Source organism: Apodemus sylvaticus, chromosome X (assembly GCF_947179515.1).
Source record: "Apodemus sylvaticus chromosome X, mApoSyl1.1, whole genome shotgun sequence".
NCBI lineage: Eukaryota > Metazoa > Chordata > Mammalia > Rodentia > Muridae > Apodemus > Apodemus sylvaticus.
Window position 1 is genome coordinate 64,012,745 of NC_067495.1, and position 72,089 is coordinate 64,084,833.

The 72,089-nt window shown below is 41.0% G+C and overlaps 1 protein-coding gene and 1 pseudogene across 2 annotated transcripts; both read right to left on the bottom strand.

Annotated features, from left to right (window-relative positions):
* Positions 1-7,186: 7,186 nt before the first annotated feature.
* Rlim (ring finger protein, LIM domain interacting) lies at positions 7,187-28,542 on the bottom strand. 2 transcript variants are annotated; one of them, XM_052170531.1, is made up of 6 exons: positions 28,336-28,542; positions 26,517-26,578; positions 23,461-23,572; positions 16,168-16,357; positions 15,277-15,360; positions 7,187-14,042 (listed from the first exon to the last, which is right to left on the bottom strand). In XM_052170531.1, exons 4-6 carry the CDS (start codon positions 16,331-16,333, stop codon positions 12,472-12,474), a joined length of 1,821 nt encoding a protein of 606 aa, XP_052026491.1. In that variant the 5' UTR covers positions 16,334-16,357; positions 23,461-23,572; positions 26,517-26,578; positions 28,336-28,542; the 3' UTR covers positions 7,187-12,471. The 2 variants fall into 2 exon arrangements, with proteins under 2 accessions (XP_052026491.1, XP_052026490.1); XM_052170530.1 differs by lacking the exon at positions 23,461-23,572.
* Positions 28,543-45,375: 16,833 nt separating this feature from the next.
* On the bottom strand, positions 45,376-45,438 carry LOC127675877 (uncharacterized; annotated as a pseudogene).
* Between the last annotated feature and the right edge of the window lie 26,651 nt (positions 45,439-72,089).

A 72,089-nucleotide genomic window follows, 5' to 3' on the forward strand; every position in this document is an offset into this window, starting at 1 on the left:
TTATTTTACAAAGTGATGTTTTGACACAGCCATCTACATAATGAACAGGGAATAAAGAATTAGTGTCCATGAACAATAAAAAGTCCGGTCTCTACTTAGAAAGATTACAACAAAGGTTTTAATGGTAGTTTAATTGGCAAGACACTTTTTTTTTTTTAAAAATGGCTTTTGTGAAAAACTTCAATGTTTTCAGCACTTACAGAATTTCCTTATAAGGAGTTCACTGAACACATGCTGCCAATTTCTCTGTGAAGATATATGTTCTTTGGCTATAGCAACAGAATTGGCTGACCTTGCTTTCTTAAAGTAGTAAAATTTCTAGTTATATTATACCTTCTGATAAATGTAGCTATCACTCATCATCAAATAAGCTTTTTTTTTTTCAGAAACAAAGACAGCCACAACTGATAAAAGTGCACGGAAGAACTGAGCATGTAGTGCCGAACTCTATTTGACAGAGCTACAGCACAATCCCTACACTTACTTCTCAGGGAGCAGCATGGAAGAAGGTCCAGAGAAATTCTGAGGGTCTGAGGACCAGGATACCTGTTATTATATATAGAAGATAGCATCTTCCATATATAAGAGAAAAGCTGCACCCATGACCTTGAAACAATATGATCAACTAAACAAGACCCACCCAATGACATAGACAAGGGAATCTCACAAGGTCTCATCCCTATGGATGAAGAGCTATAGGCAATTAATGACTTCAGAGAGAGGGAGCTTTGGTCTTCTCCAAGGACAACACCCCACCCCCGCTAAGTTATCCATTCCCAAACTGTCATACCTAAACACATATACATATGAGCAACACTAAATGGACTCAGTGGATTGTATTTATATAAACATGTTGAGGTTTGGTCTTTTACTGTGTATTGCAAAGCTAAATACCGGTTGCCAAGGCATGGTTGCCCGCACAGATGCAAGAATCCTCACATACACCAAGTGATGCTATATGGCCTTGTTCCTTAATTTAAAATTATTGGTTCAATTAAGATGCCCATAGCCTATAGCTGGGCAGAAGAGAGGTAGGTAGGGTTTTGGTTCCCGGGCTTAGGGTCTGAGGAGGACCACAAGAAGGAGAGAAGAAGGTAGAGAGGGAAGAAGACACCATGGGTAGGCGAATCATGAAAACATGGCCAAGAGAACTGGCTAATTGGAGTTAAGAGCAGTCCAGATGTAACATGGCCAGTCACAACTCAGGGTTATTGAAAGGGAAGTAGATACTAATAGCTTAAAGGGCAAATATCTGTTCAGCTCTAGTGTTGTAAAGGTTTACCATGAATATAAAGATATTGTGTCTTTTATCTGGGAACTGAATGATATAAGGTAGGATATAAACCCCTGATTGAGATTAAGTATTTACATATATATGTAGTATATATTGCAGGAATATATATTTGTTTTACCATATTATTATATGTATTATAATATATTGTAATTGTAATACAATATATATTGTAGTAAATACATGTGTGTGTGTGTGTGTGTGTGTGTGTGTATGTGTGTGTGTGTGTGTGTGTGTGTGTGTGGCCCAGGGAGTGACCCAATTAAGAGGTGTGGCCTTGTTGAAGGAAGTGTGTCACTTTACTGGTAGGCTTTGAGATCCTCCTCCTAGCTATCTGGAAGCAACTATCCTGTTTGCCTTCATAATGAGATGTAGAACTCTCAGCTCCTCCTGCACCATGTCTGCCTGGACACTGCCACGCTCCCGCCTTGATGATAATGGACTGAATCTCTGAAACTGTAAGCCAGCCCCGATTAAATGTTCCTTACAAAAGTTGCCTTGGTTATGGTGTCTGTTCACAGCGATGAAACCCTTAGACAGTGTGTGTATGTGTGTGTGTGTGTGTATGTGTGTGTGTGTTTGTCTCTATGTGTGTGTGCCACAGAAGAAGTTGGAGGAAAAGAGGCAGGGGAAGAACTAGTATAAATAGTGTTCATGTATGAAATTCTAAAAAACATTGAATTCAAAGTTAAATAAAATTATTGATCTGAACATACCTCCCCATACAATACAAAAGAGAAGTCATAGCCAAGGAAAACTAAAACAAAATTTTGAAAAGAGAGAGGCAGAGAGGAAAAGAGGAGAAGAGAGAGGGGGAGAGAAGGGAATATGGGTGAGTTAGAATAACCTTTTCCTTAAAAAGAAAAGTGTGGTGAAGGGTTGGCTCCTCTGGCTAAGCAGTGAGAACTCCATGGAGAGGTGGGATCACCCACACCAAGACATCATCACTCCTCCATCACAGAAGCAGCCTCTGGACACTTAAAAGAGGCCACAAGCCTTACAATATATTCACATACAAAATACAAGTAAAGGCAAATGAATCAGCTTTGTCTAAAAACTTAATTTCCAAAGTCTCTTTCTTTTTAGGACTGGTAACACTTCACTCCATAATGCCAAATAAAACACTTTTGGCAATGGCATCAGAGAGATTTGGTGGTGGGAAACACTCTCTCATCATGGCTGAAGTCTGTTCTGGTAGGTAGCCTTTATTTCTCCTGTTGTCTACTATTTCCTGTTGCCCCTCCCCCAACATCTACTTAAATGGATATATTATCACTTCCTAGTTAACTATAAAGTAAAAGACATTGTGTAGCCATGTTCACTGTTTCTAAGAATGGACGAAATGTCTAAGTGTAGCTATTTCATATGAAATCGTTGGACATTATTTGAATAGTTTCACAGTTTAGGGAAGTGAGCCTGTTCCTGAGGGAACTGTAACAGCACTGTTGATTGGTTACCATATTGTGCTGCAGTTAGAGTGGGTTTCCCACACTGGCTAAGTTTCTAATTCTTTTTTAAAATGTATGTATGTATTGTTGTTGTTGTGGGGGGCACACGCGTGTACGTGTGGGGGTCAGTTTTCTTTCTACAATGTGTGCCTCCAGATGAAACTCAGGTCATCAGGCTTGAATGAATGTGTATTTTGGCATGGGCATGGACTGTCAAGTACTTTATGACCAACTGGCCCATAATGAACTGGCAAGTCATTACCCAAGGCGTCAGGCTCAAAAGACATGACAAGGCCTTCCTAGGGAGTCTTAGTGTGAGTTTATGAATGACTAATCAGTGTGTGCAGAGACTAACAAGCACAGTTCCCTCCTCCCAGATGTTTACAGCCTAAGACTGCTCTGCTATGTAGACTAGCTAATCGCCCGCCTCCCGTGTAGTATATAGTAAATACTTCGAAGCTCCAAGTTGCAGTTGTAGCAGTTAAAGAGCATCAGCAGCATCACTCTGAGACTGTCCTTTCTTTATCCTTAGGCAGGGTTCCAGGACTCACACAGAATTGATGGACCAGATTCCCTTAAACTATTTGGTAGTATTTTTCTGTCCCTTTGCTAGTGCCTCCTTTTGTGCTGGCATGGCCTCTGGCAAATTCTGGTAAAGAATTAGACTTGCTTAGTCTTGCAGCCCGTAGCATTAATGACTAAGCCTATGTTATTCCCTTTCCTGAATGGACACATTTCTTAGAGAAAGTGTGTTTCTGCTTGGATGGAGTATCCTGGGACACAGAAGTCCAGGAACCACACAGCTCAGAGGTGGGACAATGTCCTAATGGGAAAGGCACCCTGAAACACTGGGGGCCAGGAACTGCACAGCTCTGAGAGGCAGCCTCCTCAGCTGAGGTGTCGCAGTTCCTAGGAGAGGGCACCCCCAACTGAGCCTTAGCCCTGCTCCTCTCTTCACTTTGCTTCTTCTCTTCATTTCTTTTGGCTCCTCCCAACGAGTCACGCCAGGCAGAAAATCTCATGGAGATTTTTGGAGGGTCCAGGGTATGGAGGAATAAATTAGACAAAGGAGCACTACTTATAGAATTTCTGAGGGGGCAGATCTTCTCAGGGAAGTGATCTCCAGGGTGAGGATTGGTGGGATTTCAAGTTCTGAGCTTGGGTAACTCAGGGACTGGCAGGTTTTCCTGCCCAGGGACTGGTGGGTTTCCTGCTCAGGGATTGGTAGGTTTTTGTGGGAAACTCAGGGATTGGTGGCTCTTTCCACCTCCCTTTTCCCTTCATCAGGCCCCTGAGTTAGGGTAGGAAGTCCTTCCCAACTGTAGCAAGCTTGCTGAGGCACCATCTTGTGAGGCTGCGGGGGGGGGGGGGGGGGGGCTGGAGAGGAGGCACTGCCACTGGACAGCTCTTGTGGGACAGCTCCTGCAGTGATGTTTCACTATGGCAGTAGGCTGAGGCAGGAAACTCTGTGAGCCACTGTAGACAGTTCCTGCAGCTCCTGTGATGGCTAAGGGGTGAGGAGCTGTTGTGACATGGCCATTTTAACCAGAGTCGCCATTTTGGACAGCTCTTGTGGGACATTTTACTGCTGTGGTGGACATAGGCTGGGGCTGGAAGAACTGGCCAGCCCCTGCTTTGATGGCTTTTGGTGTGCAGCAGCTCAAGGACTACAGAAAGGCCATTACTAGCACATAAAAAGGATTAGAAATTTTTGAGAGGGCTCAGTTACTACCCCCATATGGCAACTCACAACCATCTTTAACTTCAGTTCCAGGGGATCTGACAGCCTTCTCTGACCCGATGATTCCTGCACACACATGGTGAACATAAACTCTGGCACACATATTCATGTACTTTTCAAAAGCCCTCAGTATCACCATTATGAAGTTTGAAAATTGGTGGAAAGGATCCAGATACCTAGAGTAGGGCTTGATAAATCTGGGAACATTAGACTTCATTTTAAAAAACCTTTTTATGAAAAGATTTATTTCTCATATATACACTTCACACACACACACACACACACACACACACACACACACACCTTGATTGTTTCCCCTCTCTCTACTCCTTCTAGTCCCTCCCCACTTTTGGTCCCATCCCCTTTCGGTGTCTTCATTAGATACAAACAGGCTTCTAAGGAATAATATTTTAAGATTAAGTAAAAACTTCAGTCATTGGTCTGTTTTGTGTATTCTGACAATGGAGCTGGGGACCTTGCACATGCTAATAATTGTGTTATTTAGGATATATTAAAACCATGAAGGCCAAGTTTGGTTTTCATTCATACCCTTGAATACAACTAACCTTCCAACTTGCAGCTAGATTACTAAAGGCCTACTAGGCGTGTAAGTGCTGTCAAGCTTCATACTATGTACTCCAGCGAGGTAGGTGTATTACCATCCCCATTCTAGGTGACACCGGTAATTTAGAGACATTGGCTAATTTTCCCAGAGCCACAGGACATGGCAGAGTATTTCCATTCACATCTTTCATTCTGAAGTTCTTCCTTGTACTCGTAATCCTGCTTCTTTATGACCTTGTTTTGTTTTTAGTATTTCTCCAAGTCCTTGGGTAGTTTGATTGTGAAGTATTTCTTAGAGACAAAAAACAAAAACAAAAAAACTCCAAAAACAAACAAACAAAAAAAACATTGTTTTTGACCAGCTGGCCAATGAAAAATTTAAAAGGACAAATCTCTCTCTATATATTAACACATGTAAATAAATGTCAATTTGGGCAAATTCTGGTGGTTTTGGGAATTGAAACCAAGGCCTGTACTATACCACTGAACATCTCAATTATTTATATTACATGTACTATTGGCCTCAGTTATGGCTTGACTTGAAAATATGAAATAACTAGAGATTTCAGCTACCTTTTTGGTATGCCAGCCAGATTACTGGCATCCAAATAAATGCCCTTTAAAGTTAGTTGCCTTGAGCTGCCATAGGTCTTCGAAGAATGTTATTTGCTTAGAAGATGATTGTTTAAATTGCTTTGGGAACACTTTTATGAGCTCCAGCAGAACAACTCTATTCAGCTGGTTCACTTGCTACCTTTCTGGTCAATCCTGCTGGTTCCAAGAATTACCTTTATCTCAATGGGTATTTACCACTTAAGCATGTGAAAAACATTCTGAAGGCAAGTGCAAACAAACCACTTCCAAATAATTGGTGCAGCACTTTGGATTAAGTAAATGGCTGTTGAGGGGAGGACTTGAGGATCATGTCTTATCCAACATTTGCAACACCAAGACGAACAGTCCCTAACACAAGGAAGCAGCTTTTCCATAGAAGCTGTGTAAATAGAGGGCACTGGCAAACTCTTGACAGATGCACCATTAATTATTTCCATTCAAATCCATAACTGGGAGCTCACATACTTGAGTACAGCAGTGAAGGATATGGGGGTAAACAAAGGCTCATCTTAATTCCCAGTTCCTTCAGCTACTAGGAGGCAATGTTGCTTTCATCTTGTTTTTGGAAGAGTATGCCCTAAAGTCTCTGAAATATTGCTGAACTTCTGGATAGCCCATGACTGTGGCACATCTATATGTGGTGACTATATTGCCTGGTGCAGTTTAAATGGCACCAGATTTAAAAGCTGACCTATGGCTATGCAGACACCTTTTCTGCTGACCCATATAACATCAGAATAAGCCTCATTAGAAAATGTGTGTAGTTGACAGTTTTGAAGAATGCCATGTGATGCAGGTATATAATAAAGCTAACTAAGAGGCCGAAGCAGAAGAATCACCAATCCAAGGCCAGCCTAGGGAACGGCCTCAACATTAAAGCCTGAGGAGTCAAGCTCAGCACTAGGGAGTTTGCCTAGAATGAACTGAGGCCCTTGGCTCAACACCCAATTTCTAACGAATTCAATCACCACACACTAAAAACCCTAGAAAGTTGTGACCCAAAAGGTGGACTTCACCAAAACTGTACTGAGGAACTGAGTCTGAATATCAAGAGAGCTCCTGTAGGTGCCACAGGAAATTTAACAAAACACTACCAGCTTAAGGTGTGTAAAAGGAAAAATCTACCCACCTATCACTGTGTGATAATGTGCGTGGAAAGAGCCACCTCAAGGAAGGACTTGACCATTTCAGAGACTGGGAGACAGGATAGGAGACACACTACACAAGTACACCCATTCTGTCTAGGGAGGTCAAGCAAGAGAGTAGTCAGGGCAGAGACCAGCAAAGACACATCTACCTCAAATGTTACTGATTTATACCAAAGATTAAGCCATCAACCAGAGACAGAAACTGAGGCCAAATAACAAAACCCATCTGTCCACACGCAGCCAAACACAGCCAAGGCCGTCAGAATCAAGATTGCAGTGAATCCTTCTAAAATTGCTTTGTTTTTTGATCAGTTTAAAGCACCAGAACCTTAATCAGTTTCCACCTTTTAAAACCCCAAGGATGAAAAAGCACAAATGATTACTTCATGCATTTTATTGATAGTCTATATTTTAAGTCTGCAGTATGACATCGTACATAGGGAAAAAGCGTCTTCCTAAAAGATAGCTATTAATAATCAAACCAGATTTAATGACTGACCTTTCAAGGTCTCTTTCTGCATTAAACAAGTTAAATTTTAGCAGGTGTAAAGCACTGTACAAAAAATTGGGTACATTCTCAAAATTCAACACAGGGCTTCCCCACCAAGTTTGCTAGATCAGATACCGGAGAAGGGTTTTTCATTCAGGTTTAAATGGTAAGGAAATGAGAAAGCAGACAAAGCAAGCCAAGCAAATTCCCTTCCCTTGGTGTTCCTCTTGCCTTTTCAAAGTGTCTCCCGGAGGTCAGGAAGCCCTGGTATGGCAATCACTTCAGTCTTTTGACAGCATGCACGCATGTGCTTCATGTTCAAAGACTTAAGGGCAGCCCTCTTCAACTCCTTTCTTACGGGCTTTCCAGGATTGCTGCCCAGTTCTGCAGAGGAACCCAAGTAAACATCTATTCCAAAGCAGCTTTTCCATAACCAGGCCAACTGCGTACCTACTCCACTGGACACTTCACAGGGCCCTATACCTTTAAAAGCAGCACCAGGGACACATGGAATTAGCAAGAGGTAAAATCCAACGCTGGACAGTTTAAATATGTAGAAACCAATCTGCTAAAAAGTGTTAGTTAACAGGGCACTGAACAGAGTTAAGGCTGGGCAGCTGGCTTGACTCTAACCTGCAACTGGAAACAATCTTCAGAATGAGAACTGAGAAAAACCTTAAAACAAGGCACAGTGGTATGACAGGGTTCCCCTTCACTGCGCATCTCCAGCTGCTTTCCCCAAATGACTATAAAGCAGCTGTGGGACTTGAGTAAACAAATCCTTGCTGGGCGGGGATGACACATACCATAAACCCAGCAATCAGGAGGATCACTAATTCCAGGCCAGCCTGGGCTACAAAACAAGACCCTCTCAAAACACCCAAAACAGTAAGTCCCATGTATCTCACTGTCATTTTGAGTGGTTGGTAGCCTTTTAAAGATTTGAATCCAGACATCTACATGAACATGAAAAAAAATCATAAACCTGATACTTTAAAATAAAATCCCCGGTAGTTCTATTCTAAGCTGTGGGCTTCTAGATACAAACTGGTGACTTACAGGAGGCCACTCACTTCCTGGAGTGTTGGATAGTATTTTAGAAATGTTCCAGTGAAGGTAAAGGAATCTAGTGCTAAGTACCTGCATTCCTAACATTCAAGAGGCAGAGGCACAAGGACTGCCACAAGTTTGAAGCCAGCCTGGTCCAGAGTTCCAGGCCAGCTGTGCGTACACGGCAAGACCTTACCTCAATAAAGGTACTTCAGAATGCTAAAAATGTAAAAGGTGGACACTGATTGAGCTCACAACTGTTCTTATCAAACTGGGTCTTAAAATCCTCTTTCCTCAGACCTTGCACTTTAACTTCGCAAGTGAAGCATGATACATCAACATACACTTAAAAAGAATTGTTAAAAGAACCATTTACTAGTTAACTCAATTACAACACTGTTACTGAACATTAAACATACTGAACTGTACTAAAGGGGGAAAGGAGACACCCTCACATGTGCCTTCTCCACCTCATTACACGGGTACAGAGAGGAACAATCAGAATAGTCTTAGAAGATCAGCCTAAGTGCCCTGCCAACATGGCTTCCAGGTACTGCATATTTTTGGTAAGACATATGACACAGAAGCCAGTCAGAAAAAACATTAAACAAATCAGCTAAGGCAGATTACAAATTATTTCCTTTCACAAAAGAATTGTCCTCCATCTGTTAAAAAAAAAGTCAACCACAAGATGCCACTGTATTCTAGCAAAGTGTCAGAAATGGCCTTTAACAGTTATTTAGTAACATAGACCTCTTTATCACAAAGGTATCTGGAGACTCAGTCATAGAAGCAGGTGGTTAAATACAAAGTGTGCTAAATGCTAACCTTTCATAATTATAAGACATTGACAAAAGCAGAGAATACTTGGCACAGAAACGAAGTTTTCCCAGGAGAGTAAAAAACAAAACAAAACAAAATATTACTTAAGGTAACAAGAGCAAACCAGTTTCCTAGCTTGGATGGAGTCTTACAATTGTGCCCTAAAGACTGGGCATCTCCTGGTACTAACGTTTTTCCTTTCATTCTGACAATTACTTGTTCCAACACTAGCATGTGAGCCCCCCCATTAACGTGGAGGACATGGCGGTGCAACTAACATGTTATTTCCAGAGAAAATGTTCCAAATTCCCACCATAGCTCTTTTTTTTCTGCAAGGTTACTACAAATAGCCTGCCATCTTTAACTTGTTAAATTTTGTTTTCAGCACTAATAAATCTCAACATTGTAAGCTGCATGGATAAAACAAAACACTGCAAACCTTTACACTAGTAAGCGGATTAAAAAAAATAAAAAAAAAAATCAAGGAAAAAATTCAGGCTTTAGTACTTTCCCCTATGCTTTGAACAATGTAATCCCTCAACATTACTGCATGAAGTTCAAAGTGGGTCTTAACACAGAATCTTTCTGTAATAAAGAAAAAGTGCGAAGATACAAAATGAAATGTAAAGTCTTTTGCAAGAAAATGTTCCCTCAAGAATAGGCATTTGGATACTGGTGAGGAAACCAAGATTCCTGTTCTTCATTGCACACCTGACACCCACACCAACAACCTTATCTTTAACAGCTGCAACTATTAATATAGACTAGCCGTGGACACTAAATTAAAAAAGCAACTCCCACTAAAAGTACTTGTATCCATTCTAGATGACCCAATGTCTATGAGTGCTTCAGGAAATAGTCCATATGCACGTCAAACAAGTGCATTCAACTGAAGGCTAGAAATGTACAGATTGACTTCCAGTGTTTTGTGAATAGCTTCAACATCTACATTCCTAACCAGTATCCTGCTCAAGTTACCTCTAACTTCAATACTTCAGAGATGAGTAATACATCTGGGAGGTCAGGGAGGTGCCTGCTGTCCATCACTGTTTAGAATGTGCTGCAGCTGTTTTTGAGCTAGAGAAAATGAACACCCCTAAAATGGAACATTTTACCAAGAGGAAAATGGATTTGTTGCATTTTTCCTTAATCAGGACTATCCTGCAGATCTGAAAACCATAGAAAGGTGACAAGAAGGCTCACGAATATAAGGAACCCTGACTTTTACATGGACAATTCTTTTAAAAAGATAAAAATGTATTACATAAGCGCCATAAACAGTGAAATATGCTTCTATTAAAAAAAATAAGTGAAGCTTTGTTTGGACATTATTTCCTTGCAAGAGCAGTACATATCCTTTGTAAACAACTACCATATTTACAATTTACTTTCCTTAATACTTAGGACTGAAAGCCAGAAGAAAACATGAAAGAATGTACTTTGAAATAATCTTTACTGCTAAGGCAATATCAGTGAGGATAAGCAGGTAATTCCTAAAGCAGATTTGTGTAAAACATTTTCTAGAGTACTGGGCTAACCTGGGTTAGCTCATTTGGTTAAAGGCCAAGATTGTGTATGCTCAATCCAGGTTTCTTCTGGCCTGTTAGCTTTCCCCAGAGAAACATTTTACATATCTGCTCCACAGCCAAACTAATCTTAACTCCAATCAGGGGGGGGGAAAAAAAAAACCCCGAGGCAAGAGTACTGGGATTATCACCATCTATTCTTTCTACAAAACAACAATAAAGTGCGTGTTCATAGATGTGAGCCAGCCATCTTATCTTCAAATACAGGCAACACAATTAAAATTTGAATTTCAAATAACCCAACAGGACTCACTTTCAATAAAAAATAAAAATCTCTTAATTCACAATAGGTCTTTAGATGTGGCCCATTAGATCTGCTAGATATAGCAGTGAAATAGCAACAAAGTGTGCACTGGTACCTTAGAAGGCCTCAAACAAGCAAATCTGAGACGTTTCCAATAGCACACACATCTGGACCAACTGAAATCCTTACTTTAAAATTGGCTTAAGTCTCTTTCCTCTCTTTTTTTTTTTTTTTTTTTTTTGAGGAGCAGATTGTAAAGACATCAATTTAACTTGTACTAGGTAGCAGTGGTTTGTTTTTCATACACCCAAGAAAGCTCTGCCAAACATACTGATCTTCTGCTTCATCTATACAAGCAGAATAGTGGGTCAAGCTGCTGTGGCTCTCACTGTGTGAATCCAGCTCATGTCTGTATTACTTACTGTCTTCATGAAAATGTCCATTCTTCAGGGCCGTTTTCTTCACCATCATGTATCACTTCCTGCCTAAATCCAAGTTAAACTGCATGCTCTCCGTTGGTCTTCAATGCAGCTGGGTTCTGCATGGTCCTTTCCTTTTCATGTCACAGTAGCTGTTCACAAATACACTAAATAGAGATATGTTCTGCTCTTGACATCTACACACCCACAAAGCAACTTTGTTTGGTGTGGTTGTTTTACTATGCTGGCTCACAAAAAAGCAGTTCTCATTTCTAAGCATGGTACTTTACAATTTTGAATGCATTAGTACAACAGTGCATTGGAAAAGTACTGAGCCTCTACAAAATAGCTTTACATTTTTAAACAAATGAATGTGATTTTTTTTTCACTTACACAAGCATAGGCTTTTTTAATATTTCCACAAGATAAATATCTCAATTAAACTCTAAATTTGCTCTATTGTGTGCCACAGTGAGGGCTTAGGACAGTTAATACACTTAGAAGATCCTAACTGTTTAGTGTTATTTACACTGATATGTCCATCATCACCTACTCTGGAAGGTGAACAATATTCAGAATGTGAATGAATTCCTGTCAATAACTGGGAATGGTATAGTTTTAGTTAACCACTTACAAAACACATAATGGAACTTAGTCTTGAGTGGGAACTTTCTTCATGCCTCTTTTATGGCCTGGGAAACTTTCAAAAAAGGTCAGCGTGATACAGAATATAGAAAGGAGCCACTGCTAAGGCAGCCCTCAGACAACAAAGGAAAAACTGACAAGTGGACATGGGTAAAATTATCAGTAACAGGTTAACAACTCATCTGGTACCGAAATCAAACGTTTATGTCCTAAAATGTTGCTTTTAAAATATTCTTTCCATCCTGAAAGAGAAACTAGAGAAAAGATTTAATTCCCTAAGAAAGCAATGACTCAATTAGGTTGTGACTTTATATTTTTTAAGCACCACTCAAAAAAAGTGGACATAAAGCAGGTGATTTCTGTTTGCCCATCACTATTCCAGCTACACAGCTGAGAGTTCTGTTCTCATTACACAACACTTTCTCTGTTCCCAGAAGATAAGACTGCTCTGCGACAAATGGGACAGGTGGAATTCTCCGACAACCAGCGGTCGATGCAGTGGACGTGGTACTCATGGGAGCAAGGTAGTTTACGAAGTTTGTTGCCTTCTGTATATTCTGTAATGCAAACACTGCATGTTTTCAATGCATCATTTTCACCGAAGCTTCTCATTGCCAAGTTATCGATTTGTTCTTTGGTGAGTCCTCTAGGTTGGTCTTCATCATCTTCATTTAAAAGAAAAAACTGAGCCAGACTAAGGAATGGCAGAGAGGCACCTTCATCAAATGGGACTGGGGCCCTATGTCGACCATCTCTCCTGGGCGGGCCAGATGAGCCGCCTTCACTACTGCCTTCGAACAACTCGGAGCTACTTTCTGAACTTTCACCACTTGAACTGGGGCTAGGACTTGAGCTGGAACTGGTACCAGAGTTGTTACCACCACCAGAGCTTCCTCTTCCATTCCGTGACTCTACTCTCTCCACATTTCGGCTGGAGACTGAGGCACTAGGCTCTGAATCACTGTCACTGTACATAAAGTAGCTCAGCTCACCAAAACCTGTCATTATCTGCCTTAACATGGTTTGAATTGCAACAGATGTAGTTTCACTTAATCCAGTATTTAAGATTCTGCGAATAGGAATCCTGATAGTACTGACATAGGTTCTCACGCCTGCGCGTTCAGAACGTGAAAAGGTGCGTCTAAAACCTCCACGTTCACTTTCATAAGTAACTGTGTTGTTTGGAGCCTGCGATCTTGACCGAGTTCTACTAGCTATACTATCTCTCTGCCGGTATTCCCCTGGGCGAACTCTTCTTACTTGAAGATCAAGAACTATGGTTGGAGGTCTTTGGCCAGATCCTGAGGATTCACTATTGCTACCTGTGTCTGAAGAACTTGTCCCCTGAGAGGGATTTCTTGATCCGGAAGCTGCAAAAAGACCTCTACCTAACAACTCCGGTCCAGATATCTGCTGTCTCAGGGTCACATGGTGCCGGGTTCTAGAACTTCCTTCGGGCTCATTTTCTGAAGGCTGCTCCAAAGTCAGAGGTGAGACACTATGGGGAGCTCTTCGAGGAATTTCATTTGCTGGATGCAGAGGTGACCTACTTCTTTCCGCTCTTGCTCTGGTTCTCCGATGTTCTGGGCTCCGGCTTCTTGCCCTCCTCTGACCTCTGGTGGATGGCACTTCTGTTGCTGCTTCAGTTGAACCACGTTCTGCTCTAGATGCTCTGGCAGATGTTGATTCAGATGAAGAACTTTCCATTTGCCTTTGGCTGCTGTTTTCTATGTTTTCTACACTAAGACGCCTAGTGGATGGTTCATTTTCATTCTCCGGAGTTTGGCTTCCATTATTACGGTTAACATTTATCTCTAAACTGAATCTGAAATCACCGCTGTTTGGATTAGTCCGGCTCACTGCTCTCCAGGACTGGTTTCCTCTCTGACCACTTCTTGTCGTATTTCCAGTCTGTCTGACAGAGTTAAGCCAATCTATTATAGAATCACTGTTGGACACATCATCTGAAGACTCTCCAGCTGTTTAAAACAAAGGGAAAGAGGGAGAGAAAGGAACTACAAAATTAGGACACTCATGTAATGCTCATAAACACTAAAAGAATTTTGCAACTCTGAACAAATTTTACAAATTTACATTGAAAAGAGAAAGCTAAAAGACACTTAAGAGTCAGCAGTTGTCAACCTGTGGGTTATGACCCCTTAGGGAGCTCAAGCAACCCTCTCCCTGGGGCCACCTAAGACTATCTGCAGATCAGATATTTACATTATAATTAAGAACAGTAGCAAATTACAGCTATGAAATAACAATGAAATAATTCTATGGTTGAGGGTCACCACACCATGAAGAACTGTATTAAAGGGTCACAGCATTGGGAAGGTTGAGAGCCACTGCACTAGGAAGATGCTGGGAGACTGTGGGAAGGCATGGTTTTTCCAGGCCACTGTCTAAACAAAATTAAGCTGCATCATCATCATCGTGTGTGTGTGTGTGTGGGGGGGGGGGGAAGTAGTGTTGGGATTTTGGTCCAATTATATTTCTACCAAATTTATCAGTTTTAGCTGTCTTTGATACCATGAAGTTGTTTTAAAATATAATATAGCTAGAGCAAAAATATAAAGAAAGCTAACAGGTTTAAAATTACCTGAATATCTGTCAATTATCAAGATTTTCAATTTCTATAAGACTAAACACTAGAACAGTCTGAACCTAGAGTCATTTAAACTTTCATCAGAGCGCCTTGGTTAGTCAAATCCCCTATTTCCTGCAGAGAGAAGCACCATTCCCCAGCACACCGACTTGCTCTCTGCCTCTTTGATACTAACAGCAAACGCTTATCAGCTGTGCCAAGCAAACATGTCTGCAGTCATTGCTAATACCTCACAGGAAGAACAAACACCCAATTGAAAGGTGCTGGGCCAACAAGGCAGCATTTCCTTTGGCTGATAAAGCCATATTCATAAATAAGGAAGTGAGTAGGAGAACATTTCAATGGATGTGGAAAGCCAAGGGGAGGAAAATCTCAGCTTAGGTAGGCAACTTTTCACTGACTCAATTAACATAAACAATCCAAAGGTGAGGCAGACACAGCGGTGCTGCCACCCTCCCCAAATAGCAAGAACATGCCACTTCTTTTTTTAGGAGTACTTAGCACCAGATTAATTTGTGGCATTTCTGGATAATCTTTGGTTGATATTCACTATTAAAAAGTTCCTATCTTTCCAACCTCTAGCCACCACCCCAAACAAAATGTACCTCGATTTTCATCAGAGTTCTGTGGTGGTGGACCCTCTTTAATTTGTTGTAGTCTTCTGAGCAACTCTTCCTCAGTACTTTCACCTGAAAGTTGAACAATTTTTTGCCAAATTACAAATTAGGAACAGCAGGTCAATTTCTGTCTTTTTTCTCACCGGCATGATTCTTTTTAAAGAAGGGTCCATCCAAGACGACCTCAAAGTCAAGAACCTCCTGCCTCTGTCTTCTTTCTGTGCAGCTGGGATTACAGGCATGTGCTACTGTGTCATGTCTGGCTTTGTGATCTGCACTTTAAATTGTTTTGCCAGAAAGCACACTGAGTAACAACAGCAGGGCCAGAACCGCAATTCAGACATTCTAATTAAAGTTTAGTACTGTTCACTCAAAATGCTCCACCGAAGCCTTGCTAAAAACCTTACATTTGAAAATGAATGAAACCGTCCACAGGTTAGTGCAAATAGTGGAGGAGTTGCAACTAGGATCAAAGGAGACTACATCTCACTGAAAGAATAACTAAGGTCAATGTTCTAGCTGCTGGTTTACTCACAGCTAACTCTGTAGGGTTGCAGGTGGGACACATTCAGAGAGTTAAGATGAGATGACAAAATAAGATGAGTCTGTCCTAGAAACCAAAGGCCCATTGGTTATTTTTTACCTGAATGTGTAGTTAGCTCAACTGTTCAGCTCAATTCTTATTTGATCCATTTCACTAAAGATTTCTGATTAAAAAATCTCTGACAGGACTATTCTAATTATGAAAAAATACAATCAGGCAATATAGTAGTAAATGCCATTTGGCATCTCCTGTGTTAGTAATTTTTCATTACATTATAAAATAAGCTGTTTCTTAAAAACCCAACAACTTACATATATACATTACATGTACCTTACCTGGGGTACCTAGCAAATTGTTGTCTCTCATAAGTCTATAATCTTCTTCACTGAGATTATTTACAAATTGATAGAAAGCTTCTTCACGATCCAATCGATCCATCTGACTTCTGCGCTGAGCAGTAGACTGGTCATTTCCTTTATCGTTAGAATCTGAGTTTTCCATCTTGATGAACAAGTGGAAAATTATCTAAAAAGAAAAAAGACCAAATTGAAAACAGACACCATTATGCATTCCATAACTTTCTTTACTTGGAAACTAGAATGCAGGAAGAGAGGTAAATTTTAAGAAAAACAAATATACATAAAACGTTGGGAAAGCATTAGTACACTAGAAATCTAGGTCAGGGAGTTAGCAAATCATAGTGTTTGTGCCTAATTCAGTAATGTGGCCTCAGACTTAAGAGAGCTGCCTTCTGACTGCGGGGATTCTCTCAGAAATCTACCAAGTTGTTTGGTTTTAAAGAGAGGGTTTTACTTTGTAGCCTATGCTGGACTTGAACTCATGGCAATCAATCCTCGTGCTTCATTTGAGCCACAGGTTTAACCTTGGTTAGATTGTATTATCATTTGTAGAACTTGGGTCAAAGATCATTTTTTTCTTAATGAGGATGACCTCAATTCCTTCAAAATACAAATGGCTTGCAGAATTAGATTTGACTGTAACTTGATAATGTCTCTTAATGAATAAGAGGACAAGGAACACTTACATGCAAAACTTGAAAGAAACACTGCTACCATAGGCTTTCACATACAGTAGAGCTCTACTCCTTTGATGTTTACCAGATCTCTGAGTTCCAACTACACTTCCAAAAGCAAAAAGTGAATTTCCTCATTTTAAACTTCATTGCTGGGGCAATTGTTCGGTGGTTAAGAATACTGGCTCCTACTGGGCAGTGGTGGCACACACCCTTAAATCCCAGCACTCAGAGGCAGAGACAGGCAGATCTCTGGGAGTTTGAGCTCATCCTGGTCTACAGAGCGATTTTAAGATAGGACAGCCAAGCTACACAAAGAAACCCTGTCTCAAACCATGCCTCTAGTCCAAACAAAGAGCATTGGCTGCTCTAGCAGGGGACACAAGTTCTGTAGCCACCCACATGATAGCTCACAACCATCTGTAACTCTAACTCTAGGGGATCTGACACTCTCTTCTTGGCCTCCAAATACTAATCAATCATTTGGTGCACACGCATACATGTAGGCAAAAAACCAACCAAACAAACAAAAAACAAAAACAAAAACAAACAAAAACAAAAAAACCATACAAAACACCCATACATATAAAATAAAAATAAGTAAATCTCAAAATAAAAGCCATACAGCATATAACTGAGCTTCTATCTAGCCTTGAAGGGGAAATAGTAACTCAATAATACCCTAAAAGTTATGCTTGAGAATTGATCTCTAAGAGATGAATATGCACCATTAAAATCAAGCCCGTGGACTACTGAAGCTGGTACATGCAAGTGAAAGGCATTTTCCAAGGTGTAACATGTACAACCCCTGCCCCCAAATCTACAAATGACACAAAAGATGACATGTATAAAAACATTCTCATTTCAAATCACTCACAGTGGACAAACATTTACAAGTGGTCACTGAGGTATATTGACTTTAGACTTGAGAACATTGCTCCCTAAAAAGAACAACCTTCTTCTCACTGGTTAACTCGTATTAGGTGGCAATTTAATAAACTATTATTATTATTACACATTGAAATTAATCAGCAACAACTTCATCAGGCCAATCATAGCAGCACAAGCTTGTAATCCCAGATACTCAGGAGACTGAGGACAAAAAATGTTTTGTACATTTTTTTAAGATAGGGTTTCACAGAGCACAGGCTGACCTCAAGCTCTGGATCCCTGACTCCATGGTCCATGTTACTGTAGAAACAGGTGTGTGCTACCATGCCTGGCTAACCTGGGAAACACAGTCATAGCTCATCCCCCAAACAAGAACCAAAACCAAATAACAGCAACAAAAACAGAAGAAACAAGAAAAAGGGAGGAGTGACCTTTCTGGAATTTTGGCTTCTCTCTTTCACCTAAGGTTCCCATGCTGAAATCCTAACCATCAAACTTAAGGTATTAGAAAGTAAGATTAGTATGTCCTTCTTGGAGAAACCTTTAGAGAACTACCTTAACATTTTCTTCAATGGGAATACAGTGAGAACCAAGACACCAAGCTGCCCAGCTCAATTCTGACTACCCAGCTTCATAAACTCTCTAAGCTTTTGTTGTTTATAAGATACGCAACTTAGGATATTCTATTTATTATAGTAGCCCAAACCAACAATGACAGTACAAAAATTTATTTGTGGTGGAGAGTACTATAATTTATCCCCCCTACATGTACTAATGTACCAGTATCTTCATAAATCAGTCCTAAAGGGAAAAACAAAACCTCCTCTGTATAGTAGCTCACATTTATACATTTATAATCCTCATACTTGGAAGACCAAGGCAAGAGTTCAAAGCCAATTCAAGATTCAAGGACTCTGTCTCTATAAAAAATAAAACCAAAACCCTATTCCAGATTTCACAAAAAACAAAGAGGCCTGTTCATATCAAACGTTGTTCACTCACTTGATGCTAAACAGTGTAGGAATAGTCAGACTTCCCTTCCATTTCCCGGACACTACTGCTCTCTAAAGGATCCTGTTACTGTCTAAGTCAATAAGATGAGCATTCGAAGGAGGCAGGGTTCTCAGCTTCCTAGCTCATTACTAAGTTTCTTTAATTTTTATAGAAATTTCTGACAAGTGTTTTAATAACTTCCCACTATTGAAGGACCAGAATCAGAGCGAACAGTCATAAAAGTACATGGGCCAACAAGTATAAATAAATGTTAAAAAAAAAACACAAGCCGCCATTTTCTTTACAAATATTACAAATTGTTATTGGTAATGGTAGAAGCAGCTGCTTTTTAAAAACATAGAAAAACACAAAGGAAAGAAAACAGAACCCCCCAAAACATAATTTCCTAAAGAAAACCACCACTAACGTTTAATTAACATTCTTAAAGCAGTCAACATTCCAGACACTAAAGTTAGGAGGAAATCTACTTGTGAGAATCAAAAAACAATTCTGAAGATAACTGCCAGTTGAATGGGTTTTCAAAATATAAATCTTCCAAAGAGGGCAAAAGTATCTGATAAGTTCTGATATTTGAAGAACATTCTGAACCTAAGTTAAAACATGCCAAACAGTGGCAGTCTTAATAGCATCAAAGAGATTAAACCTGAAGAAGCAGAAACCTTTAGAAAAATGGAGATTTAAAAAATACTAATTAAACTCAGTGGGTTGGCACTCAAGAGGCAGAGGTGCACAAATCCATGAGTTCAAGGCCAGCCTGGTTTCCATAGGCCAGCCAGGACAGTACAGACATGTTCTCAGTAGACAATGAAGATAGGCTAAAATACAAATGAAAACACATTGTATCAAATGTAGTAAGGCTAAACTACAACAAAAACAAAGAGAAAGGCAAGGCATGGTGGTGCACGTCTTTAATCCTGGCACTCAGGAGGCAGAGACAGAGGCAGATGAATCTAAGCGAATTCAAGGCCAGTCTTACACAGTAAGTTCCAGTCTAGCAGGGAACTGTGTGAGACAGTGTTTTTTTAAAGGAGAGGGGAAGAAGGAAGAAACAGAAAGACACCTTAAATAGAAAGGTATAAAGCAAAGGAGAAAACAAACCAGTGTCAAACTAGAGCCAAGAACTGACAAAAACAGGAAAGCCAGGAATTCTTCCTTTTAATCCAATATAACAAAACTGTTCTCAAATGGAGATGTAATCAGCACCTTAAAGAAAGCAAACTACCTGAACCTGTAGTCATATTGTGTGGAAATTAAACAAAAATAGAGTGAATTCAAAAGACCCTCTGAACTAAAATATCAGTAATTACAGGTTTGTCTCCCCCTGATCTGAGAATATGGTAATATTGAGCTGTATGTTCCAATGACACAAAATTCTACCATCTTCTTGATAAGGCCACAAAACAGAACAAAAGACCACCTCCAAATTCCTTTTACTTTCACAATGACGTGCTGTTCTATATTCCCCCTAACCTCACAGATACATACATATCTGAGAAAACTCTCCATATATTTCTGCAACACATTTCTTATTCTAAAACTGCAAGCAAACTAGCAACGCCTTGCTAAATAGAAGTGTTTGCTAAGGCAGTGGCTCCCATCAGAAAAGTTTGTTGCTTGTAGTTATTTTGGGAACAAGGTGAATAAAATCTGATTTAATTCATTCCCCACTTCTATTCTAACTCTCCATCCTTTCTGCTTTAATTGCTTTAGCATTGGCTAAGACTGGAGTAAGTTAAGAAAGGGACATCTACCCTGTGGAGAAAGTCATGATGTAAGTTGCACCTCAGGTCCCAGAACCTGAGGTACCCGCTTAAACATTTTAAAAGAAAAGAAAATTCTGAATGCAAGGAGTGGTCTCAATACCAGGTAGAGGAGTCCTGTACTGGCTGTTGCATGCGGACAGGAAGAAAGGTAATAAAGCTAAGTTCCACTTGACAGATGTTATGTTCCTATGGTTTGGTAGGTGGAAACCAAAACATTTTAAAGGTAAAGGTGTGTTGAAGATGTTAGGGAACCATGAGCCAAATAACTCAAAAACCAGAGTTTTCACTACTGTAGTATAAAATAATCAGCAAAAATGTTGATAGCCATTAAGACATGTATGATGAAAGGAATTATGATACATTTCCAGTTAAACTAGTAACAGTAACAGAGCATTTTGCTCAGTGGCAGAGTACTTCTCTAGCATGAGGGAAGCCCTCATGTCCTGTGAGAGAACAAGGCCTACACACCCTTGGAGTCCTTCCACAGAACCAGAGGCTTTAATCACCTCATTCTCAAGGTTTAATAGTCCCAACACACATCATACACTTGTATATATGACTAGCTTCAGACATTCTAAAACAATTCTTTCCTCAAAAGATTACCAATAAAAGTCAACCGTAAGCCAGGCGGTGATGGCATACGACTTTAATCCCAGCACATGGGAGGCAGAGGCAGGCGGATTTCTGAGTTGAGGCCAGCCTGGTCTACAAAGTGAGTTCCAGGACAGCCAGGGCTACACAGAGAAACCCTGTCTCGAAAACACACACACACACACACAAGTTGCCTGTAAAAAAAAAAATCCAATTCCTCTTAAAGCACTTAGCTCTGTTGCCTGCCCCTGATTATAAAATGATATAAAAACATCTTCAAAACAATTGTACACTTAGTCCTGACAAGAGTCCCTTAAAGTAGGGAACCTGCCTCGAGTTCACAATTTCACAAGTGAGAACAAAGCAGGAAGGAGTGATTGTGCGAAAGCCCCATCGACAGTGACTGGTCAGCAATTAAACTCAGGTCTACTGATTCCAAAGGCAATCCATCAACCTTTTACTAACCCTGCACACCCCAGATTGTATACTTTAAAAACCAACAGGCATAACTACTGAATCTCACTGAAAATGAGCTTCTTTTATACCAGTCCTTGTATAAAAGCTTTCAATCATGGAAAAAAAACCCTTTTTTGTAGTGCCGAGGATTGAACTAGGGCCTTAAACATGTAAGACAAGCACTCTACCACACTGAGCTACATCCTTAGGACTCTGAAACACTTTGACTATCAACCTCCTGCTTTGGCCTCCCAGGTAAGAGGGATTACAGGCCCATGTCATCAAGCCCAGTAACAAAACAGCTTTCAACTGTTGCTTACTCTTCTACTGAATTATAACCCCAGCCCACAAAACATTGTGTCCTGGCATAAACAGCTGGATTTTCTCTTTTCTGCTCTGCTTTTTGAGGGACATGGTGTCACTATAGCATAGCCCCATGTTACCATGCCAGCTCTAATTTTCTGACAGTGCTGGAAATGGCTTGTGCATATCAGCCAAACACTGTTATCACTGAGCAATACAGCTCAGCTTGCATCTTACTTCTTAGGCTTTATTATTTTTTGTTAATAAAGCGTAAGTTCAATAATATTAATACCAGCCGGGCAGTGGTGGCGCACGCCTATAATCCCAGCACTCTGGGAGGCAGAGGCAGGCGGATTTCTGAGTTCGAGGCCAGCCTGGTCTACAGAGTGAGTTCCAGGAAAGCCAGGGCTATACAGAGAAACCCTGTCTCGAAAAAACCAAATCCCAAAACCCAAAAACTAATACCAAAAAGAAAAACCACCTGTTTATTTAGTGATAGACAGGTATGGTGATGGACACCTTAATCCCAGCACTCAAGACAGGCAGATCTGTTTGAACACAGCCAAGGAATACAGTAAATGCTCATTCAAGGCCTGTCTGCTACAGTTAGTTCCAGGGTAGCTTAGGCAATTTTATGAGACATGAATAAAGAGTCAAAGAGAGAATTCAGTAGTAAGTAGAACACTTGCCTGGTATGTGTAAGGCTTTAGTTTCAATACTCAGGTTTGTAACAATATACAAAGTCACATCTAATGATCTACTAGATTTGAAGTCGGGACAAAAAGTACTATCATGTACATAGATACTAAGAATTTTTCTTAGTCAGGTGGTGGTGTTACATGCCTTCAATCTCAGCACTTAGGAGGCAGAAGGATCTGAGTTCAAGGCCAGCTTGGTATACATAGTGAGTTCCAGGACGGTGGGGGCTACCCAGAGAAACCTTGCCTCAAAAAAAAAATTAAAGAATCTTTCTTTATATAATGTTTAAATTTCATTAAATATATAATATATACAAGTGGATGGAGGGTTAGCTGTGCTTTTCTGCCATCTCTCACTGTTAAAAACACAAAACAGGGCATAGTGAAATATACCTTTAATTCCAGCATTCAGGAGGCAGAATTCAAGTTCCACACTAGACAGTGCTACACTGTCAAAAACAAAAAGCAAAGCTAAAACAAGGGCAGAGGGGACAGCGATGGCTCCTTAGAGTACTTGCTACTCTTACAGAAGGCCTGAGTTGATTCCCAGCAGCACATGGTGGCTCACTCAGTAACTTTCCTTCCTGGGGATCCGACATCCTGCCTTGGCCTACATGGGCAACAGACACACATTCGATGCATATATGCACATATAGGTATAATACTTATACAAATACATCGAATTGAAAAAACAGGACAAAGTTGTTTTACTGTGTTTATTTATTCTGCTCACCATCCACATAATTTGTTGATAAATTTCCAGCAGTACACGAGCAGAACATACAGTGCATTCAACACTCCGGAGACACCATGCTAAGGATTACCTATTACCCCAATAGTAATGTACACTTAGCTTTGCTTATAATTTCCTATCTTTACCTCTTGTAAAAGGTGGTTGAAAAATCCAAAACGGATTCAGGAATGCCCCTCATGTCTAAGCTCTTGACAGGAAGAATACTGACTTGCAGTCCACAATTCCGACTGCAAGTCTCTAAAACAATTGAATTGAAAGAGTTATTAATAACTGCATAGTAAAATAAAGGACAAAATTGTACTATGCTACCAATTTATAGGATCAGGTTAATGGGAAGCCACTATGATGATACTCCTTCTCACTGAAGTCATTCAGATGGTGAATTTAATCTCCAGTCACCCATTCCATGTTTCTTTATTATTGTTCTACTTCATTAGATCAGAATTTGTTCTCTATAAACTCAATTTTGAATTGCTTCTTTTATTATTCCAAAATTAAAAGATATCCTATGTTTCTATGTTTATCTTAAAAAGTAACTGATACAAACTCAAGCTGGGCCTGGGAAACACTCCTGTAATTCTAGCAGTTGGAGGCCCGAGGTAGGAAGATCATGAGTTCAAGGATGGCCTGGGCTACACAACAAATCTTATCAAAAAACAAAGCAAAACAAAACAAAATTATTTTTCCAAATTAACAAGAGGATGAGACAGGAGGATTTCCATGAGGTTGCTATATATAATTAGCTCCAGGACAGCTTAGACTATACAGAGAGACCTTGCCTTAAAAACAAAACAAAAAAACCACACCAAAATAAGGTATTGGCATATCACTTATACCAACAGATTTTTTTTTTTTTTTGGTTTTTCGAGACTGGGTTTCTCTGTGTAGCCCTGGCTGTCTTGGAACTCACTCTGTAGACCAGGCTGGCCTTGAACTCTGAAACCTACCTGCCTCTGCCTCCCAAGTGCTGGGATTAAAGGTGTGCACCACCACTGCCCAGTGAAAACAAGTCTTTAAGATCAAACATAACTCTATCCTTCCTGAGGTACTGTTGCTACACAGAAATCATGAATGTGGGCCTTTAACCCTGACACTAAGAACCTTTTATACCTGCACCTAAGTTATCATCAAACAAGTATATCTACCTAATCAGAAAGAATCATTCCCATCAGACTCCCTTAGACTGTCACAGGTCAAAATAACAGTATAATCTGTACATGTGCGGTTATTACCATTAGCCTATGTTATACACATGAAGACAGGCAGACAGACAACTGTGCTGCTGTCTACTACAGATATTTGTTCCAAATTTCAAGTTTAAGCATTATAATATGAGAAGATCTAGAGTAAAATTGACAATTACAAATTTCAAGTAGAAAACCCTATGTTAAAAAAAACATACATACCCATGAACAAGATAATCATCTTTGAAAAACACCTCAGTTAACTTAAGGGGGAAAGATGAACTGCTTTATACACTATCTAGGAAATATCCCTATTCAAAGGTGAAATAAATAATGAAGGAAAAAACAACACAGCTATTACTATCTGAGCACTGGTTATCAAAACTTCAAAGTAATGTATAAACTGGGCCACAAGGGTTTAGAAATCTCCATGTTAAATAAAGTATACCTACAAAACAAAATGTCCTCCTCCTAGACAGTAACTGAAAAATTCAGAACCTTGTTGGTCCGGTTTTGACTTTGTTATGTTACCCACTATGTTAAATTAAAGGAAACAGGATGCTAGTCAAAGAGATATTCTATTTCCCAGTCCTCTAGGATTATGGAAAAGGTATATGTAATGCAATTCCATAAATGCAAATGCTCCACTTGACCTACTCTTCCTGAAAGCCTTACTTACAATGTTAATCAACTGAAAAATATCAGTCTAACATTTCTAAAGATTTCATTAATAAGCGATTTCTTTAAAAGACTCCTGATTTTTTGAAACAAGATCTCACTATCTCGTCTGGAATTCACTATTTAGATCTGGTGGACTCAAAGTGCGGGTGCTCCTCCAACTGACAGCATTCCAGATGTGGGCCGCCATGCCACTGACTTTTTTTAAGTAAATTTCTCAACTTATACCAAGAATATTAATAGATGAAACAGGAACTCGATAGCAAACCACCCAAATAATGTACATTTGCTAAATAACTCCCCCTTCTTACCTGTTCCGCAGAGGCAAATTACTTTCGAATTAATAATGGTTTGGATACAAGATAGCTTACAGACTACCACTCTTAATTTCCACTAGCTTTCTGGTAACTGGAGAACCAACAGGTATAGAGGTAAGTTTGGTGACTTCAGTGTTAGGACAGACCTGAGATAAAATGAGTGCTCCACAATTTAACAAATCACTCAATCTTTTCAAGAGTAGTCTCAGTTTCCTCTTTAAAACAGTTGATATCCCTGTGAAGGTCTGACTGTGAAGATTATGAAGTAATACATGCCAAACACAGCCTGGCACATACTCCTTCAGGAGAAGTGATAAATGTAGCCTAGTTAACGATCCAGACCAGTTGGCTTAGACAATCCAAGTTAGCACTGGCTTTCCAGGAATACTTAAGTGTCCTGGTTAGCAGAAGTAATTTATACGGTGACCTTACAATGTTGATAACAATGAAAAAATTAATTCCAATTAGAGTAATACATACCAATATGACTTCATGAATCTTGAAGAGAAGAAAATTATGGCACATAAAGTAACATATATTCTATTGATATTTCATTTATTCATTGAACATTTAAAAACAGTTTCTTATACCCAGGTCTCTCTAATATCTTAAAGGCAGCATACTTTTTCCTTCTTTCTGTGCACACCTCTAATCCCAGCACTCCGGAGGCAGAGGCAAGTGGATCTCTGAGTTCCAGGACAGCCTGATTGACAGAATTAGTTCTAGGACAGCCAGTATTACATATAGAGACCATGTCTTGAAAAAGAGTAAGACAGACACTCAGACGGCCAGACAGACAAAATAGACAGATGCCTCAGATGCACTCATGACTTTTAGGTACTGAAAAGGTGCGCTTTGAATTCACAGTAAAGGACTCTCCTTCATTATGAAGGAGAGTCAACACTAATGAACCCATTCAACCACACGACTGTAGAACAGAATGTCTATTTGTAAAGTGACATGTATGCAATAAATCACAGGAGACAACACAAAAATAATTACCTGTCTTTTAGGACATAGTATTGAAATCCAATAAGCTGGATTTTAGTTTTCTTCACTCCACTCTAGAAAATAAAAGCATTCATTATTCTTCCTGTTACAAAAATCCATCTTTTCTTTGAAATAAAACAAATTCTTAAAAATACAGTTTGGTTATATATATCATAATCCAACCTAATTAAATTTCAGTTATTAGGATATTTGGACAACCAAGGTCAGAGGGAACCAGAAATTAGATAAAAGAGTTCCTTTAAAGGCCAAGATGTAACCTACCTTTTAATATTGGCTTGTTTAAAATAGGCTTTTCCTTATCAGACTAGTAATTATTTTCAAGTTCTAAGAGCCACTTTCAAAGACTTATTTGGTATACTACAGTAGCCCAAGGCAGAAATTAAAGTAATAAAAATCAACAGGACATCTTAAGCTAAAAAATGTTTTTGACCTTTTCAGCAAGATTGTCTGTCCTAAAATAGTTATCTTAACGGGTGCTTGGGTTAGTCTTTTTAGATACTTAACCTGTATTCCAGAAACTGATTTGAGGAAAAGGTGGACCTGTAATTGTGCCTGGTTCCTAATTATAAAGAATGAAAGAAATGATTAGGACTTACACTCACTATTCTTTCTGTCTTCAATCATCCAAACACACTGTGGCTAATTACGATTCAAGAAATGTAAGCAACTTATTTCTAGCAAAAAAGGAAAATATTGTAGGGCCTGTCAGGAGTACATGAGAATCTGATAAAAATCCTTTTCCCCTCCAAAAAGTGGGGAAAAAATGAGCTAAATAACTAGTTTGCTAGGCCTCGGACTGCCAGACTAACCTGTGGAATAAGTATGGTGAAACTGTCCAGGGAAAGAACGTGGCTGTCTCCTCCATCTTGAAATTAATCAGCAGAAGGGGGAAAGGGACTGAGTATTCAGGAAGCAGAAGCCCAACCGGTTAATACTAGTTACTAAACTATGGCGTACGTGGCAGGTACCGCCCGCCCGCAGAAGCAGAGACCCTTAGGGGTTTTTTCTGAGTGGGGGAGGGGTAGGACTGCTGGCAGATCACACGGAAATTAACTTGAAAATAGTCTGGCTCAATTCCCACACTTACCAGGGAAAACAACCCGCAACGTCTTTTCCCTCCGTTTTTTTAATTTAATTTTTTTTCTTGTGAGGAGGAGGAAACCCCTTCTAGTAATATCTGGCCAAGGATACACTTAAGGCTAAAGGAGCAGAGAAGCAAACCACATTTGTCTCCGATCCTCCGGAAAGACTGTCATCGTGGCCCCAGCCCCAGAGGATAACAAACTCGTAATGCCATACAGAAGGGTTCAAAATGGGCCTCTGAGAATCCCGTGAAAATCTGAAGGCTCAAGAGTTCCCAACATATGACTTACGAGCACCTCCACCCCACTCCCCCAAACCCCAGCCCGATACGCAACGCGGGGCGACGACGATGGTGGTGGTGGTGGTGGTGGTGGTGGTGGGGGTCTGAGTAAGGAGAAGCACTGGAGCCATTCTCACGCCGGAGGCCCAGAGTCCAGGATCGCCTCCCCGGCATTCTTAGCTTGGGAGGGCCGGGCCCCGACTCCAGGGCCTCGGAGAGGAAGTCCTACCCGCCTCCTTCCCCTTCTTCCATGAGCCGGCCGACACACGCCACCCAACTAAAATGGCAGCGGCGACTACGCCACGGAGCCCCCCACGGTCGCGAGCCCGGGTCCGGAGGCCGTAATGGATGTCTCGGCCGCGGCTGGCTACTCGGGCCATTTTGAGAGCCACGGCGCCCCTGCCTACCCGACAGCCCAGTTCTCAGGGTGCCCGTTCCTTCACTTACTCGGTGTTTCGGCCAGGAGTGGACTCGCTGGGCTCCGCCGCCGCTACCGGGGCTCCGCCGCACCGCCGCCGCCGCTGCGCTCTAGCCTGCTTCTAAACCCGGGCAAGAGACCCGCCTCTAGTACAGCGCCAGCTCAGAGACGTAGCTCAAGCAGCCATTATCTTCCCCATTGTTACCTAGCACTGACAGGAAACGACTGCCCACAACAGGAAGTGATGCCACGGTCCCAGCTTCACAGCCCCACTCCCAGACTGCTAGCCAGCCAATCCCAATTGATTCCTTGAAAAGGCCTAGTGGGCAGAGGAGGGGCCCAGTAGACTACCCGCCCAGGCGGGCCGCGGGTCGGGAAAAAAATGCTGCTGGGACGCCCACCATGTGACAGGCCCCACCCTCCTTCGCCATTTTGAATTGTAGCGAGAAATTCGCGTTCTGAGAATTGTGGGAACCTTCGCTTTCCCATTTTGAAAACTGAAGGACGTCACAGTCGGGCCGCCTGAAGCTCTTTTCAGAGACCCAGAATGTAGTAGCCGTGTAACTGGCATTGATCCACACAGTCCAGACTAGTGTAGACTGCAGCCAACATTTTATTCAACATGTATTTATCGAATGCCAACTGTACATCAAGCACAGCTGTAGATGTTGAGGAAGTCGAACCATAAATTAAGTTGAACTAGTGTAGGAATTCTCAGTCCTTATGGGATTTGGTAATCTAGGGTGAACACATTATAAAACAATTTGTTGCTAAATACTGGAGATTAAAAGTGAGGAAGGGGCTGGCGGAGTACGCCTTTGGGACAAATGTGAATTTGCAATGTTAAAAAGTGGTGGGGAAGGACTCCTCCAGGTTCAACCTAGAGTACTTTCAAAGGGAGTGGTGATTTGTAAATGGTTGGGGAAAAGTGATAGCATGGGGGGGGGGGGGGAATTCGAAAAGGGCGCTTAAGGAAGCATCTCTTAGATGCTAAAGCCTAAAGAAAGAAATGGAGGGAATGCATGCGCCATACAGCTTTCAGCTCCCATTGTTCAGTTAAAGGGGAAAAGAACCCTAACCCACGTTTGAAGGATGTCTGTGTTCCCACCCCTATTTTTCTGTTTTCTGATAAAAAGAACAGGTACACTAGCGTTTTTACTGTTGTTCCAACGAACCTAACTTATTCCTAGGTCACTTACTTAAAGGAAGCTGGAAGCTGGGCGGTGGTGTGTATGCCTTGAATCCCAGCACTTATTAGGAGGCAGAGGCAGGCAGATCTCTGTGAGATAGAGGCCAACCTCGTCTACATACTGAGTTCCAGGACAGCCAGGGCCTACACAGAATAAACCCTGTCTCATAAAACCAAAAGAGAAAAGAAACAAAAAATTGACAAAAACACACATAAACTACACTAGAATAATTTTTTTGATATTTTTACATTAATCGTCTAGGCCTCACCTCACCTCCCAGAGAAACTTGCGGCCACTCTATTTAACCTTCTCTAGTGCCCCTACCTACTTAATTTTCTGTAAAGTACTTAAACTATTTGTTTATCTCACCGTTTAAGAACGCGGTAAAGGGCTGGAGAGATGACTCAGCATTTTAAGAACCCAGACCCGCTCTTCCAGAGGCCCAAAGGCATTGAGTTCCCAGCAACCACGTGGTGGCTCACAACGGTCTGTAACCTGATCCGATACTCAGCTGCTGTGTCTGTAGACAGTGGCAGTGTAACCACATATAAAAAGTAAATAAATCTTTCAATAAAGAGAACACTATAAAAACCCAAGAACTGGTGAGGCTGAGACAGGAAGATTGTTGAGACTTGGAGACCAGCCTGGACTACATAATGAATTTCAGGCCAGCCTGAGATTAAAGTGTGAGACTACATTTTAAAATGGGAGGGTCTCTCTATGAGAACCAGGCTGGCCTTGAATCTACAGTCAAGCTTCTACTTCCCAAGTACTCTTACTGGCATTTCAAACCCGTACCACTACTCCCTGCTCAAAGGACATGTAACTTTTAAAAGAATCTGGTAATGTGTGTCGAAAGCCCCTACATAGCTTGGTACCACAGTGTTTGCCTGTTAAAAAGTACCTAAAAGAATCAAGTAGGATTTCAATTCATTCAGAGCCACTCTGGGGTTACCTAGTGTGTTCCAGGCCAGCCTGGGCTAGAGTGAGACTCTGTCTTTAAAAAAATACTAGACATAATATAGAATGTTTTAATTTATAAAGTACATTTTTTTTTTTGGTGTGTGCGTGAGTGTTTGAGACTGCTAGGTGACTTTCCGCCCACTTTGTGAGTGTTCCCAGGGATTAAATTCAGGGCCAGAAGGCCAGCTGAGGCCAAAGCTTAAAAAAAGAAATATAGCTATATTCTAGATAGACGGCTACATACCTTCAAAGGGGAATGGAGGGAGGGAGGGAGAGAGAGAGAAAGAGAGAGAGAGAAACTAGGGCTGAGCCTTAGCAAGCACTTTGCCACTAAGCTAAATGCCCAACCCCTACAAGTCTATATGAGCATACAAGGAAGTAAAATATAATCGTTAATAGCCATTTAATCTTCTTTATCTTTTTCTATATTGTCTTAGGGATTTTACAATGTATATGTGTTTAATAGGTTTTAGGAAGGAAGACAGTCTTCTCACTCAGTAAGAAAAGCAGTTAGAATGTAAAACAAGAGTTCCTATCCATTTATTCCTTCCGTGGTCCAAATACACACCTTGCCTCTGTTTCCTTCGACCTGTTTTCCTGTGCTTGTTCATAAGCACAAAGCTGCTTCAGGTATTTATTAAATCATCTTGTAGCCAGGCGGTGGTGGCGCACGCCTGTAATCCCAGCACTTGGGAGGCAGAGGCAGGCGGATTTCTGAGTTCAAGGCCAGCCTGGTCTACAAAGTGAGTTCCAGGACAGTCAGGACTACACAGAGAAACCCTGTCTCAAAAAAACCAAAAAAAAAAAAAAAAAATCATCTTGTAGCCCATGATGCCATTGAGTTTACTCTAGAACCATCCAAACAAACAATATAATATTTAGTTCCCATTCAGCCTACTGACAATGAAAGGGTTGGGAGAAAAAAAAAAAAAAAACCTCCCCTGGTGTTCTTTTCAATGATCTGTTAACCACTATTCAGATCTATCAGTAGCTATCATCACAAGACTGCTCTGTAGTAAGACAGTCATTGAACCAATCAGAGAGGAGAGAAATGTACCAAGCCGAGCTGCCATTTGTGCCTGAGACCTGAAAAGGCCCTTCTGGAAAAAGAGGGAGGATCTGGGAGAGACTGAACAGCCTTATTTACATTCTCCGGGATGAGACCATGGAACCTAGGTGCTGAAGCACTAGATGATTTTCTCCAACAAAGATTCTATTTTATTTTCTTCACAGCACTCACACATTAGAATTTAATCGGTCCATTTGCTTGTATATTGATTTTTATTTGTATGTTTATAATCTATCAGTCTTCCTGCTTGCTGGCTCCTACCCCTCTGAGAGTAAACACAATGGGAACCTTAGCTTGGCTCCACCCCCTCACACCAGAATCTCCGTAGCCTAAAATACTAACAATCATCCAAGCAATATTTTTAAATGAATCAACAAACTAGTATGTAGTTCTCATTGCAGATTTTGAATCTCTCCTAATAGAAATGAAAAATCATCAGTTCTTTCCAAAGAAAGATCAATATTATCTGATTTGATATTGTCTTGGTTTTGTTTTTTTAAAAGCTCTTTATGTATGGTATATGTTTGATTTTGGTTTTTCTTTTTCAAAAAATAATATTTAAATGGAGGGCTAACATTTACAGCTGCTGTGTGTTCAAAGCGTCATTTTTCTCTCTAGAAATATCTCCACTATTTTAAGAGATAATAAGCAAGTGCTATTTTTCAGACAGTCCAAAGGTTGTGTGGAAAAGACAGCTTCAGAGTTGTTACTTAGTTCACATACTGCCTCTAATGTCTTTTGAGAATCTTTTGAGTAGCCATCATGGACCTGTCTGCTACTGAGCACCCTATGGCCCTCCCTCGGCCTCCGCCTCTCCCAGCGCCCCTCTCTCCACTGCCCTTTGACTCTGTCCTTTGGTCATATTTCAGCGAAGGTAAGATCACAACAGAGCTTCATTCTCCCCAGTTGGTCAGCACATCTTCATTTGGCATAACACACACACTCACTCTGCACTGTACATAGCATGACTAGCTCATGAGAACAAACAGTGCCTCTTATGAAGATTATGCTGACCAGGCAATAGATACCCTGTAACTATTTGAATAAATGAGTAAGTGAAAAAAAAATCCACTGGTCAAAAATCTTTTAAGCAGAAAACCATTTATTTCTTAGTGCTCCCATTTCACCACTTGCTCTTTTAGAGGTTCACGATAACAGTTAAGATATGAGTGAACTGTAAATGCCTTCTTCAGTTGGTTCTGAGGAGGAAGTGTATAAAACTACAAAGGTAAATATTCATTATTTAAACAAATAAATTAAGCAGTAATTTATTTTGGCACTGGGGATCAAACTGAATGCTAATCAAGAGCTCTGGCATTGAACCAGATCCCCAAGCCTCTTATTCATTCATTTATTCCTTGGATTAAGTCACAATTCATTAAGTCATTCATTAAGTCACGATAAATACTGTGAGGCAATGCTCTTCTTTAGGCCTTGGGGCTACGATACAGAAGTTACAAGCTCTGTCCTATTCGCATAATGGAAGAGAAGCATCCTGGGAAAATGTAGTTTCATCATTTTATAAAGATCTGTGTGGATTTCATTGGCAGCCCAGGAGTTCTCGCACGTGTGTGACTTGTTTGAGGGTATAGAAGGCATTAATATGATCAAAGTAACGTGTGTGTGTGTGTGTGTGTGTGTGTGTGTGTGTCTGCCTGTGTGAAAATGTCACAGTGATGAAACAAGAAAAGGTCAAAATGAAGTCCATTATTTTGCACACTTAATTAATTAATTACTGTAATAGAACAGAGCAAAGGAAAGATTAGAAGGTAAAACACACAGAGCACATAAAGCCTGTAGAGGCCATTCCAAGCCCCCCAAATTTTAAAAACACTATGCTGTGGGTTTGCCTCCTCCCTGGCTTTACAATTCTGTTTACTTCTACCAGCACAATGGCCCATTTTCGCTGAGACTATAGGCACGCGCCTGTGAAACGTCCTGTTTATACTGGCATTGTTATTGAAAACTGTCAGTTCCCTCAGAACTATTATCTCTACTAAGTTCATTGTGGTGCATATTGTTTCTCCCACACACCCACCAGTAACTTAATTAACTGGAGTTGTTATCCTCAGGAAAATAAATTCTAGGATAGGAAGTATTATTGCAAATGCTTGGCATACTAGAAATAAATAAAATGAGTTCTGGCTAATTGTACTGATATTAAAGGATTCAGAGTAGATTTATAGTCATAGCCCCTACCCCCGTCTGCTCTTGTAGCGTTGGCAAGGTTTTCTTACTCTCTGTTGTCTGGGAGTTTGGAGATAACCTGCCTTAGTAAAGCAGTGTGTCTTCAGTATCCAAACAGAAAAGCTCAGACTCATCACAAAGCTCAGAACATGTTTGTAGCTCATACCAAAGCAACTAGAATGTAGCCTTTCTGCAACAAAGAACAGAGCCATAGACTGAAGACAAAGGTGTGGATTTAGAGAAGACACATTCTTCTTATTTATTAGTAGCAACTCACTTTAACAAATAAATTCCTTTCCCGCTTAAATTATTTTTACTGGGAAGAATAAAATGTTTAAAGCTGAATCAGGGTAATTATGGACTATCGTCTTTGACATCAAATATACAAAGTGTCTCTCAGGAGACTAGATGCCCAGGTCTTTGCTTCTTCAGTTTGCATAGTCAACAACAACAACAACAACAACAAACCATTAACCTTGATCATATCCACCTCAACTTTCCATAGAGGTCCTCATCTGTCAGGCCCACCCACATTCACCCCATATGTACAGCTACTTTCTCTGGGGAACTACATTCAACTAAAAGTTACTCCTCTGCCTTCCAAGTCTCTTCAGAGGAGGAAGTTCCCTCTTTCCCAGCACTCTGACTGGAAAACACCAGCTCCCAAATGTCTTTCCCTCCCCCACAGAACTCCAGGGAAAAATTCCAAGGCCACCGTGAGCTCTTTGACTCACATCCCTCCTGGGGAGAGAGAGAAAAAACAGTTGGTTAGAATGACAGACTCCAGCCCCACCCTAAAGTTCTTGCCCAGATGTTTTAGGTGGGAACTGAGAATTTCCAGGCTTTAAATTTTGTGTTTCTTTCTTTAAATTACTTAGAGAGATTTGTTTTGTTCTATTTTGTTTTTCCCAGCTAGGGTCTCTATGCATTCCTGCCTGACCTGGAACTTGCTACTTTAGAGCATGTGGGCTTCTCTCATGCAGCTACTGACTTTCATGTCTCTTTTTTAAAGCTGGGATTTCAAGTGCTCACTGCCACCTGATTTTAGGAATTTCTATTTTAAATACAGCTCTGGCCAACAAGGAAGATTCAGATTAGGGTAACTGGAGAGATGACTCAGCAGTTAAGAGCATGGTCTGTCTGCTCTTCCGGAAGTCCTGAGTTCAATTCCCAGGAACCACAAGGTGGCTCACAACCATCTGTAACTAGATCTGATTCCCTCTTCTGGTGTGTCTGAAGATAGAAAACCCATATACATAAAAATAAGTAAATAATTTTTTTTAAAAGGATGCCGGGCAGTGGTGGCGCACGCCTTTAATCCCAGCACTTGGGAGGCAGAGGCAGGCAGATTTCTGAGTTCGAGGCCAGCCTGGTCTACAGAGTGAGTTCCAGGACAGCCAGGGCTACACAGAGAAACCCTGTCTCAAAATAAATAAATAAATAAATAAATAAATAAATAAATAAATAAATATTAAAAGAGGAAAGGAGTTTGAAAAAAAGATTAGAATTATTTGCAGAGAGGTATTATTAAGGTCTCCTTCAGTTGAAACAATACTATCTGTCATTTGCTGTATCCCTATCATGTAATGGAAACAGATATAGCACCTTATTTAGTTCTCAGACAAAAACCTTGAAAGATGTTATGAGTGTTATAAATGAAGGCCAAGTGAAGGCCAAAGCAGTGAGAAGCAGCACCCAACCCCAAATCTACCTCCTGGTATATGACGAGTAAAAGATGATGCTATGTTGAGACTTTTAAATACATTTCTTGGCTCCAAAATCAGAGCTCAAGAGAATCATACAATAATTTTTTTTTCACACCCGAAGCCCACCCCAAAATCACACCAATGGACTAAAAAAGGATATATATTCTAGGCACCACAGCAACAGCCTTACATATATAAAACAATGTTCGACCATACTCTTAGCTGGAAATGTATTTTCTCAAAGATGATTTAAACATTGGAGGGCACTGGCTGTAGGTCAGTGGCAGAGAGTTTTGTCTAGCATGTTCAAGGTCCTGAGTTCAATACCCAGCACAGCAAAGCAAAGAAAGCAAAAACAAACATTGTTGCAATCCCAGAATTGGGGGAGGAGTGGGCAGATCCTTTTCCTAAAGGATCTCCAACTTGAGGTCAGTCTACATCTCAAAAAAAAAAAAAAAAGATTCAAGTGTGTCTTTCAGTACTGGAGAAATAAGAAAGCAAAAGGAAAAGTTAATGTATCCCTTGCAATAGCAAGGGACTCTTGCTTTTCTGGGTGCTGAGACATTGTTGTTTTCAGGAGTGGGGGTCAGGCCTTACTATGCAATTCAGGCTTGCCTCAAATTCATGGTCATCTTGCCTCAGCCTTCCAATGCCTTTACCCCTTGAACCCATCCCACTAGTACAACACACCCTCCTTTTCAGTGTGGTGTGCGGATGTGTCTCATGTGCACATGAAGCCCGTAGGACCACCTCAGATGTCATTGTCAGGAAAACCATCTACATCCTTTGACACATGACCACTCTTGGTCTGAAGCTCATCAATTAGGCTAGATTAGCTGGCCAGTGAACCCTGGAATCTTCTCATTTCCGCCTCTTCAGTACTTGGATTACAAGTGTGCATCAGTGCACGCAACATTTCCCACATGACCCTTCCCCCAATTCCCTGTTTTCACCTAGGAGACTTCCTGAGACAAAATCTCACTTGAGATGTCTGGCCAGGCCTTCTTGCAATCCTCTCAGTTCCTAAGTGGAAAAAAGAGATTGGTTCTGCTTTTTCCTCACATCCTTTAGCCAAGTAGATTCAATTTTAAGAAATTTCCTAAAAAAACAAATGGGGAACCGGGCTGTGGTAGTACACACCTTTGATCCCAGCACTCAGGAGACAGAAGCAGGCAGATCTCTGAGTTGGAGGCGAACCTGCTTTACAGAGCAAGTTCTAGGACAGCTAAGGCTACAAACAGAAACCCTGACTTGAAAAACCAACCCTCCCAAAAGAATCTAGGTTCATCCACAAGCAGCTATCCACTTTGACCAGCATCTTTGGTGAAGATGCTGTTTTTCCCCCACAGCATGTACTTTTGGCTACTTGTCAAAAATTAGGTGTCTGTAGGTGTTGGAACTATGTCTGTGTTCTCAGTTCCATTCCATTGATCAATGTGTCTGTATTTATGATAAGACTATGCTGATTTTATTACTAAAGCTCTCCAGTACAGCTTAAAAACAGAAATGGTGATACTTCGAGCAGCTGTTGTATTGTGTACGGTTGTTTTGGCTAACATATGGTTTTTGTTTCTATAAGAAGTTTAAGATTGCCGGGCAGTGGTGGCCCACGCCTTTAATCCCAGCACTCTGGGAGGCAGAGGCAGGCAGATTTCTGAGTTCGAGGCCAGCCTGGTCTACAGTGAGTTCCAGGACAGCCAGGGCTACACAGAGAAACCCTGGCTCGAAAAAAACAAACAAACAAAGCAGAACAAAACAAAAAACAAACAAAAAAAGGAATTTTAAGATTGTTGTTTCAATTTCTGTGAAGAATTATGTTGGGATTTTGATGGGCATCATCTATAAACGATGTAATCCCCCATAATCTATATCTATATACATCCTCTATAGATTAAAGTAAGGCCATTTTCACAACATTGGTACTACCAATTTACAAATATGGTGAATCTTTACATCTTTAAGTGTCTTATTCAATGTCTTCTCAATGTTATGAATCTATTATTATACAAGCTTTCCCCTTACCTAGTGCTAATTTTGAATAATATTATTTTTCTTATTTATTTCTTAGTATATTTGTTCTGTGTATATGTATGTATGTGTGAAAAAAACTGATTTTTGTGTGTTAATTTTGTATCGCATTATTTTACTGAAGGTGTTTATCAGATATAGAAGATCACTGATGGAATCTTTGGAGTCTTTTAGGCATAATATAATGTCTGCATAGTTTCTCTGATCCCAAATACTTCCTTTTGGGCCTTTGATCTCTCACTCTTGTTTTATGACTCTAGACAACACTTCAAGCACTATGCTGTACAGGTATGAAGAGAGGCGATATCCTTGTCTTCTTCCAGTTTTAGTAGGAATTCTTTTCATTTAGAATAATGCTGGCTGTGGACTTGTAAACTGCCTTTATTATGTTGAGGTATATCCCTCTATCCCTAGCCTCTTTAGAACTTTCATCATAAAGAGGTTTTGGATTTTGTCAAAGGCCTTTTCTGCACGTGGTTCCTGTCTTTTAGTCTGTTTATATAGTGGATTACGTTTATTGATTTGCATATATTGAACTATCCCTGAATCTCTGGGATGAGCTTGAGCACATGAATAATCTTTTTGATGTGTTCTTAAATTTGGATTGCATTACATCCATGTTCATAAAAGATTTTGGTCTATATATATATATATATATTTTTTTTTTACTGAGTCTTTTTTTTTGGTTTTGGTATTGGGGTAATTACTGCTTCATAGAAAGACTTTAGAAGCCTGGCAGTGGCCGTGTGGTGGTGGCGCATGCCTGTAATCCCAGCACTCTGGGAGGCAGAGGCAGGCGGATTTCTGAGTTCGAGGCCAGCCTGGTCTACAGAGTGAGTTCCAGGAAAGCCAGGGCTACACAGAGAAATCCTGTCTTGAAAAAACCAAATAATGATAATTAAAAAAAAATAATAAGAAGAAGCCAGGTAGTGGTGGTGCATGCCTGTAATCCCAGCACTCTGGGAGGCAGAAGCAGGTGGATTTCTGAGTTCGAGGCCAGCCTGGTATACAGAGTGAGTTTAGGACAGCCAGGGCTACACAGAGAAACCCTGTCTTGAAAAAAAATCAAAAAAGAAAAAAAATAAAGAAAGAAAAAGAAAGACTTTAGAAATGTTTTTCGTTTTGTGTTTCCGCATAATACTGAGGAGTATTGCCACTAGGGCTTATTTGAAAGTCTGATGGAGGGGCTGGTAAGATAGATCAGTCCTTAAGAGAATTGGCAGCAATTCAGAGGTCCTGAGTTCAATTTCCAGTAACCACATGGTGGCTCATGACTGGGTATCTGGTGCCCTCTTCTGGCATGAGGGTGTACATGCAGATAGAGCACTCATACATTAAATAAATACGTAAATAAAAATGTTAAAAATCGGATGGTATTCTCTGTTAAATGCATTTCACTCTGGCCTTTTTTAATTGGGAGATTTTTTAGTACTAATTTAAAAAGATCTAATTAGCTATTATGGATCTGTTTAAATTATTTCTTAATTTTAAAAATTATTCTCTTCTCCCTTTGATGTCCAACAAGGCCAACCTCTGACATAAGCAGCTGGAGCCATGGGTGGGTGGGTTAGTGAGCAGGGGAAGGGGGATGGGATAGGGAGTTTTTGGAGGGGAAACCAGGAAAGGGATAATATTTGAAATGTAAATAAAGAAAATGTCTAATAAAAATTATTCTCTTATATATTACATCCTCATCTGTTTCCCTTCCATCCACTCTTCCTAGTCCCTCCTCCAACCACTCCTCTCCCTTAGATCCACTCCTCCTCTGTTTCCCTTCAGAAAACAGCAGGCCTCCCAGGGATAGCCACCAAACATGGCATATCAAGTTTCAGTAAGACTTGACACAAACCCTAATATCAATACTGTGCCACCCAGTTGGAGGGAAAGGGTCCCAAAATCAGGCAAAAGAGTCAGAGACACCCCCAACTCTCACTGTTAGGACTCTCACAAGAACACCAAGCTATTCAATCATAAGGTGGATATAGAGGACCTAGGTCAGACCTGTCCAGTCTCACTTAGTATCAGTTCAGTCTCTGTGAGGTCCCATGAGGCCTGATTAGTTGATTCTGTGGGTAATGCTTTCCTGGTGTCCTCAGCCACTCTGACTTCTACAGTCCTCCCCCTCTTCTGCTGAGGCTCCCGAGGCTCCGCCTAGTATTTGATTGTGGGCTTTTGTATCAGGTTGGCTTCCACCAGTTGCTGGATGACACCCCTTTGGTGATAATTGTGCGATCTACGAGTATAGTAGAGTATTATTAGGAATTCTCTGGGTCTCAGGCTGTCCTGCCTCTGGTTTCTGGCCGTCCAGGAAGTGTTAGGCGTGGGCTCCCTCTTGTGGCCTAGGCCTAAAGTTGGACTAGTCATTGGTTGGTCACTCTCCTCAGGTTCTACCTCACCTTTACCCCAGCATGTCTTGCAGACAGGATAGATTTTAGGTCGAAGGTTTGGTGTCTGGGTTGATGTCTCAGTCCCTTGCTTGGTTATAAAAGATGACCAGTTTAGGCTCCATATCCCCGGTTACTAGAAGTCTTCACTAGGGTCACCCTCATAGATTCCAGAGAGTTTCCACTAGGTTTCTATATTGAGTACTGGGAGAGACAACTGGGTAACATAAAAGTTAAGAGGAATTCAGGCCTGATATTTTCTCTTCCAATCAAACCAGCCTGTTGATGAAGTTTTCCTTTTCTATCATTATCTATCTATCTATCTATCTATCTATTGAGACAGGATCTCTGGGAGTTCACTATGTAGATCAAGCTGGTCTGTAACTCTGTCTTCCAAGTTCTGATATTAAAATGGTGCACCACCAGATCTGGAACTTCTTAAAGTTTTATTTTTGATTTTTATTTCATATTTACTTTTACCTCCAAAGAGTCTCTTATTCCATTCTATTTTCACATCTTAAATTGTATGTATTTATTATTTCATTCAACTATGTTTTTTACCGTTTTCATTTAGACATTTACTCATCTCCTCTTTGACCTCTGAAACTGTAAGGACTTCAAAATAGTATTTACAAACAAATATTCAAAGTGCTTGAGTCTAAGTGTTGGGGTTACATTGAGGTTCTGGATTCAGTCTCCAAGTGGTTCCAGATCAAAGTAATAAGACTGGATAATAGTTCAGCAGTGGGTGTGGAGGATACTGCTTTTGGGGATCTCTAACTCAGGTTCAGCGTCAAGCTTTACCAGCTTTCTGGGTTCAGCGCCACAAAACTCAGGGTCCAACAATAGATGGGATGTCTAACAGTCTGGAGGATTAGTGAACTGAGAACTCCTACATGGTGTTCTGGTTCATATTCTGGGTTTGGACTCCAAGCTCTCCCAGATTGGGTTGGTTGATGTCATGGTTGATAAGATGAGCAAGTGGGCAGGAGCAGACAGGCTCTGAGTGTCTCTATCTAGAGCTGTGGATCAGGATCCTGGTCTAAGTCCTAAGGATGGATGGGTTGTCTGACAGTCTGGCAGCTCAGTGAATTGTCTCTGAGGAAATAATTTTTAGAATGATACACAGCTGCAATGAGTTAAATGAGTATTAATTAAATGAGTTAAACTGAGTACAATTTATTTTGGTGTGTATGTTTTATTTACTTATTTATTTTATGTAGATGGGCGTCTTGTCTCCATATATGTTTGTATATGGCTAGCCAGAAGAAGGTGTCAGATCTTCTGGAAATGGAGCTACAGGTGGTTGTGAGCCACTATGTAGATGTTAGGAATTGAACCTGTATCCTCTGGAGGAACCGTCAGTGCTCTTACCTACTGAGCCATCTCTCTGACCTCTGTTTGCTTGGTTTTGAGACAAAAATCTCCCTACATAGCCCTGGCTGATCTATAATTTACTCTGGAGACCTGGCTGGCCTCCTACTCTCTGTCTTTTATGTGCTGGGATTAGACACATATGCCACCTGGTTTATTTGTTTTTGAGATAAGGTATCGTGCAGCCACTGCTGGCCTCAAACTCATTATGTAGCTGAGAATAGCCTTGACGTTCTAAATTCCTATCTCTATTTCCTGAGTGCTCAGATTACAGATGTGCACCTCCCAGCTGGCATCCAACTGTTTAAAATACATTTCTATAAGCCTCAGAAAGACACGTCTTTAGGATATATGTTTAAATGCTGATATAGATTTCTGGGCACTGGTGCTACAGGTGATTACTTTCTAAAGTTTTTTTTTTTTCAAGAAATATGCATTACTTTTGCACTTGGTTGGGAAAAATGCTACAAAAAAGAAGCTGTTATCTCCAGAGTAATCAATTTTTTTCTCATCATTCTATGCATCACAAATTGTCCATTAGACTGTAACTATCATGTGGGCAGAAATTAGTTTTTTTTTTTAATTTCCCCTGGTACCTCCTGCCACACAGTATTCTGCATTCAATAAATGTTGACTAAGTCCACTCGTGCATACGCATACATATAAGCTTATGTACCTATGCAGGCATGCTTATTTAAATATGCCACCCTCTTTCTCATCAGTAATGAGAAAAAGTAAAAGGCAGCTGTTTCAAAAGAGCTAATGGGCCCTTTGCCGTATGTTGAGAAAGGAATGGTGCTCTCTATCTGCCAAGGCTGAGGGTACAGAGTGACCAATAATGATTTCAGGTAACCGCAATCGAATTTGTCCATTTCTGCCCACATAATTATTATTATTTTTTGTATTGCTTTTGGTGGGATTCGGTCCAGTTCTCCTACGGTTCTCCTAACTAGCCTGTCTGGGCTCTTTATTGAAAATGTTTAAAGGAAAAGCTATGTACCACAGCAAGTGGTAAATGGGCTGTCTGTACTCACTCTGGGCTACTTGTTGCAGTCAGTGTTTAATCAGCTGAGACTACAAGGACCTTGTCCTGTTGAGAGGCCCACAAGCCAGATAGGTTCAGAGGTCTTCAGTCACACCTCATTTGCTGTGTCTTCAGAATTCCATGCGCTGCATCAAAACTGCGATAAGAGTACAAAGTTTGTACTTTGGGTTATCAGCAGGTGCCCAAGGGAGAATGAATGTTCAAATCCCTCAAACCACTAAATTATTAAAAAGTCCTCGAACAGGCTCTTCAGAATCAGACAGCAGGGCTGAAGGATTTACACATTTGATATCAGAAATAGAAGGGCAGGATAAAGACCCAATCTCAGCTCTTGATGATTTGATTTTTTAAAAATAGTTACTGCTGTGCAAAGGAAGGCGCAGAACGTGGAGGACATTTTAAAGGCAGATTATGGCTTATCCTTAATTATGGCTGCTGCAGAGCTAAGGAGATGGGTTGGAGCCTGATCATGACTCTGGTCTTCCCTCAGAGACCCAGCAGGCAACAGGGTAGGGTTTCTTTTGCTTCCTCAAAGCCGCTGATGGGGAATTATTGATTCTGAAATCTCCTGTAGGAAATTTTTACACAGTAAAGTGGGGCGTTTAGAAATCCAAGCAGATCGACCAACTGTGAATTTATACTGCCTCATTATGTTAACCCATTGGAAGCTGTACCTGGGGACACACTAGTGCCACTGTCTTCTTACATATTTATTGGGCTGTCAAGGTATAAAATGCTGCTATTAAAGTCAGAAGCACCATGCAGCGGACCATGGCTTAAAATTCCCTCTGCTAATCACACAGAGTCCTGGCAGCAGCATCCCCACATTCAGCAAATATTGAAGAGGAGGGAGCACCGGGGTGGCCTTGGGAGACTTTGCTTTACTCTTTTATTGTTTTCCAAATTAACCAGAAACTTTCACTTGTAAATAATTAAAATCCTAACCTTCTTTGAGGCCTCTCAATCATTAAAGATCTTTCCTTGGGGGTATGGCTCTCAAAATATCCTCTATTTTGTGTTCTGTGGGGAGGTGTAAGAGGTGCTCTTGGGATGAAGAAAGGAGATTGGTAAAGGGTAACTGAAAAGTCTAGGATTTATAAGAAATGCATTTACTTTAAAGCTTTTCCTGGTTGAAAAAGTCAATGACATCATATGCTTGTCCTCCCTATGCTGTGGGCAAAGTGTGTACTCATAGAATATAGCTACAGCACAGCTTTAATGCCAATGGCTTTTTTCTCCATCATTCCTTTGCATAGCAAGCACTAAATACACATTTATGTGTTATAGGGATGAGAAACTGAATGTAAAAGTTGACTTTTTCAGTGCCTGTCTCTGTGTCCGTGTCTCTGTGTCTCTGTCTCTCTGTGTCTCTGTGTGTGTCTCTCTCTGCCTTGTGCTTGTGGATCAGAATATAAGCTCTTAACAAATGCTCGAGCACTATGCCTACCTGCCTGCTGCCGTGCTCCCTGCCATGCTCATCATGAATGCTAACCCTCCAGAACTGAAAGAAAACCCCTAATTAAATGCTTTCTTTTATCAGTTACCTTGGCCATGGTGTCTCTTCATAGCAATAGAACAGTGACTAAGACAGCCTGCTAGTGTTAAACTGACTATCAACGAGACTTGTAAATGTATCTTAAAATGTGTGGCCAGCTGCACAGGGTAAATCCTGAACTGATCACTGAGCATGTAAGTACCTGTCCAAGATCCTTATTAGAGGAATTATTGGTTGTATCTGTTAATAAAAGTGGGCAAATTATTCATGAAGGAAAGAATTTTCTTTTATCTTCTGATATATATGAAACCTCAGACTAAAATATATTATTTTTAAAAATAAATTATTTAGTGTGTGTGTGTGTGTCTGTGTGTGTGTGTGTGAGAGAGAGAGAGAGAGAGAGAAAGAAAGAGAGAGAGAGAGAGCATTTGTGTGTGTTAGTTAGCAGGGACATGCTAAGTACATGGGGGAGACTAGGCCTCTTGAACTCTCACGCAGGTAGGAGAGAAGATTTGGGCCATCATTCCCGAAAAATAACTCAAAGCACTTAATTCTATTGACACACAGGAAATACTGAAATACTTAGCCTGGCAGAGTGGCACATGATATAAACAGCACTGATGGAAGAATGGGAAGCACAATACAATGTCATTTTTACATACTGAAACACACACATACATACACTTTGAAAGAATACCTATAAAATAGAAGAAGTATCAGGCACAGTACAGTAGCATACACTTGTAGTCTCAATGCCCTGGAGGGTAAACCAAGATTGAATTTGATGTCTGCTAGGGCTACATAATGAGACCCTGTCTATACATACATACATACATACATACATACATACATATCTTTGGGATAAGTAATAAAAGTAAGTGAAGTGGCTGGCTTCACTTGGAAGCTGGACTATTAAAAGAATAACATCTAAAACTTATGTCCTAAAAATAACTGGCACTGTCAAACATGATAGGGGCATAATATCTTTATTATTTTAGATGTTATTTTTTAATAATTTGATATTTATTTTCATGTTTATGTGCATAGGTGTTTTACCTGCATAATGTCTGTGCACCACATGAGTACCTGCTACCCATGGAAGTTAGGTCTTCTGGAACTTGCCTAGTGTGAACATAAGGCCTGGGTTCAATCCCCAAAAGAAAGGGGAAAAAAGGAAGGAAGGCAAGGAAGAAGGCAAAAGAGGCAGTGGGTGCTGGGCTTTAGGGAAGCACCTAGACACCACTTGGGGGTGGGAAAATGCAGTCTGAAACTGGTATTCCCTGACTCCTGGGCATCTAGTTGCTGCTAGAAAACCACACATAGAAGTTGGGAATGAAGTGTCAGGGGTCCACAGGCCAGTGATGAGGCCAGGGCCATTGGGGACCTGTGGGCTGAGGACTGTGTCTAGCCCAGGACTGGGACTGGCAGCTCTGGCTTAGCTCATCAGCAAAGATAGTGGAGGTTATTTGGAAGCACAGAGAGGCCTTCTATGGAAGACTTAGGCAGTACAACTCTGTAGGGGAAGGCATTCTCCATGTTCCCCATGGCAATGGTAGATGAAAGAGACAGTTCTTGGTTCTAAACTGTTGATTGGATGGTCATGGTGGAAAATGGACGTATACACACAAGAAAATATCAAATGCTTTGAGAACTTCTGTGTCATCCTTGTGCAGGGGCCATGCTAATCTTTTGGCCTTTAACTCTAAATCCTCCTGCCTTGACCTCTTACAAGGCTCCTGACATAACACTTATATTATTTGCTTTTAAGTTTGGTTATCTGCTGTTAGGCAGGGTTCTCTAGAAAGACAGAACTGATAGCAAATACATATCCATATTATCAAAGGGGATTTATTGGATTGGCTTACATCAGAGGAGTTATATAGTGCAACGGTGACCCTCTGCATGCAGGGGAAGCTGAGGATCAGATTTCTAATCCAGGAAGAAATGTAGAAAGCATCCAAAGTTCCAATTCAATGCCAAAAGCTTGGACATTACCAGGTGAGTTACTGATAGTGAGTCCATTCTGAAGGACCAAAGAAGCTAGAATGTGAAATTGGTTGTCTGTTTGTATGTAGACAAACTCAGTCATTGAGAACAGGAATAGACTTGTTGAATCACCCGCCTCTCTGACTCTTGCCCTCTTTATCCAGAAAGTTTGCCCACTCAACATTCCCACCCTATTTAGAGTGGGTCCTTTATCCTCACTATCCTAGATGCAATTTTGAGAATACTTCCATGAACACAAAAATAGGTCTCACTAGACCTAGATGTACCTTAAACCCATTAAGTTCATGACACAGACCAACTATTATACCTGTGCATATCTTAGAAAAAGATTCATTTGTTCTTATTTTATGTGTATGAGTGTTTGCCTGGATGTATGTCTGTGTATCATGCATTCAGGGCCTATGAAGGCCAGAAAAGGACATTAAATCCCCTGAAACTGGAGTTACAGACAGTTGTGAGCTGCCATGTGGTTCTGAGATTGAACCTGGGCCCTCTAGAAGAGCAGCCAGTGCTCTTAATCATCAGGTCCTACACTTGTCCTTTTATCTTGAGTTCTTAGATATACATTTCTTATAAAGTATACTTTAGAACTATTTTGGTGAGTAGTCTGATGTTTTTCATTTTCTCAATGGTATCCTTTGAAGCACAAAACCTTTTGATTCTGATGTGTTTTCTCTCCCAGAAACCAGCACCACATTCCCCAGCACTATGAAATCTAGGCATCAGGTAGAGTTTGTTTCCTAGTCAGTTCAAGTGTGTGTGTGTGTGTGTGTGTGTGCGCGCGCGCGCGCGCGCGCGCGCGCGCGCCGTGCGTGCACACATCTTCAACAATAAGTGCTCCTTTGTGTTATTGTAGTTTGAGGCAAATACTCATCTAGCCTCAGGTTAGCCTTGAACTTCAGTTGATATTTTATATAAAGTTAAGTCAATAAGTCGATAATCCTTTCAATAAGTGGTACTGGAATAAATGGATATCTGTATAGGAAAAGGGTATTTTGCTTTTTTGTTTTATTTTTTTTAAAGATTTATTTATTTATTATATGTAAGTACACTGTAGCTGTCTTCAGACACTCCAGAAGAGGGTGTCAGATCTTGTTACAGATGGTTGTGAGCTACCATGTGGTTGCTGGGATTTGAACTCAGGACCTTTTAATCCCTGAGCCATCTCTCCAGCCCTGAAAAAGGTATTTTGATCAATGCCATATATTATAAACTCAGAAAAATGAATTACTCACTAATAGATTAGTAAACAGCGGGACTTGAGGTATAGCTCAGTGGTAGAGCATTACCTATTATGCACAAGGCTTTGAGTTCTCTCCCTAGCCTGTAAAACAAAGATGAAACAAAGTAGGAACTAGACTTTTCAGGAAGATGGAGCAGTAACTCAAATTCTCTCAACTTCTAGTTCATTCCATTACACTGTATAGCATCCTCTGGCATATACTTCAGTTTACTTATTTTGTGATGTGTAAATATTATTCTCATAAAGATGAGGAGGGTTTGGGATTGAACAAAAGGCCTTGTGAACACCACTGTAATGGACCCCAGAGACTACCTGGCTTGCTTGCACTAATGGTTTAATAAACTGTGAATCTTCTGAGTTATTTGCTCTGTAGGAGCATTCTCCTTTGCATTCTCGTATATTATACCTCAGGCGGTTCATCTATAAGGACTAGGAGGGTAGGGCCTACCTAAACCTAGATTCTGAGATTTCTCGTGTGCAGCAAGCTGTTCCCATTCTCATTCACTTCTTGGTGGGAGTAGGCATTGCAGGCTCTGTTGTAGATGGGACTTCAGCCCTAATTGTGGGGAATTAAAGCTTCGAGGAGCTCAGTACTCAAGCAAACATAGATCTAAGCCATATGGTAAGTTGTAGATGGATGCTGAGATAGATTTCTTAGTGGAAGTTGTTCTTCAGATTTGAAGAGGTCTGGACCTCCTCTTCATGAAGCAAGGAAGTCTCTGTATGGCACTGGGAAAAAGTTGTTACTTCTATGCCAATCAGTTAAAGATAATTAGAGAAAATTTGGATATGGTCAGAAATTGTTATCCGGAGAGAGAAGAAAAAGATGCCAAGAATCTGATAGCTATTATTAATTCTTATTCTCCTGGTCCCCCTGGTTAACTATTCTACTAATAGCAATTGCTGGACCATTAATCCTTTTACTCTTTTAGACCCTGCTTGCTCAACTATCTACTTAACTATGTAAAACAGAGCAAATTCTGTTACATTGTTAATGCTAAGGGGATGATATAATTCAACCTCTGCCCTACTATGAGTCCACAATTTGACTTATGCCCAATAGAACCAGTGAGGAATGTAACAGGTTCCCAGACCTTACCACAACTGATGCCATGCTATAGACACCATTCTAACCTAAGAACCCAGCATGTAGACCCCAACACATGCCAAAACAAGAACTTAATCCATCTTAGTCCATAGTTCTAGAAAAGTTCCTAAACCTACTAACCTTGTTTTTGTTTTTTTTTTTTTTTTTTTGTTTTTGGTTTCTGTATCTTTGCTTATTGCTAACTGTTCTTGCTGACTGAAGTATGCCAAAGCAGGATGTAGCTTTTGTGCATAAAAAGTAAAGAATGGCAAAGTTAACTGCTGCATGGTTTGGGCAAGTTCCCTGTATAGCTGGATATTTTTGGGTTCACCAGTGTTATAAGTAGTGACACAGAGGCTGCTAATAAAGTTTAAAGATTAGGCATTTTGCTAGGGCAGTCAGTCTCCCAGCGAGCTTATCTAACTTAACGTGCTAGGCCACAACCTGCCACATGGCTAGCTTTATACCTTTCTCTGCTCAGCTCTCTGAATTGCTGCATCTGCTTTCTTCTCCTGCATCACTCTCTTTGCTTGGAAGTTCTGGTCCCTACTTCCTGCCCTAGCTATTGGCTGTCAGCTCTTTATTACATCCAAGCAGCAGAGAGACGACCTCTGATACAATTCTAGATTGCCTTTAGGCAGGTGAGGAAGGATGGATATTTACAAAATAGAAAACCCAGAGATGGACTGTAGAAATGACAATACCAGAAGCCTGCCAGCACTTAGTTCTCTGCCAGTACAAAATTAATAATTGAAAATTGTAGGGCTGGAGAGATAACTCAGTGGTTAAGAGCACTGGCTGCTCTTCCAGAGGTTCTGAATTCAATTCCCAGCAACCACATGGTGGCTCACAACCATCTTTAATGAGATCCAATGCCCTCTTCTGGTATGTCTGAAGACAGCTACAGTGTACTCACATACATGAAATAAATAAATAAAATTTGCTATTTTTTCTTTTCATTTTTTCTTTCTTTCTTTTTTGTTTTTGAGACAGGGTTTCACTGTGTAGCTCTGGCTGTCCTGGAACTCAATCTGTAGACCAGACTGGCCTCAAACAATAAATTTTTTAAAAAGAAAATTGTATGTCACAATTGAGTGTGAATAACTTTTTATTTGGCTTTAAGTATGTGCCTGCATTCTTTGGCGCAGTTACCTCATGCCACCACTATGCCTATTAAAGATTTTTTTAAAAGCACGAATATTTATATACACAATAGGATGGATGAACCTTAAAATCTTCGTGTTGAGTAAAAGAAAGTAGAAATAAAACAACATATATTGCATATACTGACTTTCTGAAATTCTAGGAAAGACAAGTTACCAATGGTCATAGAAACAGATCAGCAACTTCCTATGGTGGGATCTTTGCCATGAAACAGGAAATCACTTTATTTTCTAATACTGGGGACTGAACACAGAGCCCTGCACTTGCTAGGCAAGTATTCTACCATCGAGTCACATCACAGGCCTGAAACAACTTTTTTAAGTGATAGAAACATTCTATATCTTGATGGGGGAACCATCTAATGCTGTGTAAGGCAGATCAGGACTCTCTGAGGATTCACAGGAACCTGCAGTGTCTCTTTCTCCATTCCACTTTTTTCTTTACATGTTGACCACCACATCCTCCACAAGGCCTCACTTCCCAAACTTATCCAAGTATCACCACCAATTTGGGCCTAAACATTAAATTCCAGAGACTATGGGGGACATTCTCATTCAAATCAGCACAGTTCATGAGAGTGGGGTGTAATGGTGGAGGATTCTGCATCATAGAAACAGTATTGAGGAGAAGAACTATCCTGCTCCAGTGACCTATTTCCACCAATTCAGCTATATTTTGTACCTTTCACCCCTTTCTACTAACGGCATCATATTATGTACCCATCAAGGGATTACTCCATTCATAGGCTGGAGCCCTCCTGATGTAATTGCCTCTGAAGATGAACTCGTGGAGTGTACTTTACTAATCTTCTGTGCATGTTGTAATCCAATCAGGCCAGCAATGAAGATTAGCCTCACATAAGCTAATTTATTCTCTAGCCACTGCAGCAAGGATCTGCAATAATTCTGTGAAGTTCTAGGGCTGAAACCCAGGCTTCTCACAATCACACAGTGTGCATCGTTATTTGTAGTAATATTTCAATATTGACCATTGTCCACAGAAGCCCATGACTTTGATCTCTCTCTCTCTCTCTCTCTCTCTCTCTCTCTCTCTCTCTCTCTCTTTCTCTCTCTCTCTCTCTCTTTCCTCCCTTTCTTTATTTTAAACTATAGAGTCTTATATATCCTTGGCTAGCCTTGATATCCTTGATCTTCTGACCCTCTTGCCTCCATTTCTTGAGTGCCAAAGTTACAATACTGTGCTATATGAGTTGGTGGCAATCAATTTTCAGACTTCTTACAGCACCCTATTGCCTGCACTACATAATTAGCCCTCTTTCTTCTTGTTTGTCTGTCTGTCTTCCTGTCTCCCTATCATGGTCTTGGACATCAAGTGATATCAAGAGCTCTGTCTAGCCACATCCTCAACTCCCACCTTACTCCTTTTTTCCTCTCCCCAGCTCCTTTCTAATTTTCTGGGTTTTTCTTTAAGACTGTCTCATTATTATCCCAGGATAGAAATTGATATGTAGGCAAAAATTATCCTTCAACACATGAATTTTGTAGCTCTGATTCTTGAGTGCTGGGATTATAAATAAGCGTAGGCATGTGCCACCTTTGCCCTACCAATGACTTTTATTTCTTTTCTTCTTCTTCTTCTTCTTCTTCTTCTTCTTCTTCTTCTTCTTCTTCTTCTTCTTCTTCTTCTTCTTCTTCTTCTTCTTCTTCTTCTTCTTCTTGGTTTTTTGGATTTGGTTTTTTTCGAAGACAGGGTTTCTCTGTATAGCCCTGGCTGTCCTGGAACTCACTCTGTAGACCAGGCAGGCCTCGAACTCAGAAATCCGCTTGCCTCTGCCTCCCAGAGTGCTGGGATTACAGGCATGCGCCACCACTGCCTGGCCCTTTATTTCTAAGACAAGTGTGGAAAAAGAAAATAATCCATCCCACTCAGTCAATTTTATCTCTTATATTTATGATAGTGTTTTTCTTTTTCTTCTTTTTTTCTCTGATTGGCAACTAAAGGACAGTGAATGTGCACGTGTTCTCTCTCTCTCTCTCTCTCTCTCTCTCTCTCTCTCTCTCTCTCTCTCACACACACACACACACACACACACTTTATCATTTCTCCCCCAAGTGGCCACAAGAAATAATTACAACAGTGGCCAAAGATTGACAACCTTATTTCTAGTTGTTGAGACATTCTCTATTTGTCTCCTCATCTCACATTGATTGATCAGATTGGTAATTAGAAACTAATATAATTTCCATGTGGATATCCATCATGTGCAAGGGAGGGAGGAGGGGAAAGAACTGCAAAGGCCAAGGATGAACAACAAATGAAAAAGGTTCTATGGCAAATTTTATGCTCTAGGTCAACAAATGCTTATTAGTGCTGGTGATTTCAGTAATTCCTGTTTCATGTAACCTCAAATCCATTATCTGATCACACCCTAGTGGGTGTGGCTATTCTTAATCCCCAAATCCTGTCCTATAGGGATCAGGATGTTCTGGTTACTTTTCTTTTTGCTCTACGAAATACCCGACAAAAGCCAATTAAGGGAGGAAGGATTGCTTTTGGTTAACCTTAGTCAGAAAAAAGTAGTCCATCAGGGTGGAGAAGACATGGAGACAGGAGCAGCTCACATCTGTTAGCAGCAGAAGCATAAGGCTGTTGGATTACTTCTGGGAGGCTCAGGATGCCAAGTTAGGGGAATTCAGGTATTCAGTAGGCATTTCCCCCTTTCTGTCTTAATTTAGTCTAGGAGCCCAGACCTGGTGATGGTGCTGCCCTCCTTCAGAGTGACCCTTATTCTCCCAGCCGATCCTCTTGGCAATTCCCTCCTTGACACACTAAGAGAAATTCATAACTCATTCACAATGATGTGTTAGTCAAGTCATGGAGGATATGAAATTTTGGTGGTAATGACTGGTAGTGACGGTAAGGACTCAGGAATATTCAGTTTTTTGCCACTATTACATTTCTAAGGTAAAGTTCATTCTATCAGTTACTTTTCAATCACTGTGAAAAAAACATTATGACCAGGGGAACTTATAAAAGAAAGAGTTTAGTTGAACTCATGGTTCTAACGAGTTTATGGTGGCAGAGTGGCAGGATGGTGGCAGGTAGATGAAGCAACAGCTTCACATCTAAAGAGCCTACATGTAAATCTATAAGCACACTCAGAATGACATGAGTCTTTTGAAGCTTCTAAGCAAGTCCTCAGTGACATGCTTCTTTCAGCAAGGCCTCACCTCCTAATCCTCCTCAAACAGCCATCAACTGGAAATCCAGTACTCAAATACCCAAGACTCATGGGAGGCATCTCATCCAAATGACCACATTTATAAATGAGACATACACAGAAAAGGATGAGAGTGTCTTATTGTTTTATTGCTGTAGAAAGACACCATGACCAAGGCATGACAGAAAGCAATTCCTTGGGGGTTTGCATACTGTTTTAGTGGATGAGACCATGAGCATCATGGCAGGGTGCATGGCAGCAGATAGGCAACCATGGTGCTGGAGGTGCTGTAGCTGAGTGATTACATATAATTCACAAGCAGGAAGGAGAGAGCTAACTGGAAATGTCATTAGTTTTTGAAAACTCAAAGCACACTCCCAGTGACGTACCTTCTCCAACAAGGTCACACCTCCTAATCCTTTCTAAACAGTTTCACCAACTGGAGACTAAACATTCCATTATATGAGTCTATAGGGGTCATTTTCATCCAAGCCACCACAGGCAGTAATTAAAGAACACTTTGTTCTGGGCATAATGGTACATGGCTTTTTAATATCAACACTCATGAGACAGAGGCAGGAAATCTCTGTGAATTCAAAGCCAGGCTACTCCAGGCCAGCCAGGGCTACATAGTAAGACTATAAGAAAAAAAGTCACTTTGTGACTCTTGGAATGAATGCCCAATACTATGGGAGAGTTAGATATCAGAGGATATGCCAGGACTGAGGACCCCAAAAGGTTTTATCCTTTCTTGCCAAGTTTGTGTCTTTCAGTAGCTTATCATTGAGTTAGCAAGAGGTCCTATGTATATGAACACTCATGTGAAAGACTCAAATCTAAGAGACTATAGCTTAGAGAAGCAGATGGTCACCTTACATCCTCACCAGGGAGAAGAGAAGGAAGCCTGTGCTCAGCTAATTCTCTCCTCTCTCTCTCTCCTTCTCTCCCTCCCTCCCTCATATATATTACATATATATGTATTGAAGATTTATTTATTATTTATACAGCATTTTGCCTGTATGTACACCTGTGATGCAGAGTAAGGTACAAGATCTCATTATGGATGGTTGTGAGCTGCCATGTAGTTGCAGGAATTGAACTCGAGACTTCTGGAAGTGCAGACATCTCTGAGTCATCTCTCCAGACCCTAGTTACCTCTTTTTTATGCAGTCCAGGACCCAAGCATAGAATGCTACTGCCCAATTTTAGAGTGAGTCTTCCCACCTCAATTAATCCAATCAAGATAATTCCTCAAGAATAATTAATAATTCCTATAAGTATGTGTACAGCCTTGTTTCATAGGTGAGTCCATATCCTGTAAAGTTTACAGTCAGCACTAGCCCTTACATCTTTTAAAGTCCATATGTTAAAGGATTCATCCCAAGGGTGGTATTGTTGGGAGACAGTAGAGCCTTGAAATGGGGCCTTCTAAGAGTTCTTACATCATTAAAGGCGCACACTTGAAAGCAATTTTAGGACTCCAGCCCATCCTCTTCTCTTTGCTGTGTGGGACTTGTTTTCTTTCTACTATATGCTCCTGCCAGTACTGCCATGCTTTCATTCAAAGCAAATATAGGCATTTTTTCAGGACAAGGTTTCTCTGTGTGGCCCTGGCTATCCTGGAACTCACTCTATAGAACAAGCTGGCCTCTGACTCAGATCCAGCTGTCTCTGCCTCCCGGGTGCTGGGATTAAAGATGTGGGTCACTACAGCCTAGCTGCAAATACAAGGAATTGATTATTGACAAGAACCTTAAAAACTGTGAACCAAATTGATCCTCTAAGAGTCAGTGAGTGGCTGGGTTGTAGTGCATACCTTTATTCCCAGCACTCAGGAGACAGAGACAGGTAGATCTCTGGGTTTAAGTCTACATAGTGAGTTCCAGAACAGCCAGGGCTATACAATAAAAGAACCCCATCTCAAAAACAAAAGCCAGTGAGATGATTTGATCAGTGAAAGGTGCTGCTTGTGGCCAAAGCTGACTACCTGAGCTTAGTTTGCAGATTCTACATAGTAGAAGAGAACATACCATTCACAAGTTTTCCTCTGACATGCATACATGACATGCACAGGCCACCCAAAAGAATCAAATGTACAAAAAACCTTGAAAATTTATTTTTTAAAGTATTTTGTTACAAGACAAAAAACAACACAGGAAATTTGTACTGAGATGCAAGGTTATTGCTATAACTATATACCCTATATACCTGATAATATAGAAGGACCTTTGCAACTGGTTTGCATGAGAAGTTTGGCATTGTAAAACAGAAAATGCTACTGGTTTAGTGGGTCAATATGATGTAGGCTCTGATAATTTGGATAGAATTATGACTAGTCCAGCCCATGCTAATGTACTTTCAGATGGAAATGAAACTCTGACTGGGGGTCAGAGTAGAGACCAACCTTGCTACCTGCCATAGCAAAAGATAATATTCCTATATTTTATCCATGTCTTGAGACCCAAATGAGAAACCAAGCTTAAAGGTGATGAGCTTAGTATAGGATTAGAAAGGCAGTAAAATACACAGGAGTCAATATGAGCATGGCTGGCTGCCTTTAGCAAAGTCTACAATGAGAATCGCCAACCAAAAAGAACAAAGAAGTACTGGAAAATTTTAGAGCTCAACTAGAAAAAAGTCCTTGTAAAGATGTCCATGAGAACAGTTAGGTTGTTAATAATGAAACAAGAAGCTCAGCGCTTTGCTTTAGTTATCACTGGCTCGGGAATACAGAAGTGGACATTTGTCTAGATGGTGGTGGTTGTGCACACCTTTAATCAAAGCACTGGGAAGGCAGAAAACAGGCCTCCCCAAGTTCAAGGCCAACCTAGTCTACAGTGCCAGGTCTGTTATACAGAGAAACCCTGTTTCAAAAAAAAGGAAAAAAAAAAAAAAAGCTCAAATTTGTTCCAAAGATAGCCCAGAACAGAATCTTTTTTTTTTTTTGCATTTATTTGCTTATTATGTGGGGGAGCACTTGTATGGAGATCAGAAGATAACTTGCAGGTATCAATTTTCCCTTTCCACCATCTGTGTCCTGAGGAATAAAATCAAGTAGTCAGGCTTGATAGCAAGTCAACTGAGTCATCTCACTGGCCCTGTGGGTATTTTCTTTTATCCTCAGAGTGCCTGGCTTGCTCAGAAATGGCTACAGAATCGTTCTTCTGGCTAGACACTCAGACACCAGTGTAACTAGGGTTCAGGCAGGCTCAGGCACAGCACTTTGTCATGTTCCATGTCACACTGGCAGAGTGCAAGGGTCATGAGGGAAATGGAAGCTTCCACTGAGATTTCCAAGGGAATCCTGGGAAGTTGGGCAGTGTGTTACGCATTCCAACTACCTTCAGGCAGCTTCTCACAGGACCGAACAATGATTGGAACCAGAGGAGGAAAGCGGAAATGACAGTGGTGACCTAAGTAGGACAGAGATGCTAGCAATTTGCAATGCTTATCATGGGAAGCTGCAGCTGGTGTGCAAAGGTCACAGGGCAGCCTGCTTCCCTTTGCAGTGGCCCTTATTCCCAAATATGGGCTTTTCAGATTTAACCTTTGCCACTAAAGTGCCTGACTAACTGACTAACACCTTCCTAACACATTAATGAGTATTGCAGAAGAAATGTGAGTCCTTCACTCCACTAACCCTTTCTTGAGAGAGTGTTTGGGTATGAGGAAGTTGTGGTTTCTTCTTCAAACATTAACATCCTTTCTGAAGAAGGAAGCTGTATGATATGAGTGGATGTCTCCATAAGGACATGGAATATAGATAGGAGATTATTCCATATGGAGTCTCAGATCTTAAGTTTTGATCATGGATTACTGGTTTGAACAGACTCCTGTCTTGCCTTGTAGAATTCAATTTTTTAAAGGTAGTCTTATTCATTAATCTTCCCTTAAGGGCCTCCTTTAAATTTTTTTTTATTTAATCTTTTTTTTTTTACAGTCCAGATTTTATCCTCTTCCCAGTCCACCCTCTGACTATTCCACATCACATACCTCCTTCTTCCCTATCCCCTCAAGGATGTCAACACACGTACCCCATCCCACCAGATCACTCCATTCTCAGGGGCCGCCAGTCTCTTGAGGGTTAGGTGTATCTTCTCTGAATGAACACACAGACCTGGTAGTCCTCTGCTGTATGTGTGTTGAGGGGCTCATATGAGCTGGTGGTAAGGGCCTGCCTGGTTGGTAAGGGCCGCCTCTTTACCTCATTACCTAGTGTCTTAGGGTTTCATTGCTGTAAGGAGACACCATGGCCAAGGCAACACTAATAAAAGGCAAACATTTCATTGCAGGCCCTGAGGTTTAGGCCATATGCAGGTTTAGATGTAGTGCAGGAGGAGCTGAGAGTTCTACATCTTGATCCACAGGCAGCAGAAGGGGATTGTCTTCCACAGCTGCCAGGAGGAGACTGCAATTCCATGCTGGGGCAGAGCTTGAGCATATGAGGCCTCAAAACCCACCTCTACACTGACACACTTCCTCCAATAAGGCCATATCTACTCTAACAAGGCCACACTTTCTGATAGTTCCAGTATCCATGGGCCAAGTATCAAACTCATGATTCTATGGAGGCCCAACCTCTTCAAACTACCAACTTTACTTATACACTTAAAGGAAACAATCCCCTTTTGTGTTGCTTGTAGTCCTGCTTTGCCAGGAACTCAGTATAAATCTCAGGCTATCTTCTTCATATTAATAGGCATCCTCCTGCCTCTGCACCCTAAATGCTGGGATTCCAAGGATATGACACCATACATATGACTCTGTCTCATGCCTTTGACTCATGCATTCTTATGAACTGAGTGGATTTCCTCTTCTGAGAGGAAATCTATGACTTGCTCAAATCTACAACTTGTTGCTCTCCATGTTCATGGCTCAGTATTCCTTGTAGTCTCCATTGCCTACTTAACTCCATGCATCCGTAGCCCCACGAAGATTGCAGAGGATTTATTCTGCCCTGTGGTGACTGCTGTAGATGTTTTGTTGTTTTGTTTTGTTTTGTTTTTTTTTTTTAGACAGGGTTCTCTGTGTAGCCCTGGCTGTCCTGGAACTCACTCTGTAGACCAGGCTGGCCTCGAACTCACAGAGTTCTGCCTCTGTCTCCCAAATGCCGAGATTAAAGGCATGCGCCATCACCACCTAGTAATGCTCAATATTGTTGAGTTCTTCAAAACCTGCTGGTTAAAAGAAGTCCACTGATTGTCCCTAGACAGCTGACCTAGCGCGTAGAGCACTCACAACACATTCCTGAACTAAAGTTGTTGTTTGCCTTTAGCCAAAAGAATGTTGTACTACAGGTTATCCAAGCCCTAGAATATTTGAGAAGATAAAGAAAGCAGGGTCTGGGGAAACAGGATGTGGCTAAGGACTATTGAGCTCCAGAAGCACCAATAGCAGAACAGGACTTTAAATGCCCTTTTTCTTTTTTTGCCCATATTTATTTAAGGTCCCCTCTTTTTTTTTTCTTCCACCTGTGAAAGGCCAGAACTACTTGCAGGTTTATTTTGTTTTTGGTAGTCTTGATTTGTTGTTATTGTTATTGTTTTTTTTTTTTTGATGGAGTCTTGTTATATAGCCCCAGGCTGACAAGGAACTCAAGTAGCCCAGGCTGGCAAGGGTACACTGTCTCTTGAGTGACCTCCCTCTTAACGTTAGTCTCTCTGTCTCTGTCTCTCTGTCTCTGTCTCTCTCCCTCTCCCCTACTCTCTCTCTCTCTCTCTCTCTCTCTCTCTCTCTCTCTCCCATTCTACATCTTATTCTTCTTTTCCCTGAGACAAAGTCTCTCTTTGTAGCCCTGGCTGCCCTGGACTTCCTTCTTTAGACCAGGCTGGCCTCGAACACAGAGATCTACTTGCTTTTGCCTCCCTAGTGCTGGGATTAAAAGAGTGCACCACAGAAATGGCTCAGCTGTTAAAGGCCAGGCTCACAAGCAAATATAAAAGATATTAGTTTTCTTAAAACAGTTCTCCAGGTTTTGCCTTTCTCATAGTGAGAGCTACAAATAAAAAAAATTGTGACCTTCTGAAAGCATTCACCATTATGAAAAAAAATCTTTGACCATTTTCACATTCACATGTAGGGTAATTTCTTCTGTGAGATATGTGCATCCTTCCTTCATGTAAGTCAGAGCTGACTCATAGATGTTAAAATCCAGCTTTACTGAGTTTCTTTTCTCCCCTTCCCTGAGAGTCCTGACTCTGAGTCCTGGGTATTCCCGAGCCCCCCCCCCCAGACCCAATTTATCCTGTTCCCCAAAGGACAAGCATGGCATCGCTTAAAAGTCATGGTGCTCATCAGCCTCCCTCCCTTTGAATTTTTCTGAAATTAAAAATATTTTCCCTACTACCCCCTCCCCCGTGTGTGTGTGTGTGTGTGTGTGTCTGTGTGTGTGTGTGTGCACGTGTGCGCACGCGTGCTGTGTCTGTGACTATATATACCATAGTACATGCGTGAAGGTCAGATGTTTGCAGATGTTTGTTTGCTCTGTCTACCTTGTGGGTTCCAGGAATTAACTTAGGTTATCTGACTTGACAGGAAAAGCTCATAGCCACTGAGCCCTCTTGCAGGCCTTCTTTCTGAATGTTTAGGCGTGCAGGGAAGCTGGGTAGTCTGCTTTTATTGTTTTGTTTTTTTATCACCGCCACCACCATCATCATTATTATTGATTTAAAAAAAACAGGGCTTCATTATATGGTCATCAGTGGCCTAGAACATGCAACCCAGACCTCAAACTGACAGATAGGGTCTGTCTGCTTTTGCTTCCTGAGTGCTAGAATTAAAGACCTGTGCAACCGTGCTCAGGTTTGCCTCAAACTTTTTATGTGACCGAGATGTCGCTGAACTCCTGATTTTCCTGCCTTCACCTCTCAAGTTCCGGGATTTACAGGTGTGCTCCACTACACCTGCCAATGATCTTATTATTGTCACCTTTTGTGGTTTTCAGAGAGCACCTTAAGAACTTTCTGAATCTGGGTTTTCTTGTGGGAAGGCATGAAAAATCCTTCCAGTTTATAATTTTATTTTGTCCTTTATTTTTCATTAAGTCTCAGAGTCACCCTTTCTAGATCTAATAACAGGAAGATATTTTCTTTTTCTTAATTCATACAAAAACATCATTTGTTGACCTTACATGTACATAAATACATTTAAATAAATATGTGATAAATATCCCTATAATATTTTAACAAAGAAACAAAATACAGTGATCTGTAGGCACGCACACGTTGCTTTTAGACTTAGGGCTATCTTTTAGGGTACATCCCTCTTTCCCCTTTCATCTAGGCAGAATTTGACCTCTAAGATCTTAAGCCTTCGCTACCTTTATTTCTAGATAATCCTTTGCTTTGCCTTCTGACATTTTTAAAGCTAAAATGGTCTCCTGGGCTGTGGTTCTCTGTTCATTTAAAACACGCTGTAGTTGCTCTGCCTGCTGCCAAGGTCCTTAAGCTGTTGCTGTGCCAACCAGATTCTCAAGGCCAAGGCATTACTGCCACAGTTTTTTCTAGTGCACTTTCTGTTCTGATGTTTTCCTTTGGATTGGCTGTAATTTATTTCACTGGCTTCCTCCCCTCCCCCACCTTCTCAGTCCTAAGTGAAGCTACATTCCCTGTATATTTCTGGCCCTCATGCCTCTTGATCTGCTTTCTAGTCAAATCCACCACCTTTTGGACCTTTTGAATTGGCAACCAGGATGAAGGTTTATCCGAGGAACAATCGGAAGCAATTCAAGAACTTGTGGTAGAGGAAAGGGCGCCAGAAGCAAGGCAAACTGAACCAGATAGACTTGTAGGTGAGCTGTGCTAGCTTGCCTTCTTTGACGGTGGATGTATTTCAGAGTAAAGAACAACATAATATGTGAAGTTAGCACAAAGGCCCAGTCAGTCTGCGCCTTCTAAAGCTCAGTCTGCAGCTATGCCAGAGGAGTATAATGGTAAGAAAGAGAGGTGAGCTGTGGTATCCAAAATCATGTTACTATTTCAAAAGTCAAGATGTGTCCTGTAAAAAGACATAAAGTCTTTGTTAATAGCTGTCAAATACTCGAACTCCAAATGTCCATTGAAAGATGAGTGACTAAATAAATTACCACATTTTATTACATGGAAATTTTAGCTTAAACAGTTTTTAAAGGTTAAATGTTTTTGGAAGACTATTTCATAGATATCTCTGTTCCACTTGGATCCAGGGTTACTGATAAGTTATTCTCCACTGGTGAAATGAGCCAATTCAAGCCGAATTTAAGTATATAAAGGCAAGTTTATTAGGGGCAGCTCTCGGGTGGGTTCACTGTTTCCAAGGAACAGGGCTAGGGAAGTCACCATTGGGAGAAAGACAGAGGGGATCGAAAAGAGAAAGAGCGCAAGGGCTCATGCACACAGGGAGAGGGAAAATGCAGAGAGAGGGAAAAAGAGCGGAGGAGAGAGACCAAACTGTCTGGATTATATAGGGAGGAGCTTCTGGAGGAGAGAACGCCAGCCCTTAGAATGAAAAGTTCCGGGCAGACAACATGGTGTGCCAGCCTTGCGTTGTAACAGGTAAGGACTGAGGGATGCTGGGAGAACTTGGAGGCCAGGTCCGATTTGTTTTGTAAAAGCCGCTTGTCTGGGTCTGAATTCTGACAGTTACTAGTGTTTTCGATGTCACCGGCTTCTTACACAGGTGCTGGGATTCAAATTCTTAGCCATTGAGCCATCTCTCCATTCTCTTGTTTATTTGTTGATGGCTATGCTGTACTCTATTATGAGAATAGGAAATTTTATTTAACTGGGTTTTATGGTACTCATTTTAATCCTTTATCACTGTTAACAAGGAAGCATGAACGGTAGAGTAGGAGTGCACCCCTTTAATTCCAGCACTCAGGAGACAGGCAGGCAACCTCTGGGAATTCAAGGCCAGCCTGGTCTACGTAGCAAGTTCCAGGTCTGACAAAGCTACAGAGTGAAACCAGCCCTGACTCAAAACAAGCAAGCAAGCAAACAACATGTTCCCCGGCACTGAAAACCACACCAAATCAATGAGCACAATAGAATGTATCTTTACGCAGGCAATTCGTAATTCCTTTAATCCCAGCACCTGGGAGGCAGAGGCAGGCGGATTTCTGTGAGTTTGAGGCCAGCCTGGTCTACAAAGTGAGTTCCAGAACAGCCAGGGCTACACTGGAGAAACCCTATCTCCAAAAAACAAGCAAGGAAGCAGAGAGAGAGAGAGAGAGAGAGAGAGAGAGAGAGAGAGAGAGAGAGAGAGAGAGAGAGAGAGAGAGAGAGAGAGAGAGAGAGAATTTATCTATGTCCTGGGATGTGTCACTATCACTTAACTTTGTTTTAGATATTATCACACTAATCATTGTTAGGGTTATGCTGTCAATGTCAATACAGCATTAGTTTTCTTACAATCTCATAGTACAGCATGCTGTTTATATTAAAAACAATCTTTGTCTTTTTGTTTGAGCATAGTGATGTTCCCTGTAAACCCAGCTGAAATGATCAAGGCCATCCTGGGTGAGCACCTTTCTCAAAAAAGAAAAACATAAAAATAAAAGAAGAGGAAAAAAAACCCACCAAACATGTATCTGAAAGGCACAAATGTCTATTCCTTGATAGCTTGCAATTGCATTTATTTTATCATGGTTTTGTTTGTCTTTTCATTTATATGAAAGCCAGATTACTGTACTTTACTCTGAGTGTCAAGTCATAGATTTTGTTCATATTGCTACTGCCATTTTAGTCATTTCCTTTAATATATATATATATATATATATATACACACATATATATATATATGAATTAACTAACTATTCATTTTGTGCTACATTTTTCCTTAGCCTCTCATTTGTGCTTTCATTTTATCCAATTTTCCCTAGAGAAAAATATTTATATTTCTCCTTTTTCAACTACATTTGTTAGTTTATTTTCTGTGTTATTTTATTTTATTTTATTTTATTTTATTTAAGACAGGTGTCTTAGTCAGGGTTTCTATTCCTGCACAAACATCATGACCAAGAAGCAAGTTGGGGAGGAAAGGGTTTATTCAGCTTAGACTTCCACGTTGCAGTTCATCACTAAAGGAAGTCAGGACTGGAACTCAAGCAGGTCAGGAAGCAGGAGCTGATGCAGAGGCCATGGAGGGATGTTTCTTACTGGCTTGCTTCCCCTGGCTTGCTCAGCCTGCTCTCTTATAGAACCCAAGACTACCAGCCCAGGGATGGCACCACACACAAGGGGCCCTCCCACCCTTGATCACTAGTTGAGAAAATGCCCTACAGCTGGATCTCATGGAGGCACTTCCCCAACTGAAACTCCTTTCTCTGTGATAACTCCAGCCTGTGTCAAGTTGACACACAAAACTAGCCAGTACACTAGGGCTCCTTTCTATAGCCCTGGCTGTCCTGGAACTCAATATAAGAAGCTGCCCTCAAACTCATAGAATTTCTCCTGCCTCTGCCTCGTGAGTACAAGGATTAAAGGTGTGAGCCACTACTGTTGGCTAGGCTTTATTTTTATTTTTTAGGCAGAGCTTTGTGAATCCCAGGCTGACCTTGAATTTCCCATTCTCCTGACTCTACTTCTGACATGCTAGGATTCTAGTCATTCACTGCCATACCCAATTTATGCTGGGGATCAAACCCAGGGCCTTGTGTATGCTAGACAAGCACTTTACCAATCAAGCTAAATCACCAGCCTGTCCATCAACCCAGCTTATTTACTGTGTGTGTGTGTCTGTGTTACATCTCCATCTTGTGTTCCATCATGTGGGTGGCCATTGAGTTCTTTTTGTGTTGGCCATCTACTGCTGGTCATGGGACCTACTTTTAAGACTAGTTTTTATACCCAGGGAGACTGTTGAAGAAGACTAACTTTCTTTGTGAGTGATCATCCACTGGAGACAGCTTTTGTTTTACACACAGGGGCATGTGTCCACTTCCCCTCTCAGTTCTGGGACACCATTTATCGCAAACTCACACAAGCCCTGTTCATACTGTCAGTTTCTGTGAGTTCATAAGTGTGTCAATCCTGTTGTGTCTAGAAGGTCTTGTTTCCTTGGTGTCAGTCTTCAATCTCCTCTGGCCATTACACTTTCTGCCTCCTCTTCTGCAGGGTTCTCTGAGCCCCAGAGGAGCAGGATTTGAAGGAAACACCCCATTTAGTATTCCAGGGTCATTGCCTGGCTGTGGGTCTGTATTTGTTTCCATCTACTGCAGGAAGAAGCTTCTCTAATTATGGGTGAACAAGACATTGGTCTATGAGTAGAGCAGTATATGATTAGGAGTCATTTATAGCTACATTCCTTTAGCAGAACAGTAGTGTTTGGTTTTTCCCTAGGTTCCTCACCCTTTATCTAGTCTTAGGCTATTGGCCATGTGAGCAGATTCAGGGACTGACTCCATCTCATAGAATGGACCCTAATCAGATATTGGTTGACTCCTCTCACAGACTTTGTGCCATCATTGCATTGGTGCATCTTGCAGGAAGGTTTGTAGCTGGGTTGATGTGAACTTTTCTTCCTTCCTTCCTTCCTTCCTTCCTTCCTTCCTTCCTTCCTTCCTTCCTTCCTTCCTTTCTTTCTTTCTTTCTTTCTTTCTTTCTTTCTTTCTTTCTTTCTTTCTTTCTTTCTTTCTTTCTTTCAGTATGGGTGAAGGTTCTACATAAATGCTGAATCCATTTCTCCATATTTGATAAATTGTGTAGGTGTTGTCTTCAGCAATAGCCAGGGTTATTTGGGGGTTCCTATGGAGCCTCTTTGACTAACAACTCGATTAGATAAAACCCATTTTGGTTACTGGAAGCTTCATTTGGTGGTGTGTCATATCCAGTTGAGGCTCCATTTCTGCCATTATTTGGCAATTTTATTTAGACCATCTTCATACATGTATATATTTTAGGAATCTTTGACTGTATTAAGTTTTCATATGACCTCTCAAATGGCCCTTAGTTTTAGCTGTCCCTTCCGGTATTCTCTCCCTAAACTCCCTCTTTCCTCCCTATCTCCATTTGTTCCTACAGATCCAGTCCCCCAATGTGTCCATCCATAACTATTTTCCCTTCCTTGGGAGATCTTTTCCTCTACCCTAGTCCTTTATACCTAACTTCTGTGGTTATATAGAGTAAGTATATCCTGCTTAGCAAAGACTTAACACCTAACATCTATTTATAAGTATACATACAATATTTGTCTTTTTGAATCTGAGTTTCTTCATTCAGGATTATTGTTTTCTAACTCTCCCCACTTAACTGTGAATTTCAGCATTTCATTTTTTTTAAACAGCTGTGTAATATTCCATTGGGTAAATGAATGGAATCATTCATTTCTTTATTCATTCATCCATCAATGGACATCTAGGTTGTTTATAATCTCTGGATGTTATGAATATAGCAGCAATGAGCAGAGTTTAGTAAGTATCTCTACAATAGGATGCAGCATCCTTTGGGTGTATTCCCAAGAATGGTAGAGCTGCATTGAGGTAGATTGATTTCCAGCTTCCTGAGGAACCACCACATTGATTTCCACTCCCACTAGCAATGGATGAATGTTCCCCTTATTCCATATCCTTGTCAGCACCAGGTGTCATTTGTTATATCGAATTTTAGCCATTCTGGCAAGTATAAGATGAAATTTCAAAGTAGTTTTGATTTGCATTTCTCTGATGACTAAGGATATTTAACATTTCTCTGTTTCTCAGTCATTTGAGATTCATCTATTGAGAATTCTCTGTACCTCGTCTTTAAATTGGGTTATTTATTTTCTTGATACCTGGGTCTTTTGTTTAGATTTGTTTGTTTGTTTGTTTGTTTGAGACAGGGTTTCTCTGTGTAGCCCTGGCTGTCCTGGAACTCATTCTGTAGACCAGGCTGGCCTTGAATTCAGAAATCTGCATGCCTCTGCCTCCCAAGTGCTGGGATTAAGGGCGTGCACCACCACCGTCCGGCTTGTTGTTGTTGTTTTTTTTAGATTTTTATATATGTTAGATATTAGCTCTATATTAGATATGGACATGGTAGAAATCTTTTCCCATTGCATAACTTGCCACTTTTTTCAAATGATGGTGTCCTTTGCCTTACAGAAGCTTTTCAGTTTTATGAGGTTCCATTTATTAATTGTTGATCTTAGTACCAGAGCTATTGGTGTTCTGTTCAGGAAGTTGTCTCCTGTGCTGATGCATTCAAGGTTATTCTCCACCTTCTCTTTTCTCATGTTCAGTGTATCTGTTTTTTTTTTTTTCAATTTTCTTTTATTCGATATAATTTATTTACATTTCAAATGATTTCCCCTTTTCTAGCCCCCCCCCACTCCCCGATAGTCCCGTAAGCCCCCTTCTCTTCCCCTGTCCTCCCTCCCACCCCTTCCCACTTCCCCGTTCTGGTTTTGCCGAATACTGTTTCACTGAGTCTTTCCAGAACCAGGGGCCACTCCTCCTTTCTTCTTGTATCTCATTTGATGTGTGGATTATGTTTTGGGTATTCCAGTTTTCTAGGTTAATAACCACTTATTAGTGAGTGCATACCATGATTCACCTTTTGAGTCTGGGTTACCTCACTTAGTATGATGTTCTCTAGCTCCATCCATTTGCCTAAGAATTTCATGAATTCATTGTTTCTAATGGCTGAATAGTACTCCATTGTGTAGATATACCACATTTTTTGCATCCACTCTTCTGTTGAGGGATACCTGGGTTCTTTCCACCATCTGGCAATTATAAATAGGGCTGCTATGAACATAGTAGAGCATGTATCCTTATTACATGGTGGGGAATCCTCTGGATATATGCCCAGGAGTGGTATAGCAGGATCTTCTGGAAGTGAGGTGCCCAGTTTTCGGAGGAACCGCCAGACTGATTTCCAGAGTGGTTGTACCAATTTGCAACCCCACCAGCAATGGAGGAGTGTTCCTCTTTCTCCACACCATCTCCAACACCTGCTGTCTCCTGAATTTTTAATCTTAGCCATTCTGACTGGTGTAAGATGAAATCTTAGGGTTGTTTTGATTTGCATTTCCCTAATGACTAATGAAGTTGAGCATTTTTTAAGATGCTTCTCTGCCATCCGAAGTTCTTCAGGTGAGAATTCTTTGTTTAACTCTGTACCCCATTTTTTAATAGGGTTGTTCGGTTTTCTGGAGTCTAACTTCTTGAGTTCTTTATATATATTGGATATTAGCCCTCTATCTGATGTAGGATTGGTGAAGATCTTTTCCCAATTTGTTGGTTGCCGATCTGTCCTCTTGATGGTGTCCTTTGCCTTACAGAAACTCTGTAACCTTATGAGGTCCCATTTGTCAATTCTTGCTCTTAGAGCATACGCTATTGGTGTTCTGTTCAGAAACTTTCTCCCTATACCGATGTCCTCAAGGGTCTTCCCCAGTTTCTTTTCTATTAGCTTCAGAGTGTCTGGCTTTATGTGGAGGTCCTTGATCCATTTGGATTTGAGCTTAGTACAAGGAGACAAGGATGGATCAATTCCCATTCTTCTGCAAGCTGACCTCCAGTTGAACCAGCACCATTTGTTGAAAAGGCTATCTTTTTTCCATTGGATGTTTTCAGCCTCTTTGTCGAGGATCAAGTGGCCATAGGTGTGTGGGTTCATTTCTGGATCTTCAATCCTGTTCCACTGATCCTCCTGCCTGTCACTGTACCAATACCATGCAGTTTTTAACACTATTGCTCTGTAGTATTGCTTGAGGTCAGGGATACTGATTCCCCCAGATTTTCTTTTGTTGCTGAGAATAGTTTTAGCTATCCTGGGTTTTTTGTTGTTCCAGATGAATTTGATAATTGCTCTTTCTAACTCTGTGAAGAATTGAGTTGGGATTTTGATGGGTTGGGTATTGCATTGAATCTGTATAGTGCTTTAGGCAAAATGGCCATTTTAACTATATTGATTCTACCGATCCATGAGCATGGGAGGTTTTCCCATTTTTTGAGGTCTTCTTCCATTTCCTTCTTCAGAGTCTTGAAGTTCTTCTCATACAGATCTTTCACATGTTTGGTAAGAGTCACCCCAAGATACTTTATACTGTTTGTGGCTATTGTGAAGGGGGTAATTTCCCTAATTTTTTTCTCAGCCTGCTTATCCTTTGAGTATAGGAAGGCCACTGATTTGCTGGAGTTGATTTTATAACCTGCCACTTTGCTGAAGTTGTTTATCAGCTGTAGGAGCCTCTCTAGTGGAGTTCTTTGGGTCACTTAGGTAGACTATCATGTCGTCTGCAAATAATGATAGTTTGACTTCTTCCTTTCCAATTTGTATCCCTTAGACCTCCTTATGTTGTCGAATTGCCCGAGCTAGTACCTCAAGTACAATATTGAAAAGATAAGGAGAAAGGGGGCAGCCTTGTCTGGTCCCTGATTTCAGTGGGATTGCTTCAAGTTTCTCTCCATTTAGTTTGATGCTGGCTACCGGTTTGTTGTATATTGCTTTTACTATGTTTAGGTATGGGCCTTGAATTCCTGTTCTCTCCAAGACTTTAAGCATGAAGGGATGCTGAATTTTGTCAAATGCTTTTTCAGCATCCAATGAAATGACCATGTGGTTTTGTTCTTTGAGTTTGTTTATGTAGTGGATTGTATTGATGGATTTCCGTATATTGAACCAACCCTGCATTCCTGGGATAAAGCCTACATGATCATGGTGGATGATCGTTTTGATGTGTTCTTGGATTTGGTTGGCAAGAATTTTATTGAGTATTTTTGCATCTATGTTCATAAGGGAAATTGGTCTGAAGTTCTCTTTCTTTGTTGGATCTTTGTGTGGCTTTGGTATCAGCGTAATTGTGGCTTCGTAGAAGGAATTGGGTAGTGTTCCTTCTGTTTCTATTTTGTGGAATAGTTTGAAGAGTATTGGTGTTAACTCTTCTTTGAAGGTCTGGTAGAATTCTGCACTGAAGCCATCTGGTCCTGTGCTTTTTTTGGTTGGAAGACTTTCTATGACTCCTTCTATTTCTTTAGGCTTTATGGGACTGTTTAGATGGTCTAGTTGGTCCTGATTTAATTTTGGTATTTGGTATCTGTCAAGGAAATTGTCCATTTCCTCCAGATTCTCCAGTTGTGTTGAGTACAGACTCTTGTAGTAGGATCTGATGATTTTTTGGATTTCCTCAGTTTCCGTTGTTATATCTCCCTTTTCATTTCTAAGTTTGTTAATTTGGATACTTTCTCTGTGTCCTTTGGTCATTCTGGCTAAGGGTTTATCTATCTTGTTGATTTTCTCAAAGAACCAGCTCCTGGTTTTGTTGATTTTTTGTATGGTTCTCTTTGTTTCTCCTTGATTGATTTCGGCCCTGAGTTTGATGATTTCCTGCCTTCTACTCCTCCTGGGCGAAATAGCTTCTTTTTGTTCTAGGGCTTTCAGGTGTGTCATTAAGCTGGTAATGTACGCTCTCTCCATTTTCTTTTTGGAGGCACTCAGGGCTATGAGTTTTCCTCTTAGCACTGCTTTCATTGTGTCCCATAGATTTGGGTATGTTGTGTTTTCATTTTCATTATGTTCTAAAAAGTCTTTAATTTCTTTCTTTATTTCTTCCTTGACCAAGGTATCATTGAGTAGAGTATTGTTCAGTTTCCACGTGTATGTGGGTTTTCTGTTGTTTCTGTTGCTATTGAAGACCACTTTTACTCCATAGTGATCAGATAGGAGGCATGGGATTAGTTCTATCTTCTTATATTTGTTGAGGTCTGTCTTGTGACCAATTATATGGTCGATTTTGGAGAAGGTACCATGAGGTACTGAGAAAAAGGTATATTCTTTTGTTTTAGGATAGAATGTTCTATATATATCTGTTAAATCTAATTGGTCCAAAGCTTCAATTAGTTTCATTGTGTCCCTGTTTAGTTTCTGTTTTCCTGATCGGTCCATTGAGGAAAGTGCAGTGTTGAAGTCACCCACAATTATTGTGTTTGGTGCAATGTATGCTTTTAGTTTTAATAAAGTTTCTTTTACGAAAGAGGGTGCCCTTGCATTTGGGGCATAGATGTTCAGGATTGACAGTTCTTCTTTTTGTATTTTTCCTTTGACCAGCAAGAAGTGTCCCTCAGGGTCCCTTTTGATGACTTTGGGTTGAAAGTCAATTTTATCTGATATTAAAATGGCTACTCCAGCTTGTTTCCTGAGACTATTTGCTTGTAAAATTGTCTTCCAGCCTTTTACTCTAAGGTAGTGTTTGTCTTTGACCCTGAGGTGTGTTTCCTGTAAGCAGCAAAATGTAGGGTCCTGTTTACGTATCCAGTCAGTTAGTCTGTGTCTTTTTATTGGGGCATTAAGTCCATTGATGTTAAGAGATATTAAGGAATAGTGATTGTTACTTCCTATCATTTTTGACGTTATTTTTTAAATTTGAATGCTTATCTTCTTTTGGGTTTGATGAAAGGTTACTATCTTGCTTTTTCCAGGGTGAAGTTTCCCTCCTTGTATTGGTGTTGTCCTATTATCCTTTTTAGGGCCGGGTTTGTGGATAGATATTGGGTAAACTTGGTTTTGTCATGAAATATCTTAGTTTCTCCATCTATGGTGATTGAGAGTTTTGCTGGATATAGTAGTTTTGGTTGGCATTTGTGTTCTCTTAGAGTCTGCATGAGATCTGCCCAGGACCTTCTAGCCTTCATAGTCTCAGGTGAAAAGTCTGCTGTGATTCTGATAGGTCTTCCTTTATATGTTACTTGGCCTTTTTCTCTTACTGCCTTTAGTATTCTTTCTTTGTTTAGAACATTTGGTGTTTTGATTATTATGTGACGGGAAGTATTTCTGTTCTGGTCCAATCTGTTTGGAGTTCTGTAGGCTTCTTGTATATTCATGGGCATCTCTCTCTTTAGGTTAGGGAAGTTTTCTTCCATAATTTTATTGAAGATATTTGCTGGCCCTTTAAGTTGTAAATCTTCACTCTCATCTATGCCTATAATCCTTAGGTTTGGTCTTCTCATTGTGTCCTGGATTTCCTGGATATTTTGGGTTACAAGCTTTTTGCATTTTGCATTTTCTTTAACTGTTGAGTCCATGGTTTCTATGGAATCTTCAGCATCTGAGATTCTTTCTTCTATTTCTTGTATTCTGTTGTTGAAATTTGCATCTCTGTCCCCCGATTTCTTCCCAAGGCTTTCTATCTCCAAAGTTGTCTCCCTTTGAGTTTTCTTAGTTGTTTCTACTTCTGATTTTAGATCCTGGATGGTTTTGCTTAGCTCCTTCACTTGCATGTTTGTGTTTTCCTGGAATTCTTTAAGAGATTTTTGTGTTTCCTTTTTCATGACCTCAGCCTGTTGACCAAAGTTCTCCTGTATTTCTTTAAGAGATTTTTGTGTTTCGTTTTTCATGACCTCAGCCTGTTGACCAAAGTTCTCCTGTATTTCTTTAAGTGTTTTTTGCATTTCCTCCTTGTTGGCTTTTGTATTCTCCTGGATTTCTTTCAATGATTTTTGTGTTTCCCTTGCAAGGGCTTCTAACTTTTGATCCATTTTCTCCTGAATTTCTTTAAGTATGTCCTTCATGTGTTCCTGTACCAGCATCATGACCAGTGATTTTAAATCCAAATCTTGTTTTACTGGTGTGATGGGGTATCCAGGACATGTTGGTAGAGGAGAATTGGGTTCAGATGTTGCCATATTGCCTTGATTTCTGTTAGTGACGTTCCTGCGTTTGTCTTTTGCCATCTAGTTCTCACTGATGTTAGTTTGTCTTGTCAGTGCTGGACTCACCAGTGTAAGCTGCCCCTTCCCAGTTGGCCTCTGGTGCACAGCTTACCTCCTGCACTGCTTGTAGACAGGGTGCTGCTGCCCAGGCTGTTCAGATCCCAAAGCAGGCACCCGAAGGCTCCCGCTGGGGCCCGCTGGATTCACTGGAGCACACTGACTTCTCCCAGCTGGCCTCCCGGAAGCCCAGCTAGCCACTTGCAGGACTTGGAGATGTGGTGCTGTTGCCCAGGCTGATCTGGATCCGGAAGCGGAGGGAGTAGAGCTGAGGGCTTCAGTCTGAGGCCTTGCCCCAGACTGTGTCTGTGGACCAGATGGAGCCTGTGTGCACCCCCAGGGAGTGCCGATGATGTATGCTGCTGTGATCTCCCCTGTGTTCCGCTCACTCCGCTGGGCAGCTGATCCGCCAACCGGGCTGTCGCACACAAGGTTAGCCTGGCCGCCCAGTCCCTGAGTCCAGGCAAAAGCCTGGGAGGCCAAGGTCCGAGCAAGGTTCCCCTAGGGCTATGACTGTTAATTGGGTCTGCCAGGTGACTAGGATGGCGGGAGTGCATGCCCGCGCTCCCTGAAAGCGCCGGGAGAGTCTGTTGTGCTAACAATCCCCTGGGCAGGCTGACTCACAGATGGCCCACCAAGCCGCCCAGTTCTTGGGGTCAGTCCTGTGCCTTTTGGGGCCTAGACCCTCGCTTTGCTAGCCTCAGGCTATGCCTGTTACAGGTCTGCCCGCCAGAGCTCTCTGTTGTCCTGCAGGCAACACGCGCGCAGGCCTGGGCAAAAAACCCCTGGCTGGGTTGGCACCCCGATGGCCCCCCGACCAGCCCAGGGCCTGGGTGCAGGCCAACGCCCGTCGGGCTCAGACCACCGCGGTGTTGGCCTCGGATTATGTTTGTGTACCTCAGTCTGTCCGATCCCCGGAGTCCGGAACCAAGATGGATGCACCTCTCCTGACTGGTGGGAGGCCGAGTTCTGAAGTGGCCTCCGTGCAGGAAAGGCGCA

Coding starts and splice junctions, on each gene's coding strand:
- Rlim (XM_052170530.1), bottom strand. CDS start 16,333: ATGGAAAACTCAGATTCTAACGATAAAGGAAATGACCAGTCTACTGCT. Junction 15,361..16,167: donor CAATTTGCTAGGTACCCCAG/GTAAGGTACATG, acceptor TTCAACTTTCAG/GTGAAAGTACTGAGGAAGAG. Junction 14,043..15,276: donor GAACTCTGATGAAAATCGAG/GTACATTTTGTT, acceptor TGTTTTAAACAG/CTGGAGAGTCTTCAGATGAT.